A 72,089-nucleotide genomic window follows, 5' to 3' on the forward strand; every position below is an offset into this window, starting at 1 on the left:
AATATTAATATTTAAGGTCGTGTTAACACTCATATGTTTTCTGCTATTAGTGTCTCCTTTCTGCTTGGCTCGGCTGTTTTCGAGAGAAGTCGAAAATCTCCGAAAAGCAGGGCTTTTATAAGTGGTTTGGGGACCGTACCTTCACCAGCATCCACCCTTCGCCATTTGATACTTCAGCAGCTTTAGTTTCCCGCGCAGTGTCTGCAAGCAGGAAGCTTGCTGCTTGTCAACGGCCGTAAAATTGCTGTTTGCGGCCGTAAAATTTCGCGAAATCGAGTGCGATAGAAAGTAAACAAGCCACTCAACATTAAGAACTTTTAATAGTGCAGGCAGTGTTTGCATTGCTGGTACTATATCTTCGCCACTGAAGAATTGTTTTTCCATAACTCTGGTCTTTTCCGGCAAACATTCTCACGCAGACGCCTCACAGAGGTCACACAGAACTCCTTATTCACAGTTTGTCCCGCTGGTTGGATTCTGACTGCACAACACCACGATAATCAAAGAAAACAATGAGCATGACCTTAATTTTTGGGCGACTTTTGCGTGTTTTTTTGGGGGGGGGGGGTTGGTTCATTTTCGAAGAGCCATTCCGAAGATTGTTGACCTGTTTGTATGTCATACTCATACACCCATGTCTCATCACCAGTTATGAAGCGTTTCATGAAGGTTGAGTCATTAGAGGCTCGCGAAATCATGTCTTCAGCAACATCCCTGCGATGTGCTTTTTGCAGGAAATTCAGGTCCTTCGGAACAAGTCTTGCCGCGACGCGTTTCATGCCTAACACATGAGTCAAAATGTTGTGAACGGACATGTGTGATATGTCAAATTTACGAGCCGGTTTTCAAGCACCATTGTCCTGATTTTTCCGACGTTTTCGTCAGTCGTCGACATGAAAGGTCGACCAGAACGGGGCAAATCAGGAACAACTTCTCTGCCTTCTTTGAAAGCGTGCCATGCATACGTTTGTGTAACCGCAGTACGAAGACAAGAATCCTTGACGAAATTTAGCGAGGCACCTCATATGCTTTCCCGTAAGAAACAGATGTAGCCATTTAGGTACATAACATGATTGGTTGATTGATTAATTGAGTTGCTTTATTTTACTTTGCTTTTCACCGTGGCAGAGTGGTTAGTTAGCACTTTGCGGGTTCGAATGCCAGTCTGAGCATGGAGGATTGTGAGTGTCAATTCGTCAATTTCATCAAATCATAACACATCCACATCTTCGTAAATTAAGCAAAACGTTGGGACACAAGGAGAAGTAAAATAAAGCAATTGAGTCAGTCAATTTTCTTAGCTTTTAGTGCCACTTTTGGCTAATTTGCAATGATGGGGATGAGTGATGATGTGATGAAATTGATTAAAGGACACTCCCAAACATCCATGCTCAGGCCGGCATTCGAACCAGGAACCCCTGGCGTCGTAGTGCGATATGTTATCCACTCCGCCACGGGAACCGGCTATTTAGGTATGCGACTCAGTAAAATGATACTTTAGAAAGACACTTCATAGTGAACTTCATTATGTTTCACCAATGTCTAAGTGTTCACTAAATAAATATGTTCTTCTTGTGGATGATTTCATGGAAGAGTACGGAGAGTGTCTTAAATATGCTTTTGAGACAAGAAATGAAATGGATTCAAGTAAACGGAAGTGTTAATAATAGCCGACTGTTCTGTTCATGAGTAATTGTACACTTGCAAGTATAATGGAAATATTCGTGTTTCAAATGCGACAATCATTATTTTTCTGGGGCCCTATAACCCTTAGGTTTACCCGAAAATCGCCCCTCAAACTCACAACCCGAAAGTATGTCTCTATCGCAGATAAAATGAAAATACTCCCACACTGAATATAAACAATGCTACATTTACCACTTTTTCGGTATGGACCATTTGGCACTAACATAAGACGTCTTGTCAGAAATAGAAATTGACGAGATTCTTCGCTGATTCCACAAATATGATTCCTTACAAAATCAGACAAATTCGAAAGGTGATATTATACCTTCACCACCAGTTTTAATGCTTTCGTTTTATTTTCGTTTCAAAGTTGCTCTGCCAGCGGCCATGCAAAGAAAATCACATAAAACGCTGTCTTCCAGAAGTCTCGGTTTTTCATTTATTGCATAACAACTTTTGTTATTGAAATATCGTTTCAATTGCGTTTCCTGGCTGACGCAGATCAGGTGAAATAGAAGAGCGTTCTTCTGAATTAAACGCCGGGTACAAAGAACTTCCGCTCACATTGTGTTGTTTCCACATCACTTGCTGAAAGTATTACTCCGCGATTGCTCTTCCCACAACTATTCTGCTGCCCACACTTCATAGTTTGCAAAATAAAAGTGTTCAAATTGCGGAGGTTAAAAGTTAAGAAGCTAACATTGGAGGAATATGAACTTCAAATAGCAGTAATAAATTATTCGAAAATTAGTAAGCAGAAAAACTATACTCTGTCCCAAGAATCTATGGAGTAAGGCTGCGAATAAGGGTAGAGAAGGGAAGAAAGAGAGTTGGCGTAGCGAAGCAGAAACCTCCGGTACTAAAAGTTGGTAGTTGCAGCCGTATTTTCCTCTTGCTGCACTCGCTTCTCCCCACACGCGTTCATTGGTCTAGCGCTATTGAATCTTTACTTGCGCAGAGAACTTGTTTTTGTTCGCCTGCTCCAGAGATACCCGGTACAGAGTATAAGGAGCAAATAAAAAATTTACAAAGAAACGAGAAATATCCCATTAGAAAGTTCATTTAGGAACGTGATATAATTTTATAAAAAGGTTGAATTTTGCTCGCAAAATTATACGTACCTGTAACTTTATGTCAATATAATAGTTTGCATTGAGGTTATGAATAACAAGTACATAGTTTACTTCAACACTAAATGAATTGAGTTAGTATACACTGTCCCGGTCATCTCTGGAGGAAGCGAACAGAAACAAGTCTATGCGCAAGTACAGATGCGAGACGGCTCCACCAATGAACACGCGAGAGGGAACGGTACTGCAGGGAGGAAGAAGGCGACTGCAGTTATAAGCCTTCTAGCAGCGTGTACTGCTTCGCTCTGCGACTTGGTTCCTCTAAACTCCTCTACCGCTATGTGCGCAGCCTTGCTCCAAAGATTCCGTGAATAGAGTATAGTTTGATTCATTATTATATCTGTAAAATATACTTTGAAGTTCCCGCAGGTAATAATAACCATTAGAAGTTCGTACTCACACTGCGGGTTGTTTACTTCGCTTTCCAGGGCTGGGAAAGTTCTCTTCGCCGTTTGCCGACCTTATTAGTTAGTGATTTCTGGCCTTCCTTGTCATTCGCCGTTCCAACAAGCGAGCAGTGGCGATCGAGTTCCCTGACATGATTAGCCGAACAATACCCTCGGGGACAGAAGTTAGCTCCGAACATGAGACCGCTGGCCAAGAGGAAGAAAAAGTTTCTGTTCTCTCAGATAGATCCAGTAGGAAAAAGACAGCCGCAAAGCTTCGTATTGAGGAAGCAGAACTGTTCGGCAAAAGCTCAAAGCACCATTCTGAGTCAGTCATTTCCTTCTGTCCGTCTTTACTTGAAAATATCTAATATCTCAGAAAAAAATACGTATTTAAAGCACGGGTGTCCAGGGGCGGACTTCGCCGTTTCCCTCAGGTTGATCTTACTGATTACAGGCGGGGCGGGTTAGCAGATTGCGCTAGGAGGCTATGAGTCCCGGTTCGAATCCAGGTTTGGGCATGGATGTTTGTGATTGTCCATTAATCAATTTCATCATATCATAACTCATCATCATCTTCGCAAATTAGCCAAAAGTGGCACAAAGGAAGTAAAATCAAGCAAATCAATCAATCAATACTCTTTATAGCTCTTGTCCAGTCTTAAGGTAGATGCTCAACATGCTGGAAAAGAAAGTGGGGAGCTTGGAAGCGACCAATCCAGCGACATAAGAAACGCGTCAGCTTGGAGAACGAAGTGCGCACGTCCCCCCTCTACGTTGTGACTCTCGGCGCCACCGCTGCTGTCTAGTTGGTCTGCTGCATATTCTCCGCTCCCCAATTCCCTTGCCAGCGTGAGGGTCGCCCGCCTTAACAGTAGACCAAACCTATAGCGAATACCATCTACTACTTTCGTTTAGTTTGTACTGATTTATGTAATTTGGTCATTACTCCAGTGAGCTTATTACGATCAAATAAAGCTTGTCGCCCACTGGAACGCGAATAAACCACGGAACAGAAAGCAAAATAACTACTCTTGTCTGCTTCTATTGAAATCAAATGGTGTAACGCCGACTACAGAGAAAAACGCGGAACCAAAACTAGAATTTCCGTGCTAGAATTCCGCAGGTTTTCTAAAGGGTTATCGCCCACCGAACCGAAACACAGCAAACGGGTGTGTTGCGTTCTGCTGCCGAATTTCTCCTCGTCCCAGTGACCTTCAAGCTTCTTGCTGGTTTCATGTAATCGAGAACATATTGTTGAAAATGCCTACCAGTTAATCAATTTATACCTCAGAAATATATTAATTTATGGCTGCAAAACCACTTGGATGCAAATGACACTAATTCTGGAGTTTGTGCCAAACGATCTTGTGGCAAATGGTGTAACGTATCAAACGAGACACTTTGGAATGTTTTCGAGCAGTTAGAATTAGCTCCAGAAGAAGACTTTATTGCTCAATATAAGAAGTCTTCAAATATTTTTTCAAGTTTTTCATTTTTAGTATTATTAACAGTATTATTAACAGTACAAAATCTGAGAATTTACATAAGCAATATCAAGAAATAAAAATACAATAACATTCTGTATCCCTTGCGTTAAAATGCAATCTTTCAAATACGCGTTCCAAATCTTTAAAATGCCTTCTGTATCGTAATGTGCCTCACTTATGAAAATTAGGGTATATCATCATAATCATCATCATCAATAGAAATTTTTCATTTTGTAGAAATGTACTGATTTCTCCCGTATTTTTGATGGAAACATGGTCTCGTTTGACAAAACTTTGCATGCATTCTGAAAAGTTTTGGACCACGGCTCTCTCCGGGAGATCCGGATACCCCCGCAAGACTTACCAAGTCAAAAACCAAATAATCAGAATACTTGATTAATGTGCATAATATGAATTTGATTTATTCCCACAGAAGTCACATAAAGGTATGTATTAGATTGTGAATATGCTGCTGTGCATTGTCAGCACCTGGGGAGATGTATGTGTACCTCTACTACTAATAATACTAAAAGAAAATATAATATACTTTATTCTCATCATCAGGACTTTCTGGTACTCAATAATTTATGCAGTTTTAAAAAGTGACCTAATGTCTTTGGAAGGACATCTGCTTTTATACAAATTTTAATGATCTATCTTGACGTAACTCAGAAAATGTATATAACGTATAGGCATGTTGTTATATATCTATTCTTGTAAGTCCCGTTACTGTTACAACCAAACATAGTTCTGTAAGCATAAAACGTAGAGCAGAGTACTTTCTCGATTTTTTTTTTACCACCACCTCAAAGTGTGCTCCTCCAGTTGCTCTGAGGATGCCAAGGCGATATTCCACTCCTACTCATACATGCTGCAGCACATCAGCTTCAACTGCTTGCACACCTGCGATGATCCTTCTGGGAATTGCAACAGTATCTGGAACAGGGGTTTGGTGTACACAATCCTTGACGTACTTCCGAGAGGAATCCAGGGGAGTGACATCAGGAGATTGCGGGGGCCAGGCGATTGGTACATCGCGGCCAATGCATCTTCCAGGGAAATGTCTATCCAGAATATCCCGAACATCGCGAGACCAAAATTTGACTTGTTGCGTTTAAAACACACATTATTGTTTACCTTCAAATTCGATAGAATATGGATTTCTCTTATTAATATAGCATTAAACAATATCATTGATGGTGGAATGAACATAATGTTAAAACTATACCTTCAAGTGATCGAACCTGTGGCCTCTGAATTCGTTGCGCCATACGCACAGAACTCGGACAAGTATGTTCACTATTCCAATTTTTTTATATCATCATTAACTTTAACTTCTGGAAATATGTTTTAATTTTCATGATTATCCTCCTGCATGTCTATTTATCAATTCTTTGGGTAGTTTATATTGACACTGCTCTATCAAACCTTTATAAAATATGAAACAAATATTAGATGTTATGTTGCTATATGCTGTTTGCCTCATTTTCTTTAAATATTCCTTTTAAATGTATTTAGTTTACTTCTTACGATCACACACTCTCACTTTTAATTGTATAAAATTAATACATTTTTGTGATTTATCCACTTTAGTATATTATGATTCTACTTTCTATTAGCTTATAACACATTCTGGGTTGGTTTATGGTATCTTATAGTTTCTTCAGTTGCTGTTTCCATTGCATCACAAATACTTCCAAACTCGAATTTACATCTGCTGCTTTAGAGTCCGTTGAATAAATAATTTAAATTCTAAAAAATCTCGAATCTATTTGACAGTTCAACAGAATGATCTTGTTTTTGACCGAAAGGTTCCTGATTAAATGTATACAATTAATATACATTTGAGTCCTGTTGTGCAATGCTCTGTTGCTAGTTTAATATATATGATGTTTTATGTATTTTACAAACATACCTTTATATTTAATATTAAATGAGTAGATATAGCCTACACGAAATAGTAAGTGTATTTGCAACTATAAATTTTTTAAAGAAAACTACAAATATTCTACTCTATCATACACATGTATATTCACTGAATGGGATATGTTGCTGTACAGTCTTCTGTAGTATTGAACTTTGTGAACCTTACGTTTCTCTGTCTACAATACTGTTTTATGTGTTCCAAACATAATATGAATGGGTTGTACAATTTTAATGCGCTTATTGAACCACACGCGATAACTCTTTCAGGCAGCTGTGGTAAAATTCAATGAATGGTAGATTTTTGGAATCGTGGGTTAGTCAACAATTGTATGACAAATAGATATAACAGTGGAAAATTTTAATTAATCATAATATGTTGATTATCGCAAACGTTAAACCTCAGAAACAGAGAATGAAGAGTTTGAAATGGGGAAAATGTTCACACCTTTTAAAAGGAAGTCGTTCAGAGACTTAACTTCTCAAAACCCTTTGACCCCACTATCCCATCCACGTGACTATTTTATTCTAGGTGACAACTTTATCTGGTTTCGGACACTTAGATTACATCATACGTCTCAGACTGTGAAAGTAGCGATTGTTGGGAATTCCTGTAGCCATTCTCTCACCCATTTTAAGATTCTCCCTTTTTATGGTTCTTACGTACTTCTTCCGTCCCCTTTATCCACATTTTGACGTCTTGGAGTGTTATACAACTGTTCAATCGTTGGCAGTTAACCGTCAAGTTCATTGTCTGAAATTTTCTGTCTCATAACTTAGCTCCGCCCTTCTTTTGGAGTTTCATCTTTGTTCGCCTTCATTGAGGCTTCGCTCCCAGCATTGGGCGGTTTTCAATTGCTCTTTCCTTCCTTTCATTGGAGCCCGTAGGTTCTGGAAAGCAATTCTTTGATGCGAGAAAACATACGCTGAGAGATCAGCGGCCGATCCTTTGGAGCAGATGACTTACGGCAAAGGATTGTGTTATATTTTGTTCTTGATTTATTTTGCCTGAAATCCTCAGTTGACGTTTAGATATTGGGAAGTAGCGGACTGAATATGGACGTTTCTAAGGAAATATTCGCGTATCAAATTAACGGTGAATATGATGATTAGAGACCTGCACAAGACCCGGAAAAAACCCGTCTGCGAGGAGGCGCGCCTACAATACTATGCAACACGCACGTCAAGCCCAGGTGTTCGAAATCGCGCAAGCGAGCTTCACGTCACAGTTGTGCACAGGCATCGATACCTGCCAGGTTTTTCTATTCGTGAGACACGATGTAGTTCTTGCAGGTACACTTAGCAACATCTTGCGCTTGAGAGCCAACTAAGAGTAGCCAACTTTGCAACATTCCTTCTTCCTGAATGAAAACGCGCGTGATTTGTTTTTATTCTTTCACATTCCATAAAGTAAAGATACCCTAAAGCAGTAATAAAATATATGAGTAGACAAAAAAATGTTAAGTAGAAATACGAATGTTGAAAATATTTCAAGATTCTTCGTTCTGAATTTGAAAATAGGAAAATGTATGTGCATTGTGAAACACTGAACAGGTTCTCATCCACCTGGAAAGAATTGCATTCACATTTGAATGCAAGAAGGCAAATTTATGATGATTTTTTGCAAAATTTTTAGTAAACATACCTTGCACAACACCAAACGATTCTGCAAAGTGTGTCTTTTCCTTGGTTCTTGGCGAAAAATTGTTCGAAACTCCGGCACAAGGTTGCTTCAACTGAGATTAACGTGTTTTATTCAGAGTTCTGTTAGCAATCTGCTGGAGTAGTTGGTTAGATGACAAAACTTTCGTTTTTTTACTGTTTTCGTCAAGATCGAAAAATCGTAGGTTCAAATCCCACCCTTTCCTTATTATTTTTTCCTTTTTATTTACCGAGTACGAAGTGTTCTAATAAGGTAATATAATATTATATGATATTACTGTAAATATTTATGCGATGCATGCTCAGTGGCGGCGATTGGGTTACAAAACTGATGGGGCAAGTTTGGGGAGGGGGCGGGGGCGAGGGCAAGGACAGTTCCTTTCCTTTGGTAGATAATGTTAACTATAGTGCGGGGTCATCTACCCCTCCACACTCCATAATCGTGGCCACTGTGCATGCCTGAAGTAATGCTTCTACTAATGTTTTTAATCTTTCAGTGATTGGCAGGATTTTATGAAATACTTTTCCTTTCATTCAGCTGTTATAAGTTAACACATATTAAGAACTTAATGTCAACTTTCTCCATCCGGAAATGCTGGACATAAATCGCATAAATATCAACGGAAATATCCAAGAAACGTAGATAAGCATTCTCGTCCAAAGCCGTTAACTTCCCGAAAAAGGTTTTGCAAAAAATTAAGTTTGAACCCATGACCTTCCATTCCATAAGCAAACGACCCCGATACACCACACGGTTCACGTTATTTTATGCACTCGGTTCGGATCCCACTTTAAACTGTAGGTCCAGTCTCGATTAGCCTTACTATGCATAAAGTTGACTTAAAACACCAAATCAACCAATTCATCTCCTTCTATGATACTGTAGTCGGCCAGCATCCGAAAATACAGTTCTGCTTCGCGTATACCAGAGTGTAATTGCATTTAATATTGTGACTAATTTTACTTTAAAACTACAGATTAAAGCGATAATAGTGTCCAGAAAAAGAACGTCAAAGTAGATCTTCACACAAAGTATTTTAATCCATTGCCAAACATTTCAGTTAAGAATAATATTATGCTTTTCCATTTACCGTATTTTCGATTCATGGTGAATTTACTAAAAGGACCATGTCAAGAAATCTAAATATGTAAGTTTTACTAGTAAATGCATTTAAAATGGACGAAACAAAAGGGGAGGAGAAAAATAAACCTCAAAAAATAAGTAAAAATGCAACAAAAACTGTAAAAAATACTGACAAATAAACTAAAAGCCAAAAAAGGCCGAAAATGCAAAAAAAAAAAATGTAAAATAGAAAGTGTTTTCCGGCTCTAACTGAAGGGAAACGGACATGATATCAGGTTTAGCATTGTTTTTAAGGGTCAGAAAAAAAGTTGATTTTTCATCAACTTTCGGACCCTAATTAGTAATTATGACCATTGAAAATGTTGGAGGTAGCTTACTTAAAATTTTCTTGCTGAGGAATCGTATCGTCCCATATCTCCACTTCATAATATAGAAAAACATCAAGTTCATATTTCGAAAATGCCTTGGTGTTTTCCACCACGAAAATATGTTTTTCATAGTTTCAAATTCGTTAGTATTATCTTTCAAGGTTTCCATTGTTTTAATTTCACACATATTTTATATTTCATACGTTCCTCTCTCTTTTCATACAGTCTTTGGAAATAAGCTGAAGTTTCTTGTGAAACGGGGTCTGGTTCAAATGACTCCTTTTCGCTCTCCTGTTCCTACTTTACACAAACAACAAAATACTTCTCAAAACACGGATTTTTACACAATTTACAAAATTCGACAAAACGACAATAGATATGTTCATCATTTTTCCCTTTCAGCGTTTCTCGATTTTATCTGAATTCGTTCCTCATGAAAATTGCCATGAGGAAATTATAGATATGACATTATATGTGAATTGGTTTCTTCAAACTGGTAGCAAATTTTAACATGAGCTACCTGGAGAAGAGGTAATGTGCTTGATTCTTACGAGGGAGGTCGTAGGTTCGATTCTTCACCTAGGCAGGATTTTTTTCAGGAGTATATCGTTGGGTGTAAAGTTTATCCACTGTGCTAAGAAGTTAACATAGGTCTCTGTATTTCACGAGGTGAAAGGAAATAGTAAGAGAAAGTTATTTCGATGATAGGAGGAAGTCACATGCCACGTGGAATGCGCAGAATCAAGTTACATAGAGCTAAGTCTGTAATGCTGGTTTCGAATATTGCAAAGTTAGTGCGGAAAGTTTGTTATATCTGATACTCGTACTTTCTGTTCAAAGAAGACAAACATTTTAGATACAAAGCAGTGAGGAATTAACGATCATTATGAGGTTTTGAATTTTTTGTTTGTCACTCACTATATAAATACTTATTAGTAGTTTCTTATCGAATCAGCCTTCGTCGCAATAACAATTTATTTATGTTAATTAGTATTGACAACAGTCATTACGAAGGAACGGACATAAAATTACCAATCTTAGCAATTTGAACTCATTAAACGCTCTCCTTCTTTACAGTACTGCACTACATCACTACTTAACATTACTGTATATATTTTTTTAAATAATAATAATCCGTCGCGCAACAGCCCAAGAAGGGCCTAGGCATACCTACCGACTGCCGGTCTCCCTCCCACGCTTTCCTTCGTCACCTCTAAGCGTGGAGATCTTCAACAAGTAGTATATCGAAATCAAATAATCAATATTTTAGGTGTCAGTGAAGAACAAACAATACATAACTTAAATAACATTACATTTTGCATCCTGAATCATATATGTGATTTGTGAATTAATCATGATGTGTGTGTTAACACAACATATGAACAATAACAAAAAAAGAAAAGTTTTAACTTTAAATCCTGGAAATCTCCAACTTCTAAGGGGAAATATGCGCAGTGTGCATCGGATTCATTTTTTAAATATTCTAATATCAACGGTATCTGTTCAGCAAACAAAAAAAGAAATAAAGAAAGAGGAGAGGGTGGGATTTGAACCCGCTACCTTTCACGCTTGATGAAAAATAAGGATAGCAGCGCCTAACCAACTTTTTTTTTTTCTAAAGCTTTATTTCACTATTCTGTTTACATCTATGGATTTTTTTCCTACATGTATACATACAATTACATTACATCCAGATATTTACCAAAATATTGTGACAATCGGACATTTTGTTTATTTGATTGTTTCCATCTAGATCTTTTAAGATACATTGTATATAGGGTGATATTTGGTTCAAACTTTTTGCTATATATATAGTATACTGTATGTGCTATTAGCCACACAATGGCATTTTGTTTCTTCACAGGGAAATATTTGAAGTCTGGTAATATACAAATTTTTGCTTGAAAGCATTGTGGCGATATACGACATATTTTGGCAAGGCACATAATGAGAAAGGCCCAAATTTCTGAAATTCCTTTACATGTAGTGAGGCGATGTTCATTTTTATCCACCTCTCCACATTGTCTACACTCATTTGTTGGTAGTCTTTTTATTTCATTTAGTCGAACATTTATTGGAACTAGATCATGCACCAGGGTATACCACAAACTTCGTATGTCCGTGTCAAGGAAAGGCTTGTGGAGATTTTGCCATACATTTGACCAAATAACATTAGGAATTTTTTTCTCTATTCGACTCTGCTGCAAAATAAGTTGTCGTTGAAAATGTTCATACAAATATTTTGACAAAGTATTCTCCTTCAAATCCATGGGAAACTCCACATAACTCCATTCTTGTACAAAAATTCGTACATACATAGGGTTCTTTGTTAGTCGAGACAAGTTGGGTGGATTTTGCGGTGGAAACGTATCGGTAAATATACGCAACCACATTGATGTAATCGACCCTTCAATTAAGTACAATTTATAATTTCTAGCTAAAAATAGCGACTTACATTTATTTTCAATATTCCATAGTTCTAGACCACCTGTCATTTGTGTTTGGCACATGATCGGGAAAGGTACCCGAAAAAAATGTCCGTACCACATGAACCATCCCACAGCAGACTTTATTTGTCGGAGATATTGCTATGTGATTGGCAACACTTGAGCGACATAATTTAATTTACTAAATATAAAAGTGTGTAGGAACCAAACACGCTGAATTAAATTGAGTTGTCTTCTCTCATTTGATAGCACTGTAACCTGATTTCGCTTACAATTTTCGTCCAGTTTAGATCCAGCATTCTGGATTCGTTAGTATGAAAAGTGATGCCCAATATTTTGAGTTCGTTTACATATTTTATCCCTATGTCCGGATTGTCTTGCTTCCAGTTGCCAACAGGTAAAGCCTTTGATTTTGTCATGTTTACTTCGGCTCCACTGGCAGAACAATACAAACACATTGCATTTAGTATATTTTGGAGCTGGTTCGTTGTTGTTACACAAGCTGATAAATCGTCTGCGAATGTAAACACTTGCGTTTCAAGGAAAGCACACTCTGCCGGTGGGGCTCGGCACTGAATATATCGAAGTAGTGGGTCCAAGGTCAAAGCGAAGAGAAGCATACTCAAGGGGCACCCCTGGCGAATGGATCTCGTCACGTGTATTGCAGGAGTCATGAATCCATTGATAAGAAGACGGGAGGTTGCCTTTCTATAGAAACATTGCAAAACAGATATAAAGGCTTCACTGAAGCGATAGGCTCGAAGTACTTCAAACAAATATTGGTGAATTACAAGATCAAAAGCTTTTGTAAAATCAAAGGATAGTATACAAGCTGCGGTTTCTTGCATTTCATAATAATACATTATATCACGTATACCCGCCACCGTAGAAAATATATTTTGAGTTTTACTGACACATGTTTGCCGTGAACTGAGTAATGAAGATAATATAGGTTTCAGTCTATTAGCCAAAACTTTGGCCATAATTTTATAGTCACAGTTTAACAAAGTAATGGGCCTAAAGTCAGTCACTGCACTCGGACGCGTTTTTTGGCAATCAGTACAATTATACCTTCATTTTGAAGCACGCATTCGTTTCGAAATGCATCTTGTATTATCTTGACCAATTCATGTTTCATAATATCAAAAAAACGTATATAAAATTGGTAGCCTATGCCATCGTTGCCAGGAGTGCGCTTAACGTTACAAGTACGCAGTGCTTCATACACCTCCTCGACAGTGACGTCACTGTCTAACAAAGTTCTGTCTTCGTCCGTCAAAAAATGATTTACCGAGGTGAGCAATTGTTGTACAGCCAATTGATCTACTTCTTTACCAGTATACAAATTATTGTAATACGTGTAAAACGCCTGTGATATACCTTGTTGAGTTCTATGTGTATCTCCGTCGGAATCGACAATATTGTTTATCAAAAGAGCTCGCCTTTGTTTTTGTGTGTGTACATAGTGAAATAAAGAGGTTCGTTCATCTTGCAAGGATGACGCATGAGTAGTGCTTATCTCTATACCCTCCAAGTGATGCCGTTGCAACGTGAGGATTTGTGCTTTGTATTTTTGTATCTGTGGATAATGTTCGGTGACATCAGGTCGCATACATAACTCATGTAAACATTTGTAATAGAAGTTCAACATTAAGTTCCGGTCACGTGCACTCTCTTTCCCTAGCCATTGAAAATAGGATTTAATTCGAGGTTTTACGTATTTTACCCACCACGTATTGTAATCAGTATAGTGTTTTTGTTGCCGGCACCAATACTTCCATTTTTCTTCAAACATATCATTAACATTAGGCTGTTGAAGTAGGGCAGAGTTCATTTTCCAATAGGACGGACCCCAAACTAATTTAGATTCTTGTAGATTAATACTCATTCTGATTGCTATATGACCTGAAAAAGGTACCGGCAAAGCATCTATTGTCGTCACATATTTTATAGTATGACCAAGTGTATAGAATCTGTCCAGTCTAGAACCTGCTTTGTTATTGAAATAGGTAAACACTATATCCTTTCGTTTTTCGGTCCAGATGTCCTTCAGCTGTAAATCGCTGATTAAGGTCGTTAATGCTAAACTATTTTGAAACTTTCCTATACAATCACATGATCGCAGCACTTGATTAAAATCACCACCTAGGATGATATACGAATCATTATTTGGAAGTAAGTATACTATCTCAGCCTGGTAAAATTGTTCTCTTTTCCATCTGTTTTGCTGTCCGGAGGGGGCGTAGATATTAACAAAAGTATAACGTTGACTTTGAAAACTAATTCCCCTCCCATCGACTAATTTCTTTGCATTTTTTATTTCTATACCACTTTTGATTAAAATTGCCGTCCCTCTCCCACTTGTCCCCAAGTTTACAATAGCCTCGTACCCATACAGGAAGTTAAAATCTACAATACAAACTTCCTGCAAGTATAAAATATCAATCGAGTGGATTCGGACAAAGTCCGCAAGCAATTTGCATTTCACTGGCGTCAAGATTCCATTGATATTAAGGGTACAAAGACGAGTGCTGTAATTCATGCACAATAAGATATTATAAAAAACTGTATATAAGAATACCACGTAAATGTGCATTTTTGGAGCTCAATTACACTAAAGTAAGTATTAGTCCTAAGTGTTTTCAGAATGATGATAATCGTTCATGTGCATGACACAATTTACACTATTTTTTCTACCTGTTTTTATATCGACATTCATCTTGTAACTCTCTAACATGTAATATATAACATCACACTGTATACACTAGGAAAGTACACAAATTTATGTCGCGCACTACACCCGTAAATCACTCTCATCTCAAAACATAAACAAACATTTCCCCTTACACTAACTACCTAATGGAGGGGGAGGGAAAGGCAATCTGAACCCACATCTAATTAACATTTCACTTTTGTTGGGTCTTCCTGCTGTGTATGACGGACTGCTGGCTTATAGACATCCTTGTACATTTCTTTTTCTTACCTTCTGTTACCGCTTTCAGTCGTGAACTGGTGCGTTTCTTTCTATTTCGTTGACCTTTGTCCATAACTTGCTTATCATCTGTGGATTCCTCTTCGGTTTGGGAGTCATCTCCTGATACCATTTCTTGCGATTGTGACGAGGGCAGGGGGGGAGCAATTTTAAGTTGGTCATGTTGCTCACTCACCTTTCCTTCTGCTAGTTTCAAGGTCGTTGTGGGCGAGGAAGCGCCTGGCAGGGAAACCTCATCACCTGCTTGGCTCTTTTCATCTTCCGATACACAGCTGTTCGCGGGGAGGGGAGGGGCCATCTTATCACTAATCGAGGCTTCAGGCGTGACCTGGTAGTTACTCGAAAGTTCCTCGCGTTCAACTTCTGCGACCCATGACGAAGTTTGACTTTCTGTTGTTAACAAATGGGAAGTTTCCTTTGCTGCTCTCTCTGATGAAACTTTGTTCGTCGGAGGATCCAGTGGCGTCTGTGCGGCACCTTCGGGTTCTTTTACATCTGGGTTCTGTGGGGATTCTTTCATTTCTATGTCCAGGGTTGTCTTGGGTACTTGAAAACTTGTAGGCTGGTATGGCAGTGGTTGTTCTGCTGCATCAATATTGATTGGTGAACGGTGGATGGCTTCCGCATATGTTGAGGCTGTCCTTCTTCCTGGTTTTCTACGCTTATCACAACAATTTGAGAGATGTTCCGTAGATTCACATATCCTGCACGTAATCTTTTGACCATAGTACGTTACCCAATATCGATCACCTTTGATAGTGATGTACGATGGAATTGGTTTTTTAAGCGTCATACGAATTCGCTTTGTACCGGTACGCGTAGGGTATATATGTTCATCCGTGTACTTTTCATCATCAACATATTTCACATCACCATATGTTGTCAGTGTCTGTTGTAGAACGTCCATTGGAAGTTCCATAGGAACTACATGTACATTCACAATTACACTATTTTGATCCGCCCATTCCAGTTTTACCTCATGCTCCCCATTGTCATCAGTGTATACTAATGTGCCTCCCGATCTTAATAAAAATCTGCTCGCCTAACACTCGCGATATTAACTTTATAAACACACACTTACGATATTGATCGATTTCAATACTAAGCACTTGATCTTCTGTTAGTGACAAATTCTGCTGAATCCACCGATGCAGTTGTATCGATGTCGGTTTTTGTCGCACATTTGTGAAGACCAATTTCACAGTATTCACTCGCCGTACAGACATGGTTCAGAACACAGAAGGTAGACTTAACCGGAATTTCACTCGCTTACACGTAAATGCTCAACACGGACCGCACGTAGAGACGATGCCAGTGCTGGCAGCGAACTTCAACCAACTGCTCTACGTTAACTTAATGATGTTGTACCCTTAAAAAGATGTTGACGTTTATGAAGACTCCCACCTTCCTGTGTTTCAAGCACATCTTCTCGACAAGTCGTGCAAAATATATGTTTTTGAGAACTGTTCGATATTATGCAAGGTATTGTAAATAAAATGTCGCATAAACTCCTCACAAATTTGCTTCTTTCTGCACAAACGTGATGGCAATTTCCTCCAGGTGGAGAAAAACTCTATTTAGTGTTTCAATCCCCCAAATTTCAAGTCGAGCAAGCAGAATCGTAAATATCCTTCAAGGTTCTTTTTCCAATTTATTATTTCTGTTTGATTGCGTATTATAATAGCGGTTTATAGTTTCTAAGTTCATGGAAAGTGTTAAATTGAAAACCTATCACCGCAGCGTTTTTCGTCTAGTGGAAGGACTTACTCAAAGTTGGCTACTCTCACCTGGAGCTGAAGTGCAATGTTGCTAAGTTTAGGATTTCGGGACTTAGAATTCTTTCGGGGCGGTCAAATAAGATGTTGCGAAGTGTACACGGCGAGCACTGCTGTCAGTGTTGCCAACGGCCATTCTTTTTCACTACGCATGGAAATATTTGAATTTCTGCTAGGTGCAGGTGCCTTAAGGTTGTTTGAGTTTGAGTTTGTGTTTTAAGTGCACTTTATGCACAGTAAGGCTAATCGGGACTGGACCTACAATTTAAAGTGGGATCCGAACCACTTGTGCCTCCACCGGGTATCGAACCCGGGACCCCTTGATTACAAGGCAATGACGCTACCACTGCGTCATGGGGGAAGCCCCTTAAGGTTGTATAACCATTGGCGTAGCAAGGGGTGAGCGAAGTGGGCGACCACCCTGGGCCTCGCGCATATAGGTACCTAGCGTCCAATGAGATTGATACGAATAACGTAATAAATGGAAGTGAGAAAGATAGAAAAGGGTAATTTTTGTGGGCAATAAAATTAAAACATTTTTTTTATAATGGCTTTATATTCTAGTTTAACCTTAAAATTTGAATGAATACGTCAAATCAGAGGCGGGCGGGAGCTCTAAGCCTAAGGGGTCCCAAAAAATCAAAACAATTCTCATTTCTCATGTGAAACATTAACGCAAAAATTGCTTGGACAATTTTATCCAATTATTATTTTCTTGAATAGAAAGCGCTTTGTCTTGGCTTTTCTTCTGTCTCGTGACCTTGCATAGCCTACACGATTTTAATATGTTAATTATAAAGCACCTCAAACTGCCACGTAGCAAAGTATGGGGCATTTAAATGCTTCCGGTGTTTTAAACTGAGGAAGGGTATGGATAATATTAGCAGTTCTTCCTTCCTTCCTACAACTTCAGATGCAGCTATTGCCCTCTGTAACGGGCACGAAGATGATTTATCTTCAGAATATCCTGATAAAGTTTTACGTTTCAGGGATGTGCTTAAATCTGAAATCAAGTGCTTTGGCAAAGTTTCTTTTCCTGATAGCTCTACACTAGCTTCCAGTGTTCTCTGCATCCTGTACCGCCTTCTGTTTTTTTTCCTACTCTTCAAGTAACAACCACGAAAAAAGAACTATCTTTCTCAAAATTGAAACTTAGGAAAAACTTCTGGAAGGTAGTGTCGAATGGCATGATTCAGCCAAAATTTACTGGACTGAGTAATCTCACTCTTGAACGAGAAAAGGCAAGATCTAATGTAAAAGTATCATTCGCTGCTCAGAAGCCAGCTTTCTGTTAAGCAAGGTGGTTTGATTTAAATCAAAATTTAAATTGGGGAATTCTATTTTAAAAAATCACTTATGGAAATTACTTTAAATAAAATTACAGATTAATGTACACAAGAAATTTGTAGATATCAGAATCACTTTTTCTGAAAGTATATTAATCTCGTATTCATTTAATGGTGTTTATTATGCTCTAAGAAAGGAAATAAAGGAAACAAAATATATGTCCTGATAGGGTGAAGCTCATACGATAATAAATGTAATATGTCATCTGAAAAAATACACTTAAATTTCCCTTGATTTAAAATTCAAAAATTTTTATAAGAAAAATAGCACATTTTTTAAATAGAATAATATAGAAAATACTAATCATGTTTGTGTTTTTGATGTTTTATTCACTACCACGAGTACTACAAATAACAAATATATTATGGTATATATCGCAATGCACACCGAAGCTGCTTTTGCATAAAACGTCCGAGCAGCCACACTGTTCGCGCGCTCTCGCCTGACTGGCGCAACGTTCTTACTGGCGTGCGTATAAAGAAAACAAATGCATGTTGCTATGCGCGAAAGCGCTATGTTCTTGATGTGACATTTCAATGAAAATAACACATGATTATCATACATTCTCCCCCCTCTTGGTCGTACAATAGACCAAAATAATATTATACTGTACTTATCTGTGACGTGATTACACTTAATCACCTTAAAACTGCAAATTGTTATATTGACACTAAACTGCACTAAACACTAAACTATTGTTCAAAATTATCTTCGATGGGAAGTGGTACGATCTTGACGACTGGTCTTCTGTATACACCTCCTTTAGTCTTGACGTCGACGACTCGAACAAGTCCATCCTTACCAGGATATACTGCTTCAATGATGCCGAGATTCCAAACAAGGGGCGGAAGTCTTTCATCCTTCAGTATCACAACGGTACCTGCTTGAATCTTCTGCTGACGAGTCCACTTGGATCTCTGTTGTAGTCCATGTAAATATTCTGTCGACCAACGATGCCACAATTGTTGGTGAAATTGCTGAATTGTCTGCCATCTTGTCAGTCTGTTGACCGGTAATTCGGAGATGTCTGGCTCGGGTAACGAGGATAAAGGATGACCTATGAGGAAGTGACCAGGTGTAAGTGGGGTTGGATCTGTTGGATCTTGTGAGATTACAGAAATGGGTCTTGAATTTAAACACGCTTCTATCTGGCACAATAATGTTGTCAATTCTTCAAATGTTATCGATGACTTGCCTACTATTCTTACCAAATGATGTTTCATTGATTTAACTGCTGCCTCAGCGAGTCCTGAAAAATGTGGTGATCCAGGTGGCATAAAGTGCCATTGTAGACCTTCTAGTGATAAGTAGTCCTGTAATTTCTTATTAAATGCTTCTGATTGAAATAATCGTAAAAGTTCTAGTAACTCTTTGTTCGCGCCAACAAAGTTGGTTCCATTGTCACTGTATATATTACTACTCTTCCCTCTTCGTGATGTGAAACGTCTAAGTGTAGCAATAAAAGCCTCAGAGGTGAGGTTGCTGACTGCTTCTAAATGTATCGCTCTTGTTGATAAGCAAATGAATACGGCGACGTAGCATTTGGTAACTGTTTTGCTTCTTACGGTTCCTGTTTTGACATGTATTGGACCAGCGTAATCTACAGCCACATTGGTAAATGGTCTTGATGGTTGAACGCGAGCTGCAGGTAATTGTCCCATCAATTGCGACGAAGTTGTGCTTTTTAGCTTAAAACAGATTATGCATTTATGTAGTATTTTCTTAACTACTTGCTTGCCACGTGGAATCCAATATTTGTCTCTTAAAGAGCTTAATAATAGCTGTGGTCCTGCATGTAGAAGTCTTTTGTGCTCTGCTTCGACAATCAATTTTGTAAGGTTACCTTTTGGTGGTAATATCATCTGATGCTTGCTGTCAAATGATGATAATTGACTGTTATCCAGACGTCCTCCAACTCTTAGCATCTGATCTTTGTCTAAGAATGGATACAATGTTTTCAAAGAACTTTTATTTGAAAGTTCCTGGTTCGAGTTAAGTTCTTCGATTTCCTTTGAATAGAACGCTTGTTGTGCAATTTTTATACATGTGTGTAATGCACGTTGCACTTCATTGTGTTTGAGATGACCAATCAGTCTCTCATGAGAGTTCTTGAGATTGTAAATAAACCGTTGACAATATGCCACGACTCTTATTAATTTAGACAATTTTGAAAATTTGTCAATGATGTGAGTCTCTTTGCTCTGTATGAACAATGATAATGTTGATATTCGTCTCATTTCTGGTGCTTCATTTTCAAGCTTTATTGATGAATGAGGCCACCAATTTGAATTCTCTTTCAACCATTCGGGTCCTTGCCACCATAATGGACACTGTTTCATGATGCTTGCATCAATACCTCTTGATATTAAATCAGCTGGATTATCGTTTGAAGGTACATGTCTCCAATTACTGATTTCTGTTAAATCCTGAATTCTAGAAACTCTGTTTCCTACGAATGTTTTCCATTTTGCAGGTGATGCTGATATCCAGGACAGAACAATTTGAGAATCTGTCCATAAATGTATGCTTTCAATTTGCAAATGCAATGCTGGCATTGCCTTATGCATGAGTTCTGCTAAAAGTACTGCTGCACAAAGTTCTAGTCGGGGTAACGTTACTTTCTTTATTGGAGCTACGCGTGACTTTGAACATAGAAGTTTTACTGAAACTTGACCTTGCTGATTGATGGAACGAATATATAAGCATGCACCATATGCTTTTTCACTTGCATCTGAAAAGCCATGCAATTGTATTTGTGTCACGTTACCTTCTTGTAGTACAAATCTTTCGACGTTTATTTCATTGATGAGTGGAAGTTGCACTTGCAGTTTCTGCCATTCAGTAATTAATTCTGGTGACAGCTGTTGATCCCACTCAACTTCTTTCCGCCAAAGACGTTGAAGAAACATTTTGTACTTGATGACTATTGGACTAACAAGCCCTAATGGATCGAAAATGGATGAAATGACGCCTGTTATTTGACGCTTAGTGGAAATGCTGACCGTTGTAGAACTAGAGGTAATTTTACTGCTAACGATGAATTTGTCTTCTACAGGATTCCAAGAGATTCCTAGTGTGTTTACTCCTTTTTGCGAATGTAATTGGACTGGAAAGTTATCTTCTCTGTATTCTGGTGGAATTGATCTTAATAACTCAGCGTTATTACAACACCATTTGCGTAATACAAATCCTCCTTTAGCTAGTAACTCGACGAGTTCGGTTTGCAATTGTGTCGCTTGTTGTACGTTTTGAGATCCACTAGCTAAATTGTCAACATAAAAGCTCTCTGCTAAAATGTTCGTTGCTTGAGGATAATTACAACTTTCTTCTTGTGCCAGCTGCTGCATACAGCGTGTTGCTAAAAATGATGCTGGTGCTGTCCCATACGTGAGAGTCTGTAATTCAAATATTTTGATCTCTTCGTTTGGCGTTTCTCGCCATAAGATTCTCTGCAACGGAGTATCATCTTGATGTACTTGTATCATTCGATACATTTTTTCGTCGTCTGCCGTGAAAGCGATTGGATATGTTCTAAATCTTAAGACTACGGACTTCAAATCAGGTTGAATGGTTGGTCCAATCATGAGAATATCATTCAATGATTTTCCGTTGTCTGTCTTGGCGGACGCGTTGAATACGACACGTACCCTTGATGTAGAATTGCTAGGTTTTACTACAGCGTGATGAGGCATGTAATACGTGACTCCTTCTGAGGTGTGACGTTCCTCTTCAACTTGTTTCATGTGTCCAAGTTCTTCATATTCATGCATAAATTTTACGTAATCTTGACGTAATTCTGGTTCACGTTGCAATTTCGCTTCAAGTTGATGAAACCTGATTGAAGCTAGGTTGTATGATTGTCCTAATGTTTCTTTAGCTTCCTTGAATGGCAAATGTACCGTGAAACGCCCTGTATGGTCACGAGTGGTGTGGTTTACAAAGTGCTGTTCGCATGCCATTTCTTCTCTTGTTGTCACCGATGATCCTAATTCTTCAAGCTCCCAAAAAGCTCTTATCTGCCTATTTAGATTGTCATCTGTCATTGTGAAACATGAAGTAATCGATGTGCTGGAGTTACATTGTTGTAGGATGCGTCCTGATAGAATGAAGCCCAATTGCGTGTCTTGAAGTACTGGGAAGTTCGTTGGGTGAGTCATACGTTCTGACTTCAATATTTGAAAGAAAACATCTGCATCTAATAATAACTGTATTTTGCCTGGAATAGCAAACGTAGGATCTGCTAATGCGATATTTTTTGGAATGTTCCATTCTTCATACGGAACCTTTTCTGTAGGTAAATTGCCCGTGATGGTTGGCAACACTGCACATTCTATGGTTGTAGAAAAATCGTTTATTGTGGATTGCAAACATACTTCAACACTTGATCTGGTTTCTGATGTGACACCGTTTATTCCTCTTATTGGAACGACCCTTCTTTGTTTCGCGAGCCCTAGTTGTTGAACCATATCTGAAGTTACGAAATTCGATTGAGAGGCACTGTCTAATAGCCCTCTACATTTTACCCATCTTCCTGTTCGATCTTTCAGTTTAACTAACACAGTTGCTAGCAAAACTTTTGACTGAGGTTTTCCCTTTATTGTGCAATACGAAGCTTGCGGTGAAGAAAATTCATTCTGACTGTACTGACTTGTGTTAGAAGGCTTTGAGTTATCAGAACGACTATCTGATTGTTGCGATCTTCTTGACGCTTCTGTGGCACGATCTACGTGCAATAAGGTGTTGTGGTTCTTTCGGCATTTTCTACATGAACTTGATTTACATACGCTTGAAAAATGTCCTGTCTTTAAACAATTAGTACAGATATTGTTGTCTCGCAAACATTGATATTTCTGCACTTGATTTGCATTAATGAAATCTTTACATTTGTAAATAGCATGTGACAGTTTACAAAATGGACACGTTGGAGACGATATAGTGACGTATGCTCTTGTGAATTTGTCTTGCTTTGCATTAACGTACGATTTTTTGCCTGCTTGTTTGTTATCAGAAGTTGAATTGACCGTATTTTTGATGGATTCTAACGCTTGGCATCTTTTTTCTAAAAATGACAAAAAGTCCTTCAAAGTGGGAAACGAAGATTCTGTGCATTGTAATTCCCATGCCTTTCTAGTTGTAACGTCTACTTGCGAAACGAAATGTTGCGTAAGAATCATGTCTTCTAACGACGCGTCTGTTTGTATCGCTCGAAGTGCATTTAGATTACTCGTTGCTGTGTTGACGAATTCCCTGAGTTCTGTTGCATTTTCTTTATGTATGGGTTTAATGTGAAGGATTTCATCAATATACGAAGCTGCAATCAACCTTTTGTTTGAATATCTTTCTAATAACAACTCCCATGCAACCTTGTAATTTGCTTCGCTGATCTGAAGATTTTCAATGAGACGCAACGCTTCCCCCTTGAGCGAAGTGCGCAGATACTGAAACTTCTGTATTTGCGGAATGTCTTTGTTGTCATGAATAAGCGAACGAAACGTGTCTTCATACGCCAGCCAATGCTTATAATTCCCCTCAAAAGTAGGTAAATGCACGGTTGGAAGTTTCAAGTGTGAACTCGAAGCCGACTTTACATTGTTTTGCAGCTTTGCTGTGTTATCGAGTTCGTGACCTTTAATGATTGTTCTCATTGTTGACTTAAGCGAAAAATACAGCTGTTCTATTTCCGCCCATACCTCTTCCTGACAAGAATCAGTAGACAAGATGTCTATCTTTTGCTGCACGTCTTGAATCTTTTCCCATATTGTTTCTAAGTGCTGTAAACGGGTGCATATTTCCTCTACGTTACCATGTTCAATGTCAAAGGCACGTACAAATGTTTGCATTCTTGTCATCTGTCCCTTTTGAGTTCCCCTTTGCTTTACTAACGATTGTAATTCTTCCATTGTTGTGCGTGTTTATTACGGGATACAAGGAAAACAAGGAATTGAAATTGACGTAAAAAGAGCCAGACATAAAAATGAGCATGCAACTTACCTGCTTGTTGCCAAGTCGCTGAAGTGTTCTGCGGCGCTCTGCGATGCTGTGTGAAGCGATGCTTTCCGGGTGTCGCTTGTGGTCGATGCGGCAACGCTGCTGGATGAAACTGCGTAATCGCTGAAGCCACTGAAGTCTGCTGAATGATCGTTGCACAATCAACTTGTACGTACGCGATAATGTTTGTGCACTGATTCGTATCACTATGCGGCTCGACGGAGGACCATATGTTTGTGTTTTTGATGTTTTATTCACTACCACGAGTACTACAAATAACAAATATATTATGGTATATATCGCAATGCACACCGAAGCTGCTTTTGCATAAAACGTCCGAGCAGCCACACTGTTCGCGCGCTCTCGCCTGACTGGCGCAACGTTCTTACTGGCGTGCGTATAAAGAAAACAAATGCATGTTGCTATGCGCGAAAGCGCTATGTTCTTGATGTGACATTTCAATGAAAATAACACATGATTATCATACAAATCACGTTAAACCGTAAATAGTGTAATTTTCATTAAACTGTAAATAAATGTGGCAGCTGATATTGGGTTAACTAATATGTTATAATATGTGAAAATTCAGAGGTAGAGCATCGATTTGTATAATTATTAATGTAAGTGTAAATTTGTTTCTTGCAGACGTGTACTTTGCGATTTTGTTACGCCACTGCGTCAAATATTTAATATTGCAAGAACATTAAGACGTAACAACAAAATGAGATTCACAATTATTATTATCATCTAAGCCCTAAAATTCAAAGTAAACTGGTACAATTAATGTGCAACAAAGACAAAATTGCTAATTAAAAAAGTCAAATTAGCTATATCAATTGTTTACACCAAAGATTTCACACTTATGGAGCAAATGACTATCGTTTTATGATTTGTTGATGTTGAAACAGATTGTGTCGAAGATTAGGTAGATACTTTGGGCCTCTAGACAGGATTGTTGTTTAGAGCAGCCCCTGCCACCCGCTCTATCAAGCACAGACATTTTATGTGCGTCCTTCGATATTTTCTACTTAGCGTTTGTGACATTTACATCCTACAAATTTTGAAATGAGGAAACAAAGAACGACTCATTAAATAATACATAGGTTATATTTAAAGGTTCTTAGTTTGTATTTCTTATTTTTTTAAAAGAAAATGTAGCATATTTAAGGATATTTCAGTTGTCTTACTGTCTAAAGAACATCTTAAAAAACGTACTATTACTACTGCCTTGGTTAATGAAAATTCCAGCAGCGTGTTAATGTAGCTCTGCCAAGTGTAAATTTCTCTGTCGCGTACCATTAAATATAATTTTCGTCAGAAATTAATTATTATTATAGGCTAATATATAAATATAATAATTTGCTTACGTTTCCTTGATAACTGTACGAGTATATCGATTCACATTGATATTTCAAACTTAAAGAACGGATGAAGCCATGCATTCTAATCTCGTCCAGGGCCTCGCGATATGTTGCTACGCCACTGTACCTAAGACTTTTGTAACTTCTCAAATTAGTTTCATTATTATATCAAACCAACTACCACATATTTTCCAACGTTGTTTCGAAGGTCTTCAAATAGGTTTTTGTGTCTTGTTCATTTTATGTCACTTTTCTGGACTTGAAATCGTAAATCTCCTCTCAGTTTCATTTTTAAGTTGTTCGTTTGTTGAAATGTGTAAATAGCATTGCTGCTATTTGAACCCGTATGATTTATTGATTGATTGATTTAGTTTATTTTACTTCGCGTTTTGTGCCTCTTGGCTAATTTGCGAAGATGGGGATGAGTGATGAAATGATGAAATTGATGAATGGACATCCACAAACAACCAAGCCCGACCGGGATTCGAACCCGGACACTTGGCGTCGCAGCGCCAGCACCCGTATGAAGATACAAGCTAACAATAATTATATTTTGCATCGTTTTACTATCAATGGGGTCTGTAGAACCAGATAACTAGCAACAACTTTTTTTTTGTACTGGGTACAGAGTCTCAAGGAAACCTTGCTAGGAGGTTGAACCGTTACGTTTAGTTTATGCTTTAAAATAAAATAAATTTCTGCGTTGGTCAGCGTATTGAACTTTTCATATCATGTAAACAAGGCTTACTGGTGTTACAACAACATGAGCGAACGACGATTTGTTGAAAGAGATGACAATATTCAAAAACCTTTTATAATGCAAATTCTGATTTCATGTTCCATTTTTTGGACCATCGTGCCTTATTGTTCTGGGGGGGGGGGGATCTTGAGCAACTAATTCGGATATTAAATGGGCAAAATTACACCAGAGAGAAAATCTGTTTGATTGATTGATTCATTTATTTGGTCAATTTATGCACAATAAGGCTAATCGGGACTGGACCCACAGTTTAAAGTGGGATCCGAACCACCATGTGCCTCCACCGGGTATCGAAACCGGTACCCCTTGATTACAAGGCGACGACACTTCCACTGCGCGATAGGGGAGCACCTCCTCCCGCAAAAGTATAATGTAGTACAACCTCCAGTAGCACAAAGTCCAAAATATTTACGATGGCACTTTTTACAAAACTTGGTTCGTACTCCTTTACAGGTGTCAGCAGTGGCGGCAATTAGGGGCGGGGCCGATAGAGTGTAGTTGCCTCCCCCCCAGACTTTTTGAAACTTTTGCACCACGCTAACCTCATGTATCAATTGAAATTAAACTGTCCTTGCCCGCCCATCCCCCCCACTTTTGCACCTTGACCCCTTAGTTTTGGAACCCAATTGCCGCCACTGAGTGTGAGTGATACAAATGTTTTCTAGCAAGGAATAAATGTCTGCAATTTCAAATTGATAAAAGTGATGAACATTTTAAGTGCTCCTTGACCAGTTTATAATATAAAAGTTGGCAACGGTGACTTCGTGACTCATGTATCTGGAGACGGTGCAAAACCGGAATGAGCGTTCGCTGAAGATAAGCGAGCTTCGTCTTGCAAGGCCTTCCAGTTACCCGTAGGCTTTCGATGCTTGACGGGTAAAAACCCAGGTATATAGTTTTACTCGCCCGCCCGACCAGCCAGGCGGACCTAGTAAGCGATTCTGACCGATATGCAGCCCTCTGATGATGATCACATTTTATCCCTATTATACTGCGGAACACGAAAAAGGGAGCCTCAAGGTCACGAGTAGCCAGTGCGCTGTTGCCATGTTGCGCAGACCGTCTCTACCTCAGAATACAATATTTTATACTTTTTTTATGTTCTGCAGAATTCGTAACACTTCTTTTTAATCTCGAAACTTTAATTCTTATCTTAAATAAAGTCTCAGCTTTTAACAGTTGCATATTCTCCATGGTCATTAAAACCGAAAGCAGACCTATGCACTACTTCCTTACAAAACTCATCTAATCAAAGTATAAACTTCTCCTTTTCGTGGTATATCCTTATGGAAATAGGCATCATTCCTATCTGAATTATTTGCGGTCCATTTAATGCTTTCTATAACTTTTCTGCATACGCCACACGCGTCTTCAGTGAGCTTTTGAACTTTTTGAAATTTATAGTATCTGACATTTCTTGAATAGTATTTGTTATTTCTAGATCTACAGCAAACGTTTGAAGAAGTTTCAGAATAAACATTATGAGTGTCAGGAATCTAAGCGACTATGTGGAATTGTGGTGTGATTCAATGTGCATAAAATACTGCACTTTCATATTTCTACTCATTCACGTTTCGGAAAAAATAAATATTCACCTTCCTTTTTAAATCTCTTTTGATATATATATATATATATATATATATATATATATATATATATATATATATATATATATATATATATATATATATATATATATCAAAATATATGTGTGTGAGTGTGTGTACAGAGAGAGAGAGAGAGAGAGAGAGAGAGAGAGAGAGAGAGAGAGAGAGAGAGATAGTATTTATTTATGAGTATTCATGATTTCGTTAATTTATTTTTAACACACAAAATAAAACATTTTCGTAAAATGCTTCTAATTACGAGATCAGAACTTTGACAGCACACACAAGAAATATAATTCAGTTAGTATTTTCGAGTTGAACAAGTTTTTTACAAATATCGAACAATTTATTTATACGCTAACACTCACTGTCGAGATCTATTTGTTTGATTTCTTCGAACAGTCTTTCCAGCGGAGAAGAGATCAAAGCATCTTGACTTCAACGGACACAGTCATTTGCTGCAAGAACTGGACCCTCCGCTGAGTATCGTATGTAATGTTATTCTCAGTGTTTGGTATATTCTTATCGACTATGTCAATTTAACTTTCATCACACAAACGTTTATGTTCCAAATTGTTTGTCATTCCTATTGGAACATGATGACAGTGTTTGAAGAAACGTTTTTAAATTTTTGAGAAGAACGGATATCTTATATTGTTTCTGAGGAAATTGCAATTTTAACTATTCTCAAGGGCTCTTCACATAATTTGTTTTAACATTAAGTTAAGAGTTTTAGGGGATTTTTCTCGTACTTATGAAGGTTGCAAACTAGAGCACTGCAATTTCGCTCGAAAATACTCGATCGAGTCTCCAACGCTCGAATATATAGAATATCAAATATCATTTCAATGTGCAACAATTCGTCCTGGTAGTTTCAGCCCAAAATCAAAATTCATTTTCATGTATTGCTATGTATTGGTAAGATAGACTAAATGACATTTTAACGTGGAGGTGATGACTATGTTCACATTAGTTTCAATTTCACTGTGTCTTTCCCTTGACGATCCATATTTGAAGACCCACTATTACAGAAAAATTACGGTTACACTTCAACTACTGGGCTTCGAACGTATACCGATCCTTTGAAGCCATCTGGCGTCTCCCGTTCGAACTATTAGACGATCGAGCATAAAGACCTGGATGCAGTACTCTTGTGCAAAGTGCCGACGCACCAGAAACTTTTAACTCATTCATTAATGTATTTCTAGCATTGGTAGTGACGTTGATAGTTTACGGAGTGAATTTTCAAGCCTCTTCTGATTCGTAAACCCAACAGCAAAACAAATGGTATCGCTGGACATTTTACCAACTATTATCTTTGACGTTGGCTGTACCTTTCAACAAATCAACTAGAGGAATAAGTCACCATATTTGAAGCTCACAGGAAAAAACGTGCTTTGTCCATTTTCTTGATTTTACAGGATAACATGTTCTTTCCCTGACTACCCAACCAAAACCTCTTTGTAATAGATGGATAAGCACATTCTGTTATTGTACGATTCCTAGTTAGAAACAGAGCCTCAATCTGGCTAAAAATGGACAAGGCACGTGCTTTCCATGTGGTCTTCATTTATTAAAGCAATATAAGAATCCCTCAACGTGTACGTAATGGTTAAACATATTGCTCTCTGATTGTTACACTCTCACGAAATTTGAAAAACTCAAAAATACCGTTCGGTATTCTATCCTTAAAAGTGCAAATATCAGTCAATCTTGACAGGCAGATATTTTTTTCCTGCAATACATTAAATTGCTCTTCGCGACGTCTCCTCAGAGACAAAAAGCAAGGCTGATAGTAATTACCGCGACACATCTCGGATTACAATTCAGTTTGTAGACACAAAACGAGTTCTTGTCTCTCCCTGGCGAGATGATTTATCTCCGCCCTCTAGGGAGCTCGAATCAGAGTTATGAGAATTCTTGTTATCTGGATCCCTGAAAAGAGAGAAAATAAGACGGAGATTTCCTTTGCACCGTCTCCAAAGAAACCCTTGTGGGAGGAAGACTGAAAACTTTCTTTTCCTTCCTCTGTGAGTTTCTTTTAATAATATTATCCAGGGAAAATACCGCGCCCCTTATATTTATCTACAAAAGACAATGATTAATTAATGTAGATAATTTACTTTTTAATTTCTTTCTCAGAAGACCAAAACACGACGGAAATATCCTCAAAATTCACAGACTAGAGAAAATATACACTTGGAAAAAGATATTACACATTAATAGTATCCGACTTTCAAGTATTTAGGAAATATTTTGAACCCAGATTATTAGGAACTATTCTTTTTCATTTGGAAAACTGTTGTAGTACAAACTACACAGAACTTGTTTTATAAAATTACAGTTGACGGAGTTGGCTGCACCAAGAGCTACAGTATGTAACATTCTTATTCGTACACACGGATTTTCAAAGAAAATGCTTTAATATCTGAAAGGAAATACACTCTTTTGAAATTGTTTCTTTACAATTCAATAACTACTATCATTAGGAACATAAAATCTTACCCAAATTCTGTATAACCAATGACAATAATAAATTAAATGAAACTGAAAGAGAAACATGCCATTTTTTGTACAACTTTTCTATTCGTACACTTAATAATATAAAAGAAAATAGTATATTCAGAGCAAATTGACTGACAGCTCTAATACTTTGACGGGTATCCTTTGGCTTTAATTACTGCTTGACACCTGTTCTTCATAGAATTAACCAGTTTCAGACATGTTTCAGAGCTTACTTTATTCCACTCGGCTTGCAAAACAGTTTTCAACTCTTGTTTGGACTTGACGCCTGCTTTATGCACTCGGCTCTTCAAAATTGCCCATAAATGCGCAATGGGATTTAAGTCTGGACATTGAGCTGGTGTTTGTAGCAGTTTGGGCACATTCCATATTACCCAATTCATGTTAACTCGTGCCTTATGCTTACTGTCATTGTCTTGTTGGAACCTGTAGATAGGCGGCATGTCCATTTTTTGGGCACTCGGCTTTACATTGTTCTTCAATATGTCCAAATAGACATATGCATCCATGATACCATCAATAAACTGGATGGTATACCAACACCTTTGGATGACATACAGCCCCAAATCATTAATGACCCACCACCGTGTTTAACTGTTGGAACTGTGTTAATGTGATCATTGTCTTTATTTGATTTTCTCCATGCCCTATTTATCCCATCTGACCCGTATATATTAATCTTGGACTCGTCTGACCATATGATACTATCCCAAAATTCCTGGTCCTTGTGGATGTGCTCTTTCGCGAATGAAAGTCTATTCCTGCGATTCACCTTCTTTACATACGGCCTCTTTCGTGGTATTCTGCCATGATATCCATGCTTCCGCAAGGCACGTCGGACAGTTTGATCGGACATCATCTTTCCAGCAACATTTTTTACTAACGGTCGTAACTGAGGAACACTTAGTCGAGGTTTTCTCGCACTATTTTTAAAATAAAGCGTTTATCACGTTTATTCAAACGTCTCTCTTTGGTTTTCTCGGCACATTCTGTGTTGAACCTTCCTCTATAAATTTGTTTACAATGTATTGAACTGTGGAGTGTGATTTATTGACTGTCTGTCCAATTTTTCTTAACGAATAACCTATAAGGGTCAAATTTATAATAACATCCGTCAGATCGGAACCAAGTTCCTTTACATTGCCCATTTCGAACACGCTGATAGATAGTCGATAGGCCTACAACGATACCTACGCCAGCATCCCGCTTGATGAGGAGCGCGCCTGCATGTTCAAACTTGTTATGAAGTTGCAAACTGCCCGAATAGCGGTGGCGCTGTATGCGAGGAAGATTGAAACTCTTGCCTGTACGAATAACAATGTTGCATGAAACAGCGCGTTTTCCTCTTTTCACACAAATTATATGCTCTGTTTATACACTTTGAACATACATTTTTATTGACATTTGTTGGTGAAACCTTCATTAACATTAATTTCTAGTACGTATGAAAATGATTATATTTACTAGTAGATATGACATTTTTCCCTCGGAAATTCTATGTGTACGAATAACAATGTTACATACTGTATATTGTAGAAAACTGCCATAAATCCAATAGACATTAATTTACTGTTATCACTATTGATATCAATCTGAAAGAAAAGACGAAACTGCGAAAAATGTGTAATAAAATAGATTATGTTGAATTGTAAACCCTGAGGAAGAAGATAAAGTATTACCGTTTATTGAATATCTGATGTACAACTTAAAAATTCTTCTTGTAATTCAAGGGATTTTGTTTCTTGTAAATTTTAATACACAGTATGGCTCATAATTTCCGGATAGATGTCGTAGTACATTTACATATTGCATGATTTGGGAAAACACCCCTTTTCCAATTATCCTGATGTTTTATTTCTTTCTGGCAAAATTGGTCGTTGGGGAAGAGTCCTCTTAAAAAGTACACTAATACAAGTGACACCACCCTAGTTCACCATGTTGGAAATGGCCATAAAAAGCAAAGGGTTCAACATCGCCGATACCTGATTAGGGCTGCGGACAGAGAATCCAATTTCCTGAAAATTATCGTGACCGGTGACAAAGCGTTGTGTTTCCAATTTGTGCCGTTAACAAAGCGCCAGAGGTCGGTGTGGAAGAGCAAAGGGTCCCCGATACCCAAGAAAGTTCGTCTACAGAAGTCGTAAGAAGACGATGCTCATCAAGTTCTTCGACTCTAGAGAATTTATTCCAAAACGTCTGCGGGCACGAATTCGACAGGTACACCCAACGGCAAAAGAAACAGTAGGCGAATTGTCCATCACCATTTTAATTCGGTCTGTATTGCACAATATGATGATATTAGATTAAATAAAAGATGTCGATAAGCATAGGTCAATTTCTATTTCGTACCAACATAATTTCATTCCTTAAAACAACACAGGATGTAGAATGACAAGTAATGAAAATTACGATGAACAATTTGCCTACCATTATGTTTGCCGTTGACTGTATGACCACCATACCTTTTGTTTCACAATGCACCAAGTCACCGGTCTGTGGTTGTCCATCAGTTTTGGCCTGCAAGTGAATTGTTCTGCTTGATCATCTCTCCCATTCTCCTGATCTGTCTCCTCCTGATTACTTACTTTTCCCGAAACCGAAATTGCTGCTGAAAGGGACCCAGTTCGATGGTGTTGCAGACATTCAAAGGGCATCGACCGAGTATCTCAACACTATTTCCGCCAAAGACTTCCATAAGTTTTTTGACAATCTGTATGAGCGTTGCATTCAGTGTATTGAAGAACAAGGAATATAGTTTGAATCATATACACCCAAGAGCGTCATTACGTGTGCGGTTCGTGTTTCCTCGTCCTATTCCGGAAAATTATACGATACACTGTGTATTAGAGTTTTCAAGAGTTAGAGTTATTTAAATAAATAATAATAAATAATAAAATGCACTGTAAGCAAAAACTCACAACGTTCAAAAAATATGAAAGGGGATCAATGTCAAAACTATCTATTTCCCTTACATAAATTATTGAGTACAGCAAAATGGAAAGGTTTCTACATTTTTTATAAAGAAATATGCTTATTATGTATGAGTGTAGTTTAGGTTATTAAACAGCTTTCAAATGTATGTCTTTGTCACTCAGTACTGCCTTCTAGTGAGCAAGGGAGGCAATATAAGAATATAGGTACATCAAAGCTCAAAGATTTAACTGTCTGGTTCACATTGAAATAATATTCGAAGAAAGAATCGTAAAGCAAATATATACTGGACACCTATTGGTACAATATCACAAGGAAGAGCCAAGACCAGATGCATAGACGATGTTAGAAATGGCATAAGATGCATAAAAATTCAAAATTGGAAGAAAAGTGTGTTGAATAGAGATGAATGGAAGATTATAATCAAACACTCCAAAGCCGATGAAGAGTTGTAGCCCCTTATAAAAAATGTCAATATTATTTCATAGTCCTTGTAATTCAATACAAGGTAAAACATGCTCCTGCACATTGTAACATACCGTGGGAAGGGGTGAAGGCAGGGCCCCACACATACAAAGTATCGTCCTTTTGTGGAGGTGATGCAATCAGCACCGCGCCCCAACAGTTTCAGGGTTAACTGAATTTACTAGAGGCTGATTGAACCCCACAGATGCATGGCTGGAAAAATTTCCACCTCAAATCATTCGCACCGAGATTCAAACCACGGTCTCCGGCGTGATAATCAGACGCCGTGCCGCTTGTAATTTCATAAAACACTAAAAACTAACACAAACGAAATTAAAGGTCGATTAATATTTAATATGACCAAGTTGAAAGGATATCAATACGCGATAAAATGAAAGTTAAAATTAGGAAACTGCATGACGTCGTAGCCTTATAATCAAGGTTTCTAGAGTTCGGCACTTCGTGGAGGCACATAGTGGTTCGGATTCCATATTTTAAACTGTATGTCCAATTTCGATTAGCGTGCACTTTATGCACTGTAAACAAATATTCAAAATGTTCAAGAAATGTGAAACGAGATTCAATTAAATCTGAAATCACAATATTATTATATAACAAAACACAATGGAAGTTAGTCATTTTCTGGAAATATTAACAAACAGTTAATAGACATTAGACGACAGATCGTAGACTTATTTACAGCTACAATGAGCGAAAATTGGATTTTGACGTGGTATAGGAAGTAATTCGTTTGATAGTTAGGTAATCATCGGATTCTTATTCTGCAAAGATATTTTTTATTTTTTTTTATTTTTTGTGTATAATTTTAGCGAAGGTATTTTGGCAAGTTACAACGTCAAGGTGTAAAAAAAGCGCAAACCTCCTCCTGCGACGTGGTAACTCTTGGCGCCTTAGCTGTTGTCTGGTTGGTCTGCTCTGTATTCCCTGTTCCCCACTTCCTTTGGCAGCATATAGGTTGCCCGCCGTAAGGGTATACGAGAGCTATAACTGAAGTCAGCATATAGGTTGCCCGCCGTAAGGGTATACGAGAGCTATAACTGAAGTAAATGCATCACAAAGAAATATATCTTCATTTCCATCACCCCTCCCCAAATTTTATGATGCGGTTAACGCTCTTACATATCTAGTGGGATCCATCCAATGTACTCGGCAGACTACTTCTAACACAGTTTCAAGAATTGAAGGAAAATATATAATTTCCAAAGTGTTTTCCATTTCTAATACTTCTATTTTAAAAATAGATACAAAGAAGAAATTTGGAATTGGTTGCCTTGGCTTATTAGAAGTTTAAGTGTCAAATTTCACGACCTTTGCACTGATTGGTGGGAGGGTGGTTATCAATTTCTTCGCAACAAGAATATTCCCTCCCCAACCTCAAAGGTTTGGAATGTTAATTCACCTAGTTTATCGAATGCGTTTATTTTACTTCGCAATTCTACCGCTTCTGTCTAATCACGAAGGCGAGGATGAGCTATGGCACGAAATTGATAAACACCCACAAAAAGCACCTACGCCTAGGTCGGGATTCGAACTCCGAACACCTGACGTTATAGCGCGTTGTGCTAACCATGACCTAATTAAACTTCTGCCCATGATCAGGCGATGGACATGAAAAAACGTGACAGAGGAAACAGTAGCGATTCCATTAAAAGTATTTTCAATATATGCAATTATATGCACGTGAAGCTTAGAAATGCACTAACGTCTCAAATATGCATTGATATGCACCATAAAACTTCACCAGAGTGTTCCAAAAGAGTGAAATTGATTAATGTATTTGTAAACATATTGCTTTTTCCTAGCCGGAAAAAAAAATCATGGATAAATGTGAAAAAAAAATTGCCCTAGTAATAACGCTGTCGCTTTGTAATCAAGGGACTGTGGGTTAGATCCCCTGGTAACGAACAGTAGTTCTGGTCCCATTTAAACTTTCAGTTTATTTAAGCATAACCACTATAATCAAAGTTTCAAAAGCAATATTTTTAATAAGGCTATTCGAGGGTTGACAAAAAAGTTCTAAGGCTGAATATGAAACTGTGGGAGAATGATTTATTAATGTTATTCTTTTTACGTACGAATCATCATGAGGTTAATGCTCATTGTACAGTGCGCTTCAATAGTCATATTTCTTGACGATTGACGTTTCTTCTTGTGCCTTCAAGTAAGACCACCTTGCACAAAATGTGCACGCGAACTGATCTCTTATGAACCTACCACTTGCCCTGTGTGACAAGGTAATGAATGCATCTACTTAAGACATCTGCTCTTACCATGTCACATCTCTGTTGTGAGCTCGACGGCGAGTCCTCGAACTTTTGGACTCTACCCTGACGTGTGAAGGTATATGTGTGTGTAGAAATGAATCAGCTTTGAATTGAGAGAATAGCGAAACAAACATGTTTCAAGCCTAGAGCCAATAAAAGTACAGAAAATGCACATGAATTTTAATGATAATGGAAAGTACGATCTAATCTGCAATTTTGTGACTACGATAACGGCAAAAACATGGCTACTACTTGTGCTTTGTGGGAAACACGTGACTGTAAATAAAGCTCCACCTCACATGAAGTCGGCAATACATTTGCCTTGTAGGAGGGATGGTACTGAAATTAAGGGAAATAAGTTAACGAATCTTAAAATAACAGACTTTTTAAAACCTACGCTAACATAATATTTTGGAAAATACATTTCGCTTTTTTTTGTTTATATGTAGGTGGAGGTATGTAGGTACATGTTTCCTTGACTACGTGTGTTCATGTACCTGCGTTTAGGCGGGTGAGTGGGTATTGTGTAGAAGGGCATTTTTGGTTAATAATATTGAAGCACGTTTTAGAAGCTTTTTTATCAAGATATAAAGTGAAATGTTAAATATGATAATCAGGATTTCATTTGGTATCTTTTTCTGACTAAAATTTCCACAGTTTTAATGGTATGTTTAGTATAATACTCGTAGTAAACCGATTTCACTCAGATATTATAAATACGGTTTTTCAGAAAATTATATCTCAATAGAGTTGCAAAACCTATCTTTTGAAATGATATTTTGCAGATCACATATCAATTATTAATATTTCTGATAGTAAGTTGTTTAGCAGGCTTATCAAGTAACATGTAACGCTTATTTTTTAAGAGAAAATGTTCTAGCTTTCTTTTTATACATACTTAGTAGCAAATTTATTTACTTTTGTAATCTATCCAGGTTAGCTAAATGTACACCTTTCGTTAATTTATTATGATAAGAATCCTTCAACATAGAAACTGATTGACAATCAAGTTCGAAATAAATGCACGAGTATCCTGCACACAGATTCGTTCAAATTGGATGTAAATTCACAGACGTTTCCGGTTTGTAACGATTCTATTTAAAGTGAATAGAGTAATTACAATCCAGACGTGTCTGTGACTGTACGTTCCCCATTGTTCCTCAATATCCATATTTTTTTTTTTATTAATCTTGGGTATGCTCTTACTTGCTTGCTCTCATGGTCTTTTTTACAAACTTTCGTAAGAAATGATGAAATTTATGCCATTATATTTCCTGGAAGTTTAGTACAGCATTATCCATTGTTACTTTATCTTAGAATGAGATAAGACATAAATTGTATCAGCTACTGGATTCATAAAGAGTTATCTCTATGTTTAAGTTTCAAAGAACTTTCCAAGAGCTGTTTCAAGATTTCAACCTTATTTAATCACTTTGTCACATATTGTCCCACGAGGCAAAGCTCCGTTAACTATGAAAGATCAAATAAACCATAAACGGTTTCACTCTGTGTTGCCTCAAATATGAGCCATTTCTGTTGTATAATTGTTCAAGTCCAAAAAGACATCGCTGGAAAAGATGAGGAGAGCTGGAGCAATGCTACAAGTTCCATTCTAAGTGTCACAATGCCCGGGGGATTCCAGGAGCCACACAAGAGCCATATTCTTTCGTCTTAGCGGCTTCCAAGTTCTAACTTTCGCTTGGCATTTCACTTCTTCATTTACGAATTGTGAAGACATTTTGTATATGTGCTCCTACGTTTCTTTATCAGCCCTTCTTGGAATATCAACATTAAATAAGAAGACCTTCTCCTCCTTTCTCCCCCCTGGCGGAAAGTTTCCTAAGTGACGTGAGTGCAGACTCCTCTCGAGGAGGAATAATCCCCCTTCGCCCTACCCATCAGAATTTCCACTTTTCCTAGAGTTCCCGACAAGGGAAACGTCATCTCCGTGATTGTCATCTTAATGAAACTGGGTTCTCGACTTGACTCGAACAGACGGAAGAATTAAGAAAAGGGATGAACTGGCGTGCTCTTGGTACTAAATGCATTCTGCTCATTGTGACACACGCATACAACAAATGTTGGTGAGTATATAATCCTACAATTTTCTTAAACATACATTGGAGTATAATACAACAAATGAGCGTACTTATCATCTAACAAGTATTTTTTTTTATTCTTCCAGATTGTACAGAGTGAAGATATCAAGTAAATTTGTTTTTCAAATCTGTGGCTGAAATCTAGCATAGGGATTCTTTGTAGTGTGTAGAGTACTTAGAATATATTTTATTGAATGAAATGTATTATTACTATTATTATAATAGATACACAATGTAATTTATGTGAAAACTTTGCAACTACTATATTGAGCGTTGTGATTCGTATCTATATTATATAAATAAAATAAATGAAAACTAGAGGGTTGTCGTTTCTTAAACCTAGTATGTGCTCAATAATCCGGATACATTCTGCATACCATTAACATAACTAAATTATAATATAAGTTCTTAAAATATTATTCACAATTAAGACGTGCCACCAATAACTTTATTGTGGTTCTATCGTATATAATATAACAACTACATGGATTGGAGATAAGAATGGATAGCCAGTTTAAGAGAAAAGAAAGATTTTTGCTACTTTACTATAAGTTTGTCAGATCAAAACTTGAATATGCCTCAGTCGTTTTGGACCCGTTATTCAAAAAGGAAATCTGAAAACTAGAGAAACTCCAAAATAAATTCTTAAGGTATTTAGTATATAAACTAGATGGCATTTATCAAAATTCATTTCGGGTGACATCTTACGCAACATACTTAGTGTCCCGTCCCTTGAAAAAAGAAGACAGATGCGCCAGTTAACCTTCCTTTCCAAACTTGTCAATGGCAAATCTCACTCCTCCGCACTTCACGCAAAAATAAACTTTTATGTTCTATACTCAAAATTAAGACACAGAAATTACCTGTAAGAAATTCCACGCGTTAGTACCAGGATGGCCGAAACGGATCCCATGAGGAGGATGTGCGGGTTGTAGTACAATATAGTCTATAGCCCTGACATTGATCTATTTAGACCTAAAAGCAAATATATTATATGAACCTTGTATAATAACTTTGTAACCAAATATGTTGTATACTTTATGATATACCACCCTTGTATTATATATTGTTGTTATGTAACGATTATTCTGTTCCGTCTAACATGACTGGTGCAAAATAGCCTTTAAGTGCTGACACACCGAAAAATTTAACTTCAAATTCAAATTCAAACATATATATACATATATATTAATCGCCATGTGTGTTATCGACTTTCGATCTCGCCATCGAAGTTCTTGAATTCCAATGCCGATTTGGACGTAGGTGTTTTTTGTGAGTGACCTTTCATCAATATCATCTGGTCCTCACTAATCTTTTTCGTCACGATTAGCAAATGTGGCTGAGATACATCAACAAAAATACAAATATATTGTAGCATGAAACTTTCAAATTATATAATAAAATGGTATTAAACATTGCATATATTTAACAGTTAAAAATTTACACTGCAATATGTTTGGTTAACGTCTATTTACCGTCTGCCGCGGTAGCTGAGTGGTTGTCGACCTCCGTGGCGGAGTGGTTATCACAGTGCGCTACAAAGCCAGGTGTCCCGGGCAGTAGCATAACTAACACGCTCTGCGCCCCCTCGCAACTTTTAGTTGTGTCAACACTTCACATACAGAACTCCGAAAAGAAGCTTCAGCTATCTGTATCATGTAACCAAAAAAATGCTAAATCGCCTTTCAGGTGAAAGCACAGTTGATAAGGTAAAGCCACCTGCTAGAATATTCCAGAACAACTTTCTAATAGTCTGGAGAGGAGTAATTTTTGTGTATATATATCGTCCTGTTTTCTACCTTGTTACGTTTGTACTTGGTGCAGAGTCAGAAGAATACCTTGCTAGAAGGTTGAAACGTTACGTTTAGTTTATGTTTTATATGGCTTGGGCAGCATATTGAGTTTTTCATACAAATTATGAAAACTTGTCTTCGACTCATCTCTTTGTGTTCAAGAAGAAAGCAGAACTTTCGTCCTCAACAACAGAGAGTCACAGACAGCTCGAGGCAGCAGAAGAAGAGAAAGCCAGAAAAATATTGTTCTCATCACAAGCGTGGTTCAGCATGTTGTCTCATTAGGGGTGACAAATGCCTCTCATAAAGTGAGTGGCTGGGGTTGTATATGCGTACCACCTCGCCCTAAGTACAGCAAGTAGGAGAGCGGAATTACAGCTATAGATTATGAATGTCTGTGAACCGAACAGCTAATGTCCCGGGTTTTTGCAATAAAATATATTGCCAGTGCGCCGGAAAATAGAAATATACCATGCTTCAGTGGAAACGTTAATTGTTTTCTGATTTATTGTGTCTACGAAATTCCGCAGATTTCCTTTTCCTATATCGCTTATCTCTTTCATTACAGCATGCACTGTAAACCAGTACACACTAAAAAAAATAGATATTCGATTACGGTTCGCTAAATACACGGTGTACACAAAATAATATCTAAATTTAAATTTGTGTGATTCCTCTCATATGAAGAGTAAGTCTCAGTGGCCTAATTGGAAATACACTGCCGGTGTGCTCGTATGCACATACCTGACTTTCGATACAATCCTTTATTTTTTGTGATTTCTTAAATAATACATCGATTCTCATTCTCTCTCTTATATCACCACAAATTCCGCTCCTTTATTTGTGCTATGTATGGGCCTCCCCGATGGCGCAGTGGTAGTGTCGTCGCATTGTATGAAGGGGTTCCGGGTTCGATAGCCGTTGGTGGCACATAGTGGTTCGGATTCCACTTTAAACTGTAGGTCAAGTCCCGATTAGCATTACTGTGAATAAAGTGGACTCAAAACACCAAACCAATCAATCAAACAATCAATTGTGCCATGTATAAATTGTAATAACTAATAATATAGTTGTATTATACATTAATCCACTCACCTCTGCAGAAGTTTCTAAGATCACATCATGCATTTTCTGCCATTCAAAAATACAGTTTGTGTTTTTATTTTTTTATTACTATTCAATGTGAAATTGAAAGTGTTGAAAAAGTTTTTCAAAACGTTTGTTCCAAACAAATGCTTTAGCACCGACTTCTGCCCCTTTTGCCCGTAATTTACGAGGATAACAACGTTTTGATTCTACTAGTACTACCACTTATAATAATAATAATAATAATAATAATTCGTGACTCTACAGCCTTGGCCTATCTCCCGACTGCCATCCTCCCTCCCACAAACCTACCTAGAGGTGTGGAGAACTTCAGCCCGTAATTGGGTGACGTGGGGTCAGCACGTCGAACCCTCAGTCGTTATAGGAGATTTCCGAGACTGCATTACGCTACTCACTCGTAGATCCCCAATTTCTTAACGTTGGTGGGTTGCCACCGGTCCAATACACAGGCTGAGAACCCAGAGACTGAACCCAGGTGAACTTTTCTGCAGTCGGAGCCCAAATGACATTAGTATTATTATTTGCACGTTTATCCTGTCTCTTGCCCCTCCCCAGACAAAGGTTCGTGGTTGCGCCTACGGTTAAAATCTGCCTATAAAGTTGTGTACTCATTTCCTAGATTTACCAGAGTTGTAGTGAGCTGCCGATTATGCTTTAGTTTCCACAGAGTTGTAAATCTGACATGATAGTAAATAAAACTTAGGATATTGGCAGTGAACGCACTATATTTTCTGTATTTTCCCCACTACATACTACGGTTAAATGTATTTTTAATTCATTTAAAACCCTCCTCTACCCAAATCGATCTTCTCTGGAAGATACTCACGTCTCATATAATGAGAAATTCGAAATTACTGTTGTGCATATTTTTGGCTTTACTGGGAATATTTCTACATTTTATGACATATTTTTCAATTTCTATGACATAATTACATACATATTTTATAATTTTATAGGACATGAAGTACCGGGCCCAACTCATGACTTATGATCGACAAGGAGCGAACGGCGGGGTGAGGGAAGAGTACAGAGTGCTGTACGTTATGACTCAAACGTTCAAGCAGGAGAGAGAGAGAGAGAAAGAGAGAGAGAGATGAGTGAGTACATTGTTGGCCACTGCGTAGCTTCTCGTGCGATCAGCTTCAATAAGTAAGTCCAATTTTAAAAATTTACTGGCGCTATGCTTTTTGGCATCTTTATTTACTACCGGTGCCATACCGGTTCATACCTGCCCAATTCGACCACTGGCAAGTCTACAAGTTTTTGCAACACCTACTACATGCACTTCACACACACACTACAAGGGCTCAACATGCGCACTTTTCGTTACACATCACACATCCAACATGTAGTCTAGTTCTCAATACATTCTGCTCAGCGTCTCCGGTATAATGTATGCAACGACGTCTCCATTCCCGAAGTGGGATCACTTCCAAATTCATGTTTGAATTCCCGCTGAACTGCGACGACTATAATGCATGTCGTAAGCTGCAGAACACAATAATAATTATTTTGATGCGTCGCCATCTTGAACAATGGCGCTGTCAATTGGCGGGGTGCGAAAACAGATGTTCATTGATGCCAGACAAAATTTTCACATTTCCTCATTTATTACAGTTAATCTACAAATGCATGCGTTGGCCTGCATAGTCATAACACCTACTTATAACTCCGATATTCTTTTGTATACACCTTGCATTGCCTAGAGGTCTATTTGTATTATGGTTCCCCATATAAACACACGCGCACAGTTATATAGTGGAATGTCGTTGAGTTTCATTTTGAAGTCCACTGTATGCACAGTCCAATAAAGACTGATCCTATATTTTATAGTAGAGCAGCCTAACGCCGAACTTCTCTCTGAAGTGAAAAAAAAATATGTTTCTTTTCTATTTTATTCAATAGCGGGACCCGAACCAATATGTGCCTCCTAGCGAATCGAACATGGAACACCTTAAATACAATGCGACAACGTTACCTTCATGCTATTTGGGAGACCATAGTGGAGAGTCCCTTTATGATAACTTATAACTACACACACACACTCACACACACACGCACACATCACACACACGGAGACACAATGGCCTGCTTTTCAATTTTCATTCCATCCGTTTCACAAGATCATCCTTTATTCTTATTGTCACGATTATCAAAAGTGTCATTGGAACTGGTTGCTTGATTTCGTGTTTCAAGTCCACTTTATGCACAGTAAGGCTAATCAGGAAAGCTCTATACAGTTTAAATTGCAATCCGAACCACTATGTGCTTCCATCGAATATCGAACCCGGAACCCCTTCACTACAAAGCAGAAGTGTCATTAAATAACATAAATTGAGAAAAAAATGCACAGACCTCTACTGCAATGATTGTTCAATACTTGGACCAGATGTAGTAGCATTAAGGGGAGGTGGTACAGTTACGCACGAATTGTGCATTTATTTCAATATCGCCCGAATGGGCACTGCTACTAAGTGGCCGCGGTGGCTCAGTCGGTAACGCGTCTCACTACCATGCTAAAGATCCCGGCCGGTTCAAATCCGGGAACTTTTCTAACGATGGAAGCGCCCCGGCGCCCACCCAGTGTCGAATAACATGTGTACCTGGGGGAAACCCTGGGGGGTAAAGCGGTCAGGAGCGTGATGCTGATCACATCACCCCACTCACGACCGGATCAAGAAAGTGTGGGGCGTTACCCCCACACCCCCTATACGCCTTCATGGCGTGGTGTTATGCACAGGGGAACACTTTACCTTTTTTATGGGCACTGCTACTAAAATTTTAAAAAAAGACCTAGGTGTATCAAGAGTACGAATTTCTCTCCATGTTACAAGTGGAAACGTTTTATTATGTTGATTATTAAACTGGAAACGATCTTTGATAAATATGATATAAAGAATTTTCTGAATGTAATGTATTCCTTATGGGGAATGAACTTCAACATCACGTTACGGCTAATCAAATGGAAGTTTCGACTTTTCCGCCGGTGAAATGCATCTTGAAACAGCCCTCATGACATTCATATAATTTTCTATTCCATCGGAAGTTAGATATTTAAAAGAGAACAAATCAAATAATACTCCCATAAACCCAATGAATTTATCCTTGCCTCCTCGGACATCCTGGCAGTGTTGCCAAACCTGCTGCGCACAAAAGAGCTAAATTACAACTTAAATTGAGTTAAATCTGACTTTCAAGGAGCTAGATTTACGTTGTGAAAGGAGTTTGGCTCTGCTATTACCGTTAACTCTAAATTGATGACAATTTATTCTTAGTTTTCACCATCTAGATCCGGCCGCATCACCCATCTCATGGTCGTATGAAATCGAAAAAAAAGGATTCCCTGATAGCAATATTATGCAAATTTCACGTCAACACGGCGCTATAAAAAACGTAGCTGGGGATATAAGAGGGGGCGACGCAGCAACCAGTGATGCAATCATTGTGGGGCACGGGGGCAGGCGCCCCAGTTCACAGCCAAACGGGTGCACGAAAGAGCCAGATCTGGTTCCAAGAGAGTCAAGTTGGCAACACTGCCACGGGGGAAGAGCTTGGGAAGAGCCCCGTGGAGACTGTCCGCCAGCCCTTTAGGATAAAATGCTTTTTGTGACACTTTGTTAAAAACAAAATAGTCAAACTTTTCAATCGTTGGGGCACCACAGCATGTTGAAATTCAAAAGATAAACATACTAGTAATTAACTCATGTCATTCTTTTCATCTCGCTCCTACATTGCAAGAAATTTAGAAACTGTAATACTATTTGTACTGTTTTACGATGTGCAGTAAATTCAAATTGCATCATTTCCGTTCACTGTGTACAATTCTGTTATACAATACTTTATAACGCTCCTACTAGTAATCTAAGCTTTCCAATACCATTAGGCTATATAAGACCATATATTTACCACTTACATAACAACTGTGAATGTTGTTTTGATTTATATATATTCGATAATCATGTTGCTTTATCCTTTCCTGTGTGAAAACTATTTTTCATCTAATGTGCGAGACTCAAAGTCATCAATCTATATTTTGCTAATCCTTTCAGCCACTATTCCTTGTTTAGAATTGTCCAGTTTTCTTTCAAACCTCCCTTTCCCTTCCTGCTTTTCACATTTTCTTGATTCACTGTGTAGTTGGCGCTTTGTCATTTAATAGCGGCATCCAACGGGGTCGTCAAATCTTTAAGCGTTTCTGTCCAGGCGCATCTCTCTTGTTATTTTTTTTATTATGTGCTTTATTATGATTATTTAAATAAAACCTGATCCGTAGAGGTCATAAAACACGTCTCGGATGGATTTACTGGTGAGGAAGCAACGATTATTGACTACTAACGGGATAGTAAGTGAGAATTATTACACCAGGGCTAATGGTTCGTAAACGAACATTTTCGAGGATGAGCGTAATCGAAATGTTTGAATTTTTATGGGAAATTTTAAACTTCACTGAAATTGCTTCTCTCTAATACATTCCCGCTTGTGTTCTGCAGCGATAAAGTATTGAGTGGTGCGGCTATTGTAATGCATTTTCTATTACCTGGCTCCGAAACGTTACGTTATGACTCCTCAGGTGCGCAGGCACTTACGTTGCGATTATGGATCAGTGTGTTACGATTTTATGATGGTCACCCACTTGTCCCAAATAAAAGGTGCTCTTAAGCCAGGTTTAGGGAAACGCTCAAGTAAAATGTTTTCACGGGGCGAAAATTACGATTTGCAACATCTTATCCGACAACCAATTACATTCGCTAGGTTATCAAAAGATACAATGCTTCATCCATTCCATATCTGCAATTGCTTGTAAGGTCGAGAAGTCGAAAGTACCTTATTCGATATTGTAGATGAAATTCACAATACCTCCCTTTGCTTTCGAAGATAACTTAAAAGAAAATTTGAATTTTGAATTTAAAATTTTTGGGTGCGTCAGCGCTTATACCGTGTGAAGCACCTTGCTAGATAACATAACTCTAAGGCCATAAAACTAAAATATTAAAATATTCAGACTTCGGTTAAAAGCTGGGGCTGTAAAGGGACACCCAGCACAAACGAGAACAACACACACACACACAGTCCTACGAAGATTATACTGGCCATAGGTCAAGACGCCAGAGCCTCGTTAGTCTGCAAAATGCACTCCAGGGTGTACTACGTGGAACTGATATTTACAATTGGGTTTACTTCGTGGATGGTTCACCCGTTACACCCCCAACTGAATGAAGAAATAAGGATCATGTGGAAATGATTTTGTCATTTATAGCTGTTTCCTTAAAATGCCAATGAAATCTGTTTGTGTGACCCACAGACCTACAACATGAATTGAGCTGATGCAAAAGTAATTAAGTCTAGGCGACATTACATATCCAGGTGGGATAATTTTTCTATTCTCTACACACACACACCATCACATATATGTGTGTGTGGGTATGTGTTTATATAGCTATATACGTACATACACACATACATATACATACTTTTAAAAAGTATTTATTAAACTTTTTAAATTTATGTATGCGTGTAAGAAGTTTAAGAAATATATCCTTGTAAGTAAATAACATACATTAATCTATTATATTTTAGTCTGAAGCGGAACACTTGGTATATACTCCTAGATCCTTGATATTCATGTTTTTCTCGTTACTTTCAATCAAATCATTAATACATGAAAATGTATGAAAATCAGCTCAGCTCAGAAGAGAGTACAATGATTTTTTCAGTATAAACAAGAACAATGCCACAGTGTACCAGAAATATATAGAGACTAATGACATGACTTCAGCAAGACGAAACATATGCAAATAAGTAATGAACAATTTTGTACTTTCATATACTTCCGTCACTTATATATTGTGAACATAAATAAATCATGAGAAGGAAAGACATTAGTAATGAAAACAGAATGTAAATTATGTATTAGCATTATAACTGAGTTTAGTGTGCTTAAAAGTATTAATCGCATTTGTGTTTTGCTTTCTGCCAAAAATATACGTACACAGGCTTCCACAAATAAAACTTCTGATGTCAACTTAAAGTTGTTTATTAAGGCACACTCATATGCGGCATCAGCACAGCGATTCAGCATATCAGCATAATATTCATGTAGAGTGGAATGAATATGAATTACCAAGCAAGGTTTTCATCTCCAACTTAGTTCTCTTTGTTTTAGCCACCGAGAGGTTCAAGAACAGAACGAAAAACATGGTGCTGGCAACCTGTAAACCAGCATCCGCAAAAAATAAATAAACAAATAATAATAATAAACAAGAAAGAATTAATGCAATAGTCATGAACAATTTGCCGAACAATACTTTGAGTGATGACATGGTGAATTTGATGAATTGACACTCACTAACACACTCACATCTCTGCTCTCACGAGAGAGCGAATTTCGGTGTAAAAAATAACATATTGTTTCTACTGTGGATGACACTTCCACCTAAAGAAAAAAGTTTAAGTAAACGTTGTCGTTGGGATTGATGCGGCTTGTGTAGCGAGAGTACAACAGACACTAAAATATGTATATATATATATATATATAATTTTTTTGTCAAAAATGAAGTTTATAAACATACATTAGTTGAGTACATGTGGAAGCTGTGCTCTGGCATAAATTCAGCGATAAAAATGTGGTGAATGAGATGACTTGAAAAGCAACCAACAAATATCACTGCTCTTCCCACGTGCAGAAAATTTCCACTGATTTTTCCCCTCAATTTAAATTCGCGAAGGATCAACATCACGATTGGTCCTACGGAATCTATTTTTTATTTTTCTCCCCTTCTACCCCGGAAGCGAATTCATCTTCAACATGAAATATGGAAACTCTGCGATTTATGTCAGATAAATCCTCTTTCTGTTTGCTCTTCTCTGCTTCCATAAACTACGACTCTGCACATTTTATGCTCCCGGGATGTTCGTCGTCCATCCCGAAGCCGAGAGATGAAACCAGGGATTACAGCGCTCGGACTGGTCATGCGGTGAAAACATGACCGCGGAAAAGGTATCGCATGCATGCATGTTTTTCAATGACTGCTGCTCGCTTTCTGGTTACCGAGTGTCCCCGTAACGGGTCTTTGGTGTTTTATTTAGGGCGTGCTTTTTTTCCCTCCGAAACGTCGACGTGAATAATGCTGCTCTACAGGCTGATCTCTGGACGAGGTCTGTCGGTGGAAATGGAGAACGATTGACGTTCTTTGGAATGCCTTGTGGCCTTCTTTTTCCTCTATTGTTGCCGCATTAACATTTAAAAATGAAGAAAAATTTAAATCTTGCTGCTTTCGTTCCACATTCGTTTTCTTCTAAATTTCATTTCGAATAAGACCTCCCCGATGACGCAGTGGTAGTGTCGTCTCTTTGTAATCAAGGGGTCTCCTACTCGATACCCGGTGGAGCCACATTGTGGTTCGGGTCCCACTTTAAACTGTATGCACTTCACATTCCCATTCACACATTCCCGGCATATTTTGATCAAATTTTGATTCACACGTAAAAGTTCCTCTTCATTAATTTGTGTAAGTTCTGTTCTTATATTTTCTTCTAGTTCATATGCAATGTGAGGATTGTTTCTATAGACTATTTCTATGGGTTCCAACAATTAATAAGTTACTGACAAACGTGTTTTAACGTAAAGTTTTCCCCTAGCATTTCAATGGTCTCACAATATTATTATAATCCGATTCCTGGCCATGAGACCCGCACAAATTTTGAGGTGGACGAGTTTTCTCTTTTGATCTTGCTAGGGCATGCCTAAAGAAAGGAAAAAATCTTGGGTAGACATCTGGTATACCGGGCTCAAGTTTTATAGTGGCCATAAATTCAATATGGCCCCCGCTTCACGCACCAACAAATTAAATCGATCATAACTCCTTTAGCATTAGTTTTTGACAATTTTGTGTTGAGACATATTTTGTTTAGAATTAAAAATGAAACAAAAAATATTCTTACAGTTTTGTTATGTCTTGCACTGTTATGGAGATATATCAAGTCAAAAAATTCCGTACCCTTTTCTGCAAGGATTCTAAGCAATTATTTTATATTGCCAGATCCTGGTCATAAGACCCGCAGAAATGTTGAGGTGCCTAAAGAAAGGAAAAAATCTTAGGTAGACATCTAGCATACCGGGCCCAAGATTTCTAGGGGCCTATAAATTCAAGATGGCTGCTGCTTCACCACGAACCAACAAATTAAATCGATCATAACTGGTTTAAAATTGTTTTTTGACAATTTTTCATAGATATCTTGTTCAGAGTTGAAAACGGAAGACAAGATTTTCTTACAGTTTTCTTCATATCTTGCACTGTTATGGAGATATATCCAGTGAATGAAAGCCGTACCCTTTTCTGCGAGTATTCTTAACAATGTTTTACACTTTTTATTTGACATTCCGGCATATAAAGGGCAAACAATTACTGCCTGTGATATATTATCGATGCCTACTATTGTGGTGGCGCATGGCCTGTGTGACGTTATACATAAAAAATGGCTGCCTCTGAAGACATTAACAAAGAACATCGACCACGTCTTCTTATCCCCTTCAGAAGTTAGTTGGGTTTTTGAATGAAGGGAAGACATGTGTATGGAGGATGCCTTCATCTTGAGGCATGCAATCATAAGTATTATAATACTAGGTGTTTTACTGGACGATGTGTTACGAGAAGGTACATGGCGTCGGGAACCGAAGGTGGCCGCAACGGAGGTTCTGAGCATAAAATACTGTCCATATCCTGAATTACAGTTCGTTTATCAGATTTTTCAGATATATTATCTGTTAATTAATAGCAAGTGAAAATATATTATTATATTTTTGTAACTACGTAGTTACAGGATCAAAAGAGAAAACTCGTCCATCTCAAAATTTGTGAGGTTCTTATGGCCAGGGATCGGATTATTAAACACACATTGGGCTTACACAGAAAAAAACCTAACACTGATGTTATCTATGAGACTAGACAAACACCCACCTAAACGCTAACACGGACAGAACTGTACAGATAAGCGAGAAACAATTTTGCCTGCGGTGCAAACTTCCCATAGCTTGTACGCTCTTCTGGTGCCTAAACAATGAACTCATGCATGGCAATGCGATGGCATTTTCTTTCAGAGAATGGTCAAGGATAATTACACTGTAACTGCGCTGACAACTTGCGTACAATCCGTAAGAACCGCCGCATGGGTAAAACTATTTCATTTTTCTTGTTAACTTTATCTTTGCGTCCGAAAAAGAAATCATTGAAAATATTATTATTTACATGCTCTGAAACAATTGAAACTCGGACTTAAGAAGCAATTTTCTTCTTGCTATTTTTTTACCCAGCGCGCGTCCTGCCGGGTTAACAATGGCAGAAAACAAGTTGCAAACCGAACAAATATGTGAATCAAAATTTGATCAAAATATTCTGAAAATATGCGAATGCAGTTGGCCATCACTTTGAACAACTCTTGTAACATAGTGTTAAATTTATTTGAAGAAAATTGTCCAAAGTATTAATTTGTAGCACTACCATATATTATGTTTAGCGTACAAACAGCATTACAAAAGAAAAAAGAACGAACAGGATAAAAGCCGACGTCCTTGCTGTCGAGACTGCTCACACAGACAGAATACTCCGTGGTTCACACATACTACTCACAAACAGTCCTAAGTTTTACACTCAGTCACTAAGTGGGAGCACAAGTCAAATACACATCATAGAATGCAGTGTTTCTGTAATTCTTAACACATAGGTTAGTATTCGTTATGTAATATAAATACAATTTTTTATGTGCGTAAAATAAGCGAGACGTCACGGCCAGAAAATGCCCGCATCCGTGTTATGCCTGGCAGTCACGCGCTGTCTCGGGCAGGAGCCAAATCGAACAATCTGTACAATATACTTCCAGACGTACACTACGAAAACGAGAATGAGACACTCATTTACAAATCGAAACGAGACGGAGACATTGTCAAGTGTCGCGATACCGTCCATAAACACAAACCGAATAATAGTATATTAGTAATAACAACAACCCTTAATGACAAACAGGAAAGTGTTGGAAAAACTTGAGGTCCAAAGTCTAGAAGAAAATTACAAGTTCGGAAGGAACAGTGATGACCCTTGAAGACTCTTCAGTTGAATTCACTTTCCAGCTATTACCTGTGCATATTTGCCAATTTGTACTTGTCCGTCACGAGCAAGATTCAACGTTCAGAAATGTTTGGGATATATATCTAAGAAAATATTTTTGACAAGAAAACTTCAAGTCAAAATAATTTGCTTGGAATAGCGAAACAGTGATGGTAGCTAAACATATGTTTAAATAGTTGATAAATCAGCAATTGTTTACATAAGATAAATCATTTATTTTAATTATCTACCACCCAGGAATTCGAAATTCAAATCCTGGCCTGGGAATGGATGTTTATGAGTGTCCATTCATTAATACAATCATATCATCACTGATTCCCATGCTCGCAAATTTGCCAAAAGTGGCACAAGAAGCGAAGAAAAATAAATCAGATCAATCAATCAGTCAATCAATTATCTACCCACACTCTTTATAGTTACCAAATCATTTAACCAAAATTAAGAAATATGGTAAACTCTACCAGGAATTTTTGTTACAGTTACAAGGAAATACATGCTAATGCGTTGTTTCGTTTGAAGGAATTATATACTTTTTCTGCATATAAGGTAGTTTCCACGTTACAATAATATTAATAACAATAATAAATTTACGATATTATGCAGGTAAGGTTAAACCAAGGACAGCTCTGCCACCTAACCCTTGTTAAAATAATGTTAAATATATGATAAACTGCATATGAAGCAGTGAGCTAGATGGGAAATAATACAGGTATTTTGTCTCGAACTAATACAGCTGTTCCTTGCTGAATATGTGAAATTATTATAGACAATATAACTAGAGTGTAACTCATAATTATTTATTGCTACTTCTTGAATGAGAGCAATATCTATAGCTGACTGAATTCGAAAGTCCACCAATGCACTTTGTTTTGTTTTGTAGTTTGTTTATGTTTATACTAGCAAGTCTAATGGTGGTAAGCATCACTATGGATATGTAAACAGTTGCTTTTACAATACTGTTAAATGTATACATTGTTTTACTGTTTTTTGGTCTACCTTACACAAAAGGATTCTTAAAAGGAAAAAAATAGCTATATGTTATACTCTGGTGCAATATTTCACTCCAATTATCAATGCCAAACTATTTGTCAAATTAATTGTTTTCATTTACTTAACTCACCTACCCTGCGCCTAGATCTTCTTTTCGGTAAGTTCATGTCGTTCACTGTCCCCGCATTTTTAGTACTTTTTTTTGTTCCAGTTACATTGTCCACAACAAGTTTCATATTTACACTACTACTCTCACTATCTTCATCGGTAATCAACTCACTATACATGTCTTCCCCCACTGCGTCTTGTTCTTCTTCCTGTCTTTCCGCTGTCTTCTGATCCTTAATGGCATTGGTGCGTACCACACCATCCTCTGTGACCACTTCTCTCACTTATTCCGGGTTAGAGTTTTCTTCCTCAATTACCAAAGATTGTGTACCATGTTCCTCCAGGGTCTTCGAAGCCGCAACTGCCACTTCCGCTTCCTTCGTCGTGTTCTTCTACGGGGATGGTAAGAGTTCCGTCCTTCTGGGGGTTAGGGTGACTTCCTGTAGGTATTTCAGTTGATTCCAGCTGGTTCTCAAGGCTCGTAGAAGGTGTTTCACTTCATGGAACTTCGTGATATGGTCCCGAGGTTCCTGCGACACCTTCTCGTTGTTGCGCCACTTGACTGTAGTTTCGTCCTCGCCTGAGCGGAACTCTCAGGACAGTGGGCTGACGAAGCTCGCACATGCTACATTCATGACCAGGCTGGTGACAATGCGTGCACGTCCGTTGCTGTCCATCATAGATAACGTGACACTGAAACGAGCGGATTACTAGAAATGACGGTATTGTTTTTTTTTACTTCCATTTTAGCCACTCGCACTCCATTACACACTGGGTATCGAAAGTTCCCCGACCATTGTTCTTTGTCTACACTATCGACAGTTCCAAATTCTCGCAGTTTTTCTTTCACGCTATCATCGTCCATTTCCAATGGGAGATTAAAGACACGCACAAATTTCACTTCCCTTCCCGCATCTTCTAATGACACTTTCACACTATTGCGATCAGCGTAACGAAACTCCATGTCAGGCCCATGTTGTTTTAATAGTTTTCTCATTGTCGCTTCTATCACAAATTTAATATACGCACAACGCAAAATTGTTGGGAGTTGTATTACCATCAATTCGTCAACATGTAGACTGAATTGTCCGTGAATAAATTCATGTATATCCGTTGCCCTTGGTTTTGGAGCATTCACCGGAAAGCTTATCTTTATTTAACCTATTCATTTCGTTATTCTTACTTGCCACTATAGTACTTACTGGTTTATCGATTTGTCCCTTATTTTAGAAGTCCAATTTTTCAGACGTAGTTGACTCACTAGCTGCACTCGGGGAACGCACTACCAGAGAACGATATCAGCACGTCCAACACCACCGGCGTCCGCCGAGAGATTGTCCACTCGGCCACAGGGTCCGGCTACAATAAACAAAGTGATTTTCAGACGCAAGAGCTGGGGAAGTTAGATAGTATTAATATATACCTTTTTTAATTTAAATTTCCTTGGGAGAGTGTTATAAGCTTTTCATTATGAAACATACGTAGAGCTTGTGGAAGGTTTCAAGAAGAGACCGAGACAGAAACATTGAAGCTTCTTCAAAAATCGAGACGAGAACGATACCAGACGGCAGACCTTTCGAGTGTTGTCGAGACGAGGTCGAAAACGAGGCGTTTTGGGGGGAAAGCATGACATGGTTTTGAAGGGAATGCGCCATTGACCTTGTGGGGGGTGGATGGGCACCTCTGATCGATACAATCCAAAACATTAATGTGCTGCGAACGGCAAAAGCATTAATGCTCTCCAATGAAACAATAAATAAATAAATAAATAAATAAAACGAGGGTAACAACAAGAGCTGCATACATAAATTAATTTAGAATAGAACGTTAAATTTAAACTTCAACATTCTCGGATTCCTGGTAAAGTAAGAAAGATAGAACATATTTTCATTGAACATCGATAAAGAATTTGTTATAAGTATATTTACATAAGCAAATACATTTTGTCTGACATATGAATATAATAATTTCGTGTGACTTTTGCGAGCAAGAAAATAATATCTACATGCAGACAGGTAACAAGCAGTGAACAGCCTGAAATCATGAAACAGAACTATGGGCAAAATTGGTCACATACTTTGAAATTTTAAAGATAAACGGAATTATATATTTGTGTAAGAAGAGAATTCGAAATTGTTTGTGCTATATTTTTTTAAAATCTTTTGTTACAACCAATATTTTTTTGAACTTGTAAGAAAATCATTTTTGGACAAAAATTGAAATTTATATTTTGGTATTTTTATTTCACAGCGCTCATTAACAATGAAAGATACCTTCATCACTGATTCGTAACACTAATTAAGCAGTCTACACTATCATGGTCTATTCCATAAAGATAAGGTGATGTGTCTGTTATCTCTCACGACATGCCGCGTAGAATTCATGCACATTCATAAACATCTCAATTAACGAATAGTATTTAAAGTAAAATGAAAGAACTCGGTACATACCACGCAACACAAAAACTTCCACATGTCGGAACAATTTATGCATTTCACAAAAGACATGAAAGAATCAAGTAGAAAATATACGGGTAAGCCATAGGACATATTTTGTACTCGGATAGTTTCGTATGATGTAACTTGATTAATTAATAAACTTGACATTATGTTATTGTTATTGTTGTTGTTATTATTATTATTATCCATATTATATCGTCTGACTATATTCGTAAGATTTTACTCAGGGTAAAAATATCTTATGTAGCCCACTTTCATACAATTTTTAGAGAATAGCATGTTGAACCATTACACGAAGATACAGACTAAGTATTTTTATGTCAAAATGTGAAAAAGTTAAAGAAAAGTATTTATATAAGAAACAAATTTTCAATATCTCTTCAAAACTTTAATTTACGGTCCTCACAGATATCGAAATTCAGATAATAAAATCATTCATGAGAGAAGCAAAATTAGAATTACATACTAAAAAATATAAGGGTAGCTGAAATGAAAGTGAGACTCTTGATCTTTTCCCGTATGGTTTATTGTTCGGAGTATGTAAACATACAGGAAGTAATAGTAATACATCCCCTGCACATAGTGGCCTTGTCGGTTCAAGCGGGGCCTCCGAGATACGACTGGCCTGAATCTGCGATGCTGAAAAGGTTGATGACGTCAAAAGATTAGTCCTATGATTTTGGAGAAATTCAAGTATTTGATGTAATGGTTTGAAAAGAACATTTTGTAAATTATTGATTTAAAAAGTAAGAATTATAATGTCGATTCTGATTTGAACGCCCATATCATTGTGCATTCGTTGTCGTAAACTGTGTATGTAGAAGTGTAGAGCTCACGTATTTACTCTCGATCCGTAGAAATTCAGTTACTTCTTCAATAATAAATATGTTCAATTTTTAGAACATTATGTGCTCGAATGTGAACACTGTGTGAAATAAGTCAGTGAAGTTTTACGGCTTCGTTCAATTTTGATATTTCACAAATAAGTATATTGTGCATAATTTTGTACCTTTGTACTCAATGTAAAAAATCGATGGTAGACATATGTGAAGACTAGAGACCATTAGCTTTTTGGCAAAATGTAACAAAAATAATAGCTTTAACATCAACAATAATAGTGGATAAGGACGGCGAATTGGCAAGAACAAACTATTTTGGCCAAAAATAGAACTGAGATGGTATGGTTTAGACTTGGAAGATGCACACAATTCAAACGCACATCGGAAGATGGCAGGGCAGACAAGGTAAAGGTAAAGATAAAGGTAAAGTGTTCCCCTGTGCTTAGCACCACGCCATGTAGGCGTATAGGGGGTGCGGGGGTAACGCTCCACACTTTCTTGATCCGGTCGTGAGTGGGGGTGATGTGATCATCACCACGCCCCTGACCGCCTTTATCCCCCAGGGTTTCCCCCAGGTACCCATGTTATTCGACGCTGGGTGGGCGCCGGGGCCGCTTCCAACGTTAGAAAAGTTCCCGGATTTGAACCGGCCGGGGATCGAACCCGGGACAAGGGCAGACAAGACAAAACTATATTAAGGATATAGATGAATCTAAAATGGATAATATAACTAGAAATGGGGGGGTTAAGAGATAAGATGAGCAATCTGGAAATTTAGAAATCTGCGAAGATATTGAGAGTAAAATGAAGAAGAAAGATTTATGAAATCCATCAAGTAATTATAATAAAAGCATAATGAAAGCGAGGAAAAGAATGTGATAGTTATAAATATGTCACTTCAACACTGATTTCTTCAAACGGTAACCTTTTCCTTCTATTGCAGGGTACAGTACACAAAACTATGTTTCCTACGACGCCAGGGCTCCCGGGATCGAATCTCGGCCTGGGCATGGATGTTTGTAAGTGCCCATTCATCTATTTCATCATGTCTAGCCAAAAGTGGCACAAAATGTGAAGTAAAGTAAAGCAAATCAATCAATCAATGAATCAAAATTAGATTTTCATTATTTCAGCTTTTTTTGAGTTTGAAACATTCCACTTCGTTTCGACTTACGCCAACTATTTCGTACTCTAAGTTCGTAGTACAAGAATATTTCAGTCTTGCACAACGAAATGAGTCATCAATATTATCTACAGTCCTGAAATCCAAAATGAGCTGATACAATCCATGTCTAACCAAGTAATATGTCAAATTAACTGAATGATTTGCTCTATTATATACAGTCCTGGGAAACTCTGGAGCAAGGTTGCGCATTGCGGAAGAGAAGGGAAGAAAATGATTGGGTGGAGAGAAGCAGTATACACTACTGTAAGTTTCTGGTAACCTAAGTCAAATTTTCCCAGTCCCCGCAATCCTGTTCACTTGCACTTGTTATTTGGCCGGCTCGAGTCGATACTTGCGCAAAGACTTGCTCACTCCAAAGGTTCCCGGGACAGAGCACATAGTGGAACCACAATTATTAAATGTAATTTTAATAAGTAATTTATATTTTCATTATTATTTAAATTCTATAATATTTCTGCTATCGCATGCTTGAAGATTTGGTATTGATTCACATGGACTTGAAATTTAATGATTCGTTGGGGGGGCTCACATTTTAAACTCGCCCAGGGCCTAACGAAATGTCGCTACGTCACTGTATATATATATGTTGATATGGAATTCATAAAGTTTGTGTGTTTTCAATTCCACATAACTAATAAGTGCATTAATAAAACACACATCCCTTCCAGGATTTACACCCACACAATGTTTTCCTGATATACATACTGCAGCCATGAAATTTTAAAAGAATAACTTACTTGTTTAAGTGTCATTTATACACTTAATACAATGCGCGGAAATCTGTGTACTCAAAGGGGTGTACTTACACAGTAAAAGGTTTCTGTGACTTGAGCCACTCCTGCAAATTCCCGATGTAAATGAAGGTTTGTGAAACTCGTTGTATCACAAACTCTATAGAGATGTGTACAAAACAGGGGCGTATGGTGTTCCCGAAACCGCACCCCCAAATTTTCATTTCTGTGTGCATTGTGTGTAATTATATACATTATTCTTTGCAGCTAATTAATACTTTCTATTCGAACTTGCTTCTCAGAGACTGGTTCAACCTCAGGGTTGTGTTGTCTTAATCATGTCATCTCTAGTACTCCCCAGGCGATCTGTTCATATGCCACTTTGCCCTATAATCGCGCCTTTCCTAAACGCATCCTGTGTTCGGAGACTGCTGACAGATGACAAGTAGAGGTAAATACACCATCCTGAAGACAAAGACAGAACTAGTTTCTGAAGCATATATACATGTAGAAACTCAAAACAGTGGTTAAAACTCCAACAATTCTTCATGAATTTTGTACATATTATACCTCTGATGCGACAATGGAGCTCGTAATAACTTCAAGAAAATGAAAGCTGAATATAAACAAATCTCTTACATTAAATCTGTCAACATACACGCACGAGTGCGAATGAATGCAAGCATCTTCACAAATATTGGATAGCATATGATATGAAGCACTGCAGGGCCACCATTAGGATGAACTTCTGAACTGCCCGCATGGGGACCCGTTGTCATCAAAGAGAAGATGGGCAGCCAGAGGTCGCTTGACGAAGCAAATGTCCAGCTGGACCGAGACCTCATCGAAAGGGCCACGAAATGTTTGTCCCTTACAACTTTGGTGGTACAGCTTGAAACTAAATGGGATTGTGAGGTTGGTGATTCAATTGTTGCCTTTTAATGTTGTGTTATGCTAATGACACTCTCTTTGCAAACATTTGCAACTAAAATGATTGAAAACTAATCTAAAAAGGAACATTAAAGACACAAAAAATTATTACACATATTTCAAACATAATTTAATGTATAAGTACATTATAATTTATCTTTCCTCTGCAAATTTTCAAATTTAACATTCAATGTTTACAAATTGATTTACACGTTTCTCTACACATATGGGGAAGACATTACATATTTTCACTGTCTTTGATTGAGTTGTTATTTTTAAGTCCACTTTATGCACAGTCTAATCGGGACTAGACCTACAGTTTAAATTGGAATCCAAATCACTATGGGGCTCCACCGGTATCGAATACGGTATCCTCTTTGTGTAATCTTGAACGCCCAACATAACCTGTTGGCAAATTAAAGCGCTGATCTATGACGCGCGGGTTTGAAACATGTGAAAGACTAGTGCTCCTTTCATCGATGTTCACCTGACGTCAAAAGATACAATCTCAATCCACAAATTGTCTTACCGAAATCAAATGTATTAGAATATTGAGGCAATAAATTCAAATTACTTGAATAAACTACACCCTAAGTAAACCACAGCTTTAATATATTCCTTTCCATCTAAACTGCTTTTATCGGCTACAAGATTCAGTGTGATAAGATATCTCTAATAAGTTTCGATAAATTACGATTTTTTAAAATCAGTTATGCTTTATTTTGAATTCTCACTGTCTGTATGATAGTTACTCGAACAGATTTAATACCATTAACAAATAACAACCTTGTCTAAAGAATACTATATCAATTTTTACTTGATTCTTATTCTGAGTTCATTTCTCAAGACACTTTCTCAAGAACAATATTGCCACAGAAAATCATAGAAAACTGAGATTTTACAGTTAATTGAATAAGTATTTCCTAATTTACATTATAAATAGAAACGAAATTGGTACAAACTGTTTCAGTGAATTAAATAAAGGAGGATGTGCGTGAGAAAACTATAAAATTAGTTTCACTTTGTGCTGTTATAAAATTTAAACTCTTAGGGTACCATAATTAATAATAGGAATTAGATTAATTAATCAGATATCTTACAACCTAGGTTTAAATTCAATTATCAGTTTCATTCGGTTAATTTAAATGTAATATGTAATGTAATACACTTTTTAACGAATATGATAATTTGCTTATTAGTATAATTTATATCATCATGAAAGCTGCGTATTGGTTTCTTTGGACTTTTCATTATGATGTAATGTAGTTGCATAAATGAAACCTATTCCTTAAAGAGCTGTACTTATAACATGATTTGTTTAAACTATAAAGTATAAATAGACACATGTAGGTAGAAAATTCAATTTATAAGTGCTAGAAAATTCATGTCTTGAGTCATGTTGGGGTTCATATTGCTTTCAATTTTATATTGTGGATATTTTTCCATTGCTAATATAAAAATTACATTTGATAGAACAAAGCATCTGTTCTATAATGTACCTTTCAGACATACTACTCAAATGCACTACCAGCACGATAGACCTAATTAATTGAAGAACATTTATATTTCGTGAAATTTGCTTTAAATGCTGTTTCTACGTAAAATTCGTTGTTTTTAAAGTAACGAAATAGCACACTTGAATAACTTACGAAAGACCAACGGTCGTTAAAACCAGTACCCAAAACAAAGTTAATGCTATGTTAGGAAGTAAATGGATTTTGCCTACTGATTTTTTTAATTAATTGAAGAGTGAATTTTAAATTAACTTCAATTTTAACTCCTACGTTTGCAATAGGAATTTTGCATGTTAAAAGCATGTTATTATTAATTCTGTGGAGTGACGAATCCTCATTTCATATTTCGTGTTAAATGAACATTGCATCTTCAGCCTTGCGTGTATATGTACAGGATGTATGTATATCTCCCAACACGCTTGGAATGTAACGCAAGGAATGTACTGTGGGTAGAATGTTGTGGCTAATTTGAATGAACGTCGTAAGAATGATATGCTATGCTGACAGGGGTATTGGGATCGAACCTAAGTAAGGCTTGGATGTGTTTTTCCTGTTGGTTTAAATTTAAATTAATAAATAAATTTGAGAAATTTATTATTTTTCATTCATATTCATGATCGTCATTAACGTAAATCAAATAGAGAAATGTTTATCTCATTTAGTATTTCAAATTATTATCTTCGTAGCTTATTAAAAAATAACTAATATTGCATAGATGAAGACACTGACTTACATAAATACAATAATATTGAAGTTTTTGCATTTCCATAGAAATGTCATCTTACTCTTGGCACTTTCATGAAACTGCACCATAGTAAGCACCACTGTGGCGCCTGGAACACTACTCCCAATAACGACACATGATGCTTCTTTGTTCTAATTTTTCTTTTATTTTACTCTCATTTCGTTGTATCTCCATTGACATTCTCTCAATTCATCATTTGCACTTAAAAGTATTAATTCCACGGCTTAAATATATTTAATATTTTATTTGTGGGAAGGCGATCACATGTTTTAAATTGATTTCAAGACATTAGTTACTTTGATAGTCTCAAACTGTAAAACATTTCATTTATTTATAGAGACTTCTTCACTCTTACAGGAATGTGTACAAATAGCATATATGTTCGCGTGCTCACTTTAAATATAATAGCAATAACAACATTATACAACACCTGCGCCTTGAAGAAAATAAACCACTTTCTTATATCTTGACATATCAGAGACAGCGATAGACAAAGGGGAAACATCATTACTCTTACTTGGATAAACAAAAATAAAAATCAGGCGAATATATTAAATTATAGATAAATAACCCCTTGAGCGATAGAGGACAACAAAATTCCTCCCAACAAGTTTTTATCTTTAAAAATATTTATCTAGTCGTGTTTTATTATGGCCGAATTTCGTGGTGGAGTGGTTAGCAAAGGGCGCTAATCCCGGCGTGGCATGGAAGCTATTTGTAAGTGTCCTTTCATCAATTTCATCATATCTTCACAAATCCTCATCGTTGTTATTCGCCAAAATCGGCAGAATAGTGAGGCTAAATAACAAAAATCAAATCAAAGTTTCTATTAACCGGCTTCCGTGGCGGAGTGGTAAGGGCAGCGCGCTACGACGTCAGAGGTCGCGTGTTCGAATTCCGGCCTGAGCATAGGTATTCATTGGAAGCATCCCTTCATCAATTTCATCATATGATCACTCAATCACTCTTCCACAGTTACGCAATAAACCAAAAGTGGCTGAAATCAATAAGCAAAAGACGACATTTTCTATTAGGTTGCCATACCCCGACAAGACATGCAACCCAATTTACCTCGATGTAACGAAGGTTGCATATAAATTCATATACGAGAGGAAATCCAAAAGTTTTCGCGCCTAACTATTTCTTGCCAGATTACAAACATTAAAAGAAAAACAAGATATACGCAATCTTCTACGTACTTTTTGCTATTTTTTCACATAATCACCACACCTGTTGAGGCACTTGTCGCACCATACCACAACTGTCACAACAAATATCGTCAATGTTTTAGTCGACTAATTGAGACTAGACTTACAGTTTAAAGTGAGATCCAAAGCAATGTGCAATGTGCCTCAACCAGGGATCAAATTTTCTTCCAGTTAAAATCAAACCGACCCCTTCCCTGCCTCATTCCGCCCCAAACGAAGCAAACTCGTTTTGTGGTTCCATGGAAATTGATTTCCTGTCAAATATCTTGGCTTCTGTGTGCCTCAATACAGAAACGGAGCGTTTTCTCCTACAAGGAACACAAGCCATTTTTATAATTACCTCCATTGCGAATTCAATCGAACGAACAATATATTAATACTTACATTCAAATACTCTTCCTGATTGTGTAAATACCATTGGCGCTTTTTTGCTTGAAGCACACATCGCTTAAGTTTTCCCGTTGCTATTGAAACTAGCAAACAATCTATAATTTACAATTCTGTATTTAGACATTGAATGCGCTTAATTTTCCGATATTACAGAAACAATAGCAATTAATGAAAGCATTTCATAAGCCAACATGTGCTGTCGGGTACACAATAATTTATTTATTTATTTATTTATTTATTGATAAAGCTCAACAGGCCGAGCCCAATTATGGTGCTCTAATTACATAATATTACTACAATAAATTCAGCGTTCCAGTAATACTATTTTTTAAATTGTATAAACTCATTGCAAAAATATCGATTGTGTTATTTACACATGAAATTGTGTTGAAAGAGTTGCACGCTCTCCACACCGGAGAGGCAGAAAGAATTGAAGTTTTCGCTCTCTGGCAATGGAAGATTTTGTGCTTGGGGCGTGTTTTGGAACTGGGAACATTAAATGATACGGCTGATAATAAGTTGGAATCGTCTATTATACCGTTAATTACTTTATACAGAAAGAGCAGGTCATTTACTTGTCGTCGAAGTGCTAGTTTGTTGAAGTTGTTCTCTGAAACTAGATTATCGTATGAATCGAATGTTGGATATTCTCCACAGGCTTTGAATTTGAGATATCTAAGAAACTTTGACTGAATACGTTCTAGTCTATGAATTAAATTTTTTTGAGTGGGATTCCAGATTACTGACGCATATTCTAGTTTTGACCGTACGAGGGAATAGTAAAGTATTTTCACTGGTTATATTTTCGTGAAGTCATGGCTTGATCGGATTATAAAACCTAAGTTTCTGAAAGCGTCGTTAGTAACAGTTTCAATATGCTTATTAAATTTGAGCTTGGTGTCGAAGGTCACTCCGAGATCTTTAATTTCATTTTTGCGCGTGATTTGTACATTTTTAATACGGTATGGAAACACACAAGATGCTTTGCGTTTTGTGTAAGTGACTACGCTGCATTTTGTTGGGTTAAGATCCAACTTGTTACTTTCACACCAAGAGATCACTCTGTCTACATCTTCCTGCAGTTTTAAACAGTCTTCAGAGGTAGTTATTTCGTAGAAAAGCTTAAGATCGTCGGCGAAAAGCAACTTTTGAGAATTTTGTATGCAATTGGGTAAGTCGTTGATAAGTAATAAAAACAAAAGCGGTCCAAGATTGGACCCTTGGGGAACACCAGAATATGGTGTGAAGGGGCGACTTTTGATTTTCCTGTATATTACAGTTTGCGTTCGATCGGCTAAATATGAAGCAAAGAAATTTAAAGTATTAAGTGAAATATTGAATGAAGCAATTTTCTGTAGTAATATATCATGATCAATTTTGTCAAATGCCTTAGTAAAATCGGTGTATATTGCATCGACTTGTCCTGTATTATCTAGTACATTGCATGCGTAATGGGTAAAGTTAGCTAAGTTTGTTACGGTAGACCTCTTTGGAGTAAATCCATGCTGATAAGGAGAGATAACTGGATTGACGTGTGCTAACATCCTCTTGTAAATAATTTGTTCAAATATTTTAGCAAGACTAGAAAGGATTGCTATCGGTCTATAATTTTCTAAGCTTGATCTTTGGTGAGACTTGGGGATAGGACAGACGGACGACGTTTTCCATCATGAAGGAAAAGTATTGGTATCCAGGGAAAGGTTAAAAATTTGCAGCAAGGGATATTTTAAAATATCGCAACATCCTTTAACTATATATGGTGGTATGTTGTCAGGGCCGGTCGTTGATTTGGATTTTAAATTCTTGATGGCAGCTTCTACTTCGCTTACGAGGATGTTGCGCAAAGTGAAAATATCAAGTTGTTCGTTAGCAATTTTTATTTTCAGATTATTTACGTCATATTTAGCTCTTTCGGCTGCGTACACAGAATGAAAGTAAATTGTAAAGGCATCCGCGATGTCATTTTCGTCTGTTAATATGTCTGCGCCGACTTTAATAGCTTCGCAGTTTTGATGGGACTTTTTACTTTTGATATAGGACCAGAATCGAGAAGGGTCCACACTTATCTGGTCTTCAGACTGTTTTATGTAATTAGTGTAAGCTACAGTTATGTCTTTCTTAACCTGTGCGCGAAGCTGAAGAAATTTTTCTCGATGATATTCTTTGTTTGTAATACTTTTCTTCCATTTTAACCTATGGTAAGCTTTAACTTTAATTCTTTTCACTATAGCAGGCGTAAACCAGCAAGGATATGCTGAGTTCTGTAGTTTTTTAAGGGGAATGCATTGATCAAATATGCCATAAATTAATCTGTAGAAAATATCGGCAGCTTCATTTACGTTAACGGCGCTATTTACTGGCGTCCAATCCGTTTCTGAAACTAAACTGAAGAGTTTTGAGTAGTCTGCTTTCTTAAAGTTGTATGTGGAAATGTTTTGGTTTGACTTTTTATTTGATTTTACGGAAAGGCATTGGATCTCAGTTATTATTGAGGGGTGATGTGTGTCTTCCGGTAGGAGAGGGTGCAACTCTCTGCTTACATCTATATTACTAACATTCGTTAATATAAGGTCAAGTAACCTATTGTTTACATTTTGAATATTGTTTACGTTTCTGAGAGCATGGTAAGACATAAAAAGTTGTAGATCTTGACACACTGGCGTAAGACTTAATAAATCAGCGTTTACACTTGTAATTTCAGGTAAATTAAAGTCACCACAGAATAGTATTTTATCACCTGGCTTAGTATGAGTTTCAACAAAGTCGTAAAATGTGTCATATTATGCCTTAGTTGATTTAGGGGGGAAGTACACAACACCAATATAGAGAGGAAATTTCTTGTTAAGCAATACTTTAACTAAGATGGAGTCAGGCTGTTGCATCGGTTCTCCCACCAAAAAGGACGAATGGTCGTTTTTTACAGCCACAAGTGCACCACCTCCACTCACTTTGCCACTAAGGTCACGGCTTCGATCACATCTGTACACAGTGTACCGGGAATCAAAGTATTCGGAACTCAGGTGAGACGACGTTAACCACGTTTCATTAACACACACTACGTCTAGATTGCGGCTCAGTACTTTCTCACAAAAAGGCCTACTCTTGTTTCTCAAACTGCGAACATTTTGATAATAGAACGTCAAATAGTTATGAGCATTACTTGCTTGGGAATGTGTAGAGATGACGTCACTTTCTAATCTTACCTCACTACGCAGCTGCACGACCTCTTCCTTCTCAGGATTCCACAGATCCTACCTGCTTTCCTGGTTCCTGGCAGTCGGGGTCCTTTGGGAACGCCTCGGGTGTTGGTGACCGTTTACATTTCTGGGAGGGGGAGGCTTCGATGTGCTGCTCGTTGTCTCCGTCGCGGGCTTCGAACTTCCGTTCCGCATGGACGATTTTGTTTTGGGGTGGTTGGTCACCTCGCTGTAGGATTTTCTATTTCTGTACCCTGGTTCTTGAGGGGGTCGGAAGGAGGAGACGGGGAGTTCAGCGCCGGCCGGGGCCTTCGACGTCGACGGTTCCTTAGGCGATCGAAGGGTGTGGGTGGATGGATGATCGGAGAGTAGAGGTTCCTTCACTCCACTCGAAGAAAAAGGCACTTCGCTACACTCCACAGTAGGTGAAGCATTTGGATTAATTTCTGTGTCTTGGTGCACCTCTTCCGTGGTCACAGGCGGCAGTCCGTTAGCATCCAGATCGCTCAACGTATATATTTTACCCTCGATGTAAAGTTTGTCGTACCTCCTCGTTTACAAAAGTTCATCTCAAAATGCTTATCTGAGAAAGAAGAATAACAACTTATGAGACAACTTATAATGTATTTTAAAAAAAAATTACATTATATTGTTACAACCTTAAAAAAGTTAATATTAATAATGAAATATAAAACTTACGTATCTTCTGTAAATAGATATAAAAATAATGGGTCTAAATCGTACTACAGTGGTCGACGATATCGTCTTGTAATTAAAGGGTTACTGGTTTGCTTCACTTCAGTGCCTCAGATCCAACTTTATAATGTTTGTTAAACATTAATTTGTACCTAAAAAGAACACGAAGTAATAAATAATAGCAGCACTTATTGTTACGTTCATAAATTGATTGATTTGATGTTAAAAGTCCACTTTATGCAGGGCTAATCGGGACTGGACCTACAGTTTAAAGTGGAATCCGAACCACCATGTACCTCCACCGGGTATCGAACCCAGTCCTCTTCATTACAAAGTGACGACGCTACCGCTGCACCATCGTGGAGGACCTTACATTCACAGAAAATACAAAATAATCGTTTGATATGTTTTCATATTATGTGGCAAGTACAACCAACGCTATATGGAGTCAGGTTCGACCAGGTTCGAACCCTGGTTTCATTGTGTTCATTGTCTCTATTGTCGCAAGAGGTAGAAGATGGAGGTAAAATAACGAAAAAAAGTAATGAAATGGAAATTCAGTTCTTATTGTTCTTTTTTTAATTGTATTAATATATTTTAGCAACACTTCACTCGAGTTTGCAAAATCACAAGCTTATATACATGGTTATTTAGAACAAGAAGTTGGAAATACAAAATTGTTTGACAATAATTATTTGATGTTGTAGTCAAGGTACATACTCACACCTAACTGTAATTCAAAGCAAACTATAAGTACACAGACTACTTAAATTCAATAGGATATTGAATTAAATGTACATAATCAAAACAAAATATGATTTCCAGGATGCTCTATGCTATCCACAATTATGTGATTGCCCTTGTACTTTCACAATATGAGAGCTAATAATCTTTACTAATATGCAAGTATACTAATTTAAAAGTTTCCCATGAACATACAAGCTATGGATTGGACACTGTACAGTGCTGCGTATATAATTATTTCTTAAATGCGTGTATATATTCTGAGTTATGAGTACAGCAGTGCTTCGTATATATAATTATTTCTTAAATGTGTGTATATATTCTGAGTTATGAGTACAGCAGTGCTGCGTATATAATTATTCCTTAAATGTGTGTATATATTCTGAGTTATGAGTACAGCAGTGCTGCGTATATAGTTATTTCTTAAATGCGTGTATATATTCTGAGTTATGAGTACAGCAGTGCTTCGTATATATAATTATTTCTTAAATGTGTGTATATATTCTGAGTTATGAGTACAGCAGTGCTGCGTATATAATTATTTCTTAAATGTGTGTATATATTCTGAGTTATGAGTACAGCAGTGCTGCGTATATAATTATTTCTTAAATGCGTGTATATATTCTGAGTTATGTGTGCTGCAGTGCTGCGTATATAATTATTTCTTAAATGCGTGTATATATTCTTAGTTATGTGTGCTGCAGTGCTGCGTATATAATTATTTCTTAAATGCGTGTATATATTCTGAGTTATGTGTGCTGCAGTGCTGCGTATATAATTATTTCTTAAATGCGTGTATATATTCTTAGTTATGTGTGCTGCAGTGCTGCGTATATAATTATTTCTCAAATGCGTGTATATATTCTGAGTTATGTGTGCTGCAGTGCTATGTAGAGTATGTAAAATTCTGAAGGAAGCAAGTCACTGAAGCCCTGAACTGTGCCTCTATATATATATATTTTTAACACTTATCTTTTAGTTATAGCAAGCATGTCTGTTCACCACCCCCTGCTACAACAAAATACCCGAGCGGAGCGGAGCGGTAACTCTGATTATAGGTGAGTGTCGGGTCTGGCCCTTGTCTCTTTTTATATATATTGAGATTTTGGTAATTTTTCCTTTTTCAATGTTGTATTGTGTTATTTTTGAAAGCGTTGATTACGCTTTTTTTTATTAAGGTCTGGGTCTGTTATACATCGTCCTATGTGTCACTGTTTTACCGATGTTTCTTATTATTTCATTCTCATGCTCTTTATTTCTCTCCCATCTCTTTTTCCCAATGTATTCTTCGAACATTTCGAGACCCAGTTGGGTATGCAAAGTCTTTATTCTTGTTTTTCTGTTCCTTCCAGTGATAATTCTTGTTGCTTCATTTTGTACTTTCTGTAGTTTATTTATGTGGTCTTTGGCTGCATGCTTCCAGGATGTGCATCCATATGTCATTGTGGGTCGGATTATCATTTTGTATAAATGTAGTTTAGTTTCTTGCGATATCGCATTCGTCTTAAACAGCCTGTACATTGCATGTAGTTTGGTCTTTGATCTAATTGCAGCGTCAGCAATCTGCCTCCCAAACGTTAGTTTGTGATCCAAAATAAGACCTAAATATTTGGCTTCATTTTTCCTTTCAATCTTTTTTCCTTGGATTTTTAGGGTTTCTTCTTTTCTATGGGAGTCTTTGGTGAATAAAATTGCACTGCATTAGAACACTGTAAAAGTTAATCCGATGCACACTTCGAGGGATGTCCCTTCTGCGCATTTTTTCCCCTTAACACACACATTATGACCAATTCACATATCGCATGTATTCGGAATGCTGTATGTAATTTTATTTATGATATGTATTGTATTGTTCTGCACACCTAAAGTGTTCATTATTTCGTTTCGATGTATTAACACACACACACACTGAGAGAATTATGTTAAACAGTAATGTAGTGCAGTACTGTAACGAAGGGGGATCTTTACGGTTCAAATGGCTAAGATTGGTTATGTTATGTCCTTTCCTTTTGACAGATGTTAATACTCTCACCTCTATCTTCTGATGTGTCTAAAACTAATAGCAAATCATCAATTCACGTAAGGAAATGCCTATTGCGACCAAGACTCATGCGATATGCAAAGCAGAGAATGATCGTTAATTCGCAACTACTTTGTATCCAATATACTTGTCTTATTTCAACGACGTATTTGAATTAACAATCTTTCCACTAAATTCGCAATATTCAGAACCACGCCCTCCTCAGACTTAGCTCTACCTATCTTGATTCTGCGCATTCCACGTGACACATGCTTGCTTCCTACCATCGAAATAGCTTCAGGAAAGACTGCACCTCTTACTGTTTCCTTTCACCTCGTGAAATACACAGACCAAAGTTAATTTCCAAGCACGGTGGATAAACTTTACGCCCAACGCTATACTCTTGAAAAAGAAAAGTCATGCCTCCATAGAGAATCGAACCTACGATCACCCTCTTTATGGTTGGTTGATTTGTTGATTTGGTGTTATAAGTCAACTTTATGCATAGTAGGCTAATCGGGACTGGACCTAAAGTTTAAAGTGAGATCTGAACCACTATTTGCCTCCACCGGGTATCGAACCCGGTACCCCACCCTCTTTATGAAAAATCACGCTATGTCTACTCCAAGTAGATCACGATAAAGGCTACAAGTATTACTTGGTAAATTGTCCATGGCTATTTTTATTAATTTCGCTTCAATCCTATGAGTTTTTAAGGAATAGATGTTTATGTATACTGGTGTAGGTTGTCAGCAGATTGTCTGATACTTTGTTTAAATTCTTGAAGCTCTCATTGGCTAAAACATAAAATAAGCATGGTAATGGACAATTTGCTTGGTAATGCTTATGCAGCCCGCTGCACATCATTTCTCACAACAAACAGTGTCACTAATTCTTGGTTCACTTGGAGATAGATCGGGAGTTGATCTGAACTCTGTTATTGTTACAAGACAACAATACTTGCATGTTGTTTCTATAGAACTTAACATAACCCACAGCTCTACAGCACCTTGAAGGGCCTTGGCTTACCTACCGACTGCTGGTCTCCCTCCCACACTGTTCCGGCGTCACCTTGTTGGAGCGTGGAGTTCTTAGACCAGTAAAGGGGGACGGGTGATCAGCCCGACGAACCCCCAGCCGTTTAATGTAGGTCTTCTCGACCGGGTTACGCTCACTCACTCGGAGCTTCCCAATTTCCTCACGATGGTGGGTTGCCACCGGCCCTATACGTAGGCCGAATAAATTCCGACCAGAGCCGGATTCGAACCTACGCCGTCCCGCAGCGAACGATCTCAAGACGAGTGAACGCCTTAACCCGCTCGACTACGGAGGAGGACTTCTATAGAACTTATCATCTTAAAATGAAAGCTGTTTTGTCATGAAACTAAAAAATAGATCTCAAAATTCAAACAACGAAAAATACATGTAAGTAAGGGTTATATAATAATAATAGAAATTGAACATGGTTTTTTTTGTTCGCTCAGTAAACTTCAAGAATTCGAAATTTAATTTGCATCAGGAATTTTATTTTGTTATAATGAGGGGGTGCATGGTAAATGCCGTCACAGAAACATGACACGACTATAAAATTCAATCACTATTCAATACATATTATAATTAATAATGGACAGCCACTTGACTGAGCTAATTAGTGATGAACTAAATTTCTGTTGATTTTCATTTTCTTTAATAGCAACACAAAATATTAGTACCTTCATGAATATTTCCATAAAGATTTGAATTAAGACATGTTTGTTAGGCTCGTAAAGGAAGAACATACACTTATTGCACACATTTTTTGAGCACTGTATACTGTGCGAAAGTACGTTTTTACTACTGTTTTCCTTAAGCTTCGTTAATTTTGACAATAACGACAAATCTATTAACATTACTTACACATAAAAACAAGACAAACTTTTGATGAAATGAATATTAAAATATTTACTTAATTTGTTGCTGCCATCAACAGAGATAAACTCCTATTACAGAAGGTAGATTCAAAAATACATTTAGCCTATCAATTATCATAACATAGGATGAATTTCAACATAGTAGTAAAAATATGTCCTCTGTAATCAAGACAACGGATTCGATTCCTGGCGAAGACACAGTGCATTGCTTCGATCCTTACTTCACAGTTCAACTAGCGTATTTCAGGATAAAGAAACAAACTTTTATTTAGCTTTACATATCAGTTGTTATTGGAAGTTCAGGAAACGAATTGAATTGTACACGAAATTCCATTTCTATTTCACAGGCATTGTCACACTTCACCAACTGAGAAATGCTGGATGATGCAACTAAATCGACTTCCTATCTAAGCTAAGATGTCAAAGAAGGCAACATGGAGGAAGACATCCCAGCGACAGCACCTGATAATAGGAGTTCCTTGTTACAAGCAGGTAAACTATGATATCAATGAAAATGTCAGCTGCAGTCGCTCTTCTCCTCCACGCAATCCCTTTCCCTCTCACGCGTTTATTGATCGAGCCCTCTTGAGTTACTATTTGCACAGAGACTTGCTTTCGTTCGCTCACGCACCAGGGATTCCCGAGATACTTTTGGGTGCGAATGTTCACTTGCAGTACTACGAATGCATGATGGTCTCAACTGTAGAATGGTGCTTCTAGCTATGAACATAAAGATCTAGATATGACACCAAAGTGGGAAGCACTAGCCTCCTCTAAATTACTGATAAATCGCACACAAACAACTAACTTTTAGGGTAAGCGGGGGGAATTGGGTGGGTGGGGTAACTGGGTAGTATCATGTTATTTTATTTTTATTAATTTCCTGCCTTGTCATAAAACAATAACTAGTACATAGAATGATAGCTTTATTCACTGGGCACTAATTGTATTTTTTTTCAGCATTTTTCTTTACTTCTCTAGCGAGTAAAAGAGAATTGTTTCGACTACTGCACTTTTCTGACTTTAAAAGTGAAAAAGTATGTTTGTCCTGCCTTAACTAAATGTAACACTAATCTTTTGTCAAGTAGGAAT

General features: G+C 37.5%; 1 protein-coding gene across 1 annotated transcript; it reads right to left on the bottom strand.

Annotated features, from left to right (window-relative positions):
- Nucleotides 1-18,982: 18,982 nt before the first annotated feature.
- On the bottom strand, nt 18,983-24,190 carry LOC145980194 (uncharacterized). Its single transcript, XM_083113223.1, has one exon. The coding sequence runs from the start codon at nt 24,188-24,190 to the stop codon at nt 18,983-18,985; it is 5,208 nt and encodes a 1,735-aa protein (XP_082969349.1).
- Between the last annotated feature and the right edge of the window lie 47,899 nt (nt 24,191-72,089).

The sequence above is a fragment of the Lepisma saccharinum genome, chromosome 27 (genome assembly GCF_977018435.1).
Source record: "Lepisma saccharinum chromosome 27, izLepSacc3.1, whole genome shotgun sequence".
Classification (NCBI taxonomy): domain Eukaryota; kingdom Metazoa; phylum Arthropoda; class Insecta; order Zygentoma; family Lepismatidae; genus Lepisma; species Lepisma saccharinum.

Bases quoted from the DNA above. Each gene is read 5' to 3' on its own strand.
- LOC145980194 (XM_083113223.1), bottom strand. From the start codon at position 24,190: ATGGAAGAATTACAATCGTTAGTAAAGCAAAGGGGAACTCAAAAGGGA.